General features: G+C 34.9%; 4 protein-coding genes across 4 annotated transcripts in view; 1 reads left to right on the forward strand and 3 right to left on the reverse strand.

Annotated features, from left to right (window-relative positions):
* Nucleotides 1-21031: 21031 nt before the first annotated feature.
* LOC115984892 (dynamin-related protein 1E-like) lies at nucleotides 21032-27281 on the forward strand. The gene is made up of 11 exons (XM_031107882.1): nucleotides 21032-21172; nucleotides 21436-21499; nucleotides 21622-21729; nucleotides 23294-23395; nucleotides 24595-24645; nucleotides 24739-24800; nucleotides 26058-26148; nucleotides 26233-26297; nucleotides 26662-26856; nucleotides 26938-27057; nucleotides 27153-27281. The coding sequence occupies exons 1-11, from the start codon at nucleotides 21032-21034 to the stop codon at nucleotides 27279-27281; spliced, it is 1128 nt and encodes a 375-aa protein (XP_030963742.1).
* Nucleotides 27282-43249: 15968 nt separating this feature from the next.
* On the reverse strand, nucleotides 43250-47664 carry LOC115987896 (haloacid dehalogenase-like hydrolase domain-containing protein Sgpp). Its single transcript, XM_031111508.1, has 5 exons — nucleotides 47480-47664; nucleotides 46552-46669; nucleotides 46324-46478; nucleotides 43634-43881; nucleotides 43250-43528 (listed from the first exon to the last, which is right to left on the reverse strand). The coding sequence occupies exons 1-5, from the start codon at nucleotides 47662-47664 to the stop codon at nucleotides 43404-43406; spliced, it is 831 nt and encodes a 276-aa protein (XP_030967368.1). The 3' UTR covers nucleotides 43250-43403.
* Nucleotides 47665-66721: 19057 nt separating this feature from the next.
* LOC115984893 (ATP-dependent DNA helicase pif1-like) lies at nucleotides 66722-68139 on the reverse strand. Its single transcript, XM_031107883.1, has 2 exons — nucleotides 67690-68139; nucleotides 66722-67591 (listed from the first exon to the last, which is right to left on the reverse strand). The coding sequence occupies exons 1-2, from the start codon at nucleotides 68137-68139 to the stop codon at nucleotides 66722-66724; spliced, it is 1320 nt and encodes a 439-aa protein (XP_030963743.1).
* A 1739-nt stretch (nucleotides 68140-69878) lies between these two features.
* LOC115984894 overlaps nucleotides 69879-72089 on the reverse strand; it is a 2421-nt gene continuing 210 nt past the window's right edge. The window contains exons 2-6 of the mRNA XM_031107884.1: nucleotides 71444-71519; nucleotides 70997-71293; nucleotides 70702-70869; nucleotides 70483-70563; nucleotides 69879-70384 (exon numbers count right to left, since the gene is read on the reverse strand). Of these exons, the coding sequence (XP_030963744.1) occupies nucleotides 69879-70384; nucleotides 70483-70563; nucleotides 70702-70869; nucleotides 70997-71293; nucleotides 71444-71519 (1128 nt within the window). The remainder of the gene's footprint in view (nucleotides 70385-70482; nucleotides 70564-70701; nucleotides 70870-70996; nucleotides 71294-71443; nucleotides 71520-72089) is intronic.

Below are 72089 nucleotides of genomic sequence, written 5' to 3' on the forward strand. Positions count from 1 at the left end.
TATAGCGATAGGCGAAAATAGCCAAATAGTACCTTTTTGCAAACTATGTTGTAATCTACCACTGTTTTAAAAATATGCAGGGATCTACCACTTTTTAGGTATTCGAGTGTAGTGGAATCAAGTTTCCCATAGTACTCAAGTTTATAGAACTCGAATACCATGGAAAAATTTTGAAAATTTTTTATGGTACTCCAATTTCATGAACTCGAGTACCATAAAAAATTTTCAAAATTTTTCTGAATACATTTTTTCAAAGAACTCGAGTTTCACAAACTCGAGTTTCAAAAAAGGTGGTAGATCCCTATATATTTTCAAAACAATGGTATATTGCTAATTTTTTTGGGAATTAGTAATAGTGGGCCATTTTCGCCTATAGTGATATAAGTTATAACTTGGGGTGCAGAAGTAATTGTCATCGTGTATACTAGAGTCTGCAACCCTGATTGTGTAGTTATTGTAATTGATTTTTTGTACGCTGTATTTTCCAACAAATAAGTGCAACACCGTTCAATTGTTCTCACATGATAGTTCATACCTTGAGTCCTTGCAGATTTCTGGATCGCTCTTCAATCGAAAAGGAAAGCTTATGTTGAGGATTTGGCCAAACGAAGAAGGAGGACAGTAATGATTAACCTTAGTAGTAGCACTCCAAGTTTCACGGACTAGTACAAGAGCAATAAGGGTCTTGAGTCCTATACTGAATGCCAATCCTCTTGCCATTGGAGGTAGAGAGGAATTTTTTGCACTAGTACATACTAGAAAACTTCTTTAATATGAACTTCTTTTAAATTTTTGTAATTAAAAGAAATTTAAAAAACTGTTATTTAAAAAAAAAAAAAAAAAAAACGAAGTTGAAGAATCTGTCTGCGTAGAATAGAGCAAAGAGAACATGAAGAAAGGAAAAGAACCCACATGCTTGATCGATTTCTGGATGCAAGAGACTGTGAAGAAGTTAATAGCTTTATCTAAATCTGGTGAAACCATGACGCTGCCACCGCCAAACACCAACAACATTGAAATCGGAAGCTACCTCTTCGACTTTCTCTTTGCTGCTCAAGACGCTTCCACTTCATCGCTCCTCTGGGTCGTGACTCTCCTCGACTAGCATCTGGAGGTTTTGGCGAAAGTGTGTGAAGAAGTCAAGTTGATATGGTTGTCAGAGTCCAACTCTTTGATAACCGGCGACCAAATAGCTCAAATGAAGTACACGCACACGGTGGCGCGTGAGATTCTACGGTACAGAGCTCTGGCGACTAAATAGCGCAAATGAAGTACACGCACGCTGTTAACTCTTTCACAATCTCTTGCATCTAGAAATCGATCAAGCATGTGGGTTCCTTTCCTTTCTTCATGTTCTCTTTGCTCTATTCTACCCAGATCGACAGAGTTTTCCTTTCTTCATTTTTTTTTTTTAATAACAGTTTTTTTAATTTCTTTTAATTACGAAAAAACAAAACAAAAAAAAAACAAAAAACAAAAAACAAAACAAAAGGGCGTCGTTTTGCTCATTTAACGGAAACACTTAACAAATGGTTAACAAAATACCGAATTGACAACAATTGAAAGTTAAATAACTGAAATGACAAAACTAAAAATTAAAGAACTGAAATGAAAAAGGCTGAAAGTTAAAGGGTCAGTTCTACATTTTTGCCAAAATTTTATTATTTTCTACAAGAAAGTAACAAGTAGTTTCCACTGAAAAAGATGAATGAAAGTTCGTGGTAGTGGGATAATATTAACATCAAGAACACAACAAAATTTCTTGGCGTTAGCCTATGCATGCATCATTTTGTTAAATTATTTGACTTGAACTTATATTTGAACTCGCTTTAGCATGCTTATAGTTAGTATCTGTAGCAGCTAAAATTTTCCCAAAAAAAAGAGAAAAGAGCTTGGGCTCCCCCTTAGTTTTAGCTCGGGCCCCCCTCCCAAAAATATGAACCCCTGCCCATCATCCGACCAGCCCATGACCCATGTAAATCTTTAAAAAAAAAAAAAAAAAAAAAAAAAAAAAAAAAAAAAAAAAAAAGAAGGAAAGTGAGACTTGAGAGCTGAGAGGCGAGACAGAGAAACCCACCTCAAATTGTCCCTTCATTAATCCATTTGTCATGCCAAAAACTAAGCATGCTATTATTCCCAATGAGCCATTTCCCTTATCAAAGAGAGATTTACCCCTTTTTATGGCTAACCAAACACACAAGTGCTTCCCTTTCCTGTTGTGTGTCCTTAATCTGTACTTCTTCTTCAGTACCTCAGCCCACCTTGCATTCTCAGAGGTCTCCATTCTCCAACACAGCTTCGCAGCCAATGTAAGATTCATCCCCTTGGCACTTTGAATGCCCAATCCCCTTCTATCCTTGGGTTTAGTTACTTTCTCCCAGCTAATCATATGCATTTTTTTCTTCTCCTCTGATGATCCCCAAATAAAGTTTCGATTCAATTTGTCAAGGCAATTTAGAACTCTTGAAGGAAGAAAACAGCCTTGCATCAAATACGAAGGGATGGCTGAGGTCACTGATTGGGTAAGAAGTACCCTCCCAACCATGGAAAGTAGACTCGCTTTCCAACCCTGAAGCTTAGTCTAGACTCTCTCAATAACAAAATCAAAGTCTTAAGACGTTGACCCAGGGTGCTTAAGGGGAAAACCCAAATATTTGCCGAGATTGGGCGTAGACCTCATACCCAATAAATCACACATCTCTTCACGCTACTCAAGCCTAATATTTGGGGAAAAATAAACCTTTGATTTAGCCAAGCTTACCTTCTGCCCAAAGAGCTCACAAAATGTGTCAAGTGTTTCCTTCACATTGCAACAGTTTTTCATATCAGCCCTAGCAAAAAGTACCGGATCATCGGCAAAAAATAAATGGGAGAAGGCCGGTCCATTTTTGTATGCTTTGACCGAATCCCATAGATTTTCTTCACACTTCATATCAATCAAGAACCCTAGCATCTCCTTGCATATTATAAAAAGATACGGGGACAATAGGTCACCTTGCTTGATACCCCGAGAAGGCAAAAAGGATTCTAACTTTCCACCATTAAGCAACACAGAGATTGAAGAGGTGGATACACAGCTAAGAATCAACTTGGTGAGGGGCTTAGGAAACTTGTAAAAATGAAGCATGTCTCTTACAAAGTGCCACTCTAATCTATCATAAGCTTTCTCCAAGTCTATTTTGATGGCTATGTAACCCGTTTGCCCTCTCTTTCCATTGATGGTGTGAAGGATTTCTTGGGCAATAATCATGTTGTCCAGTCCCAATCTGCTAGGAATAAAGGCCGTTTGGAGAGGAGAAATAATGTTGGGCAGCAAGGGTCGCATCCTCATCATTATGATCTTCATCACAATTTTATACACAGTGTTGTAAAGATTGATTGGCCTAAAGGCTGCCAAGCAATCAGCCCCAGGTCGCTTGGGAATTAAGGAGATCAAAGTTTTATTAAGGTGGCTTGGCATGACATATCTAGTAAAAATACCCTTGACTTCCTTGATAATTGTATCCCTCACCACATTCCAGTAGGCCTGGAAAAAGCCAACATGCAATCCATTTGGCCCTGGGGCTTTTAGAGGCTTTAAACTCTATAACCCTTCCTTGATTTCTCTACTGGCAAGTTCAGCAGCCACCTCAATTGCTTCTTCCTGATTAAGGGCTTTCGGCTAATGGGGAATTTCCCAAGGATTCTTAAGTACACTGACACTATCTGAAGAGAAAAGATTAACAAAGCCAGATCTGACTAGCTCGGCAACCTCATTTTCATCACAGAGCCAATTACCTTGGTTATCTTGAAGGCATGAAATTCTATACCTTTTCCTTCTAATCAGGGTGGTGATGTGAAAAAACCTAGTGTTTCTATCCCCTTGGATTAGCCAATTGTATCTAGATTTCATCGACCAAAATTCTTCCTCTTGTTTAAGGATATCTAAATACTCTTTTTTAAGCTAAGTCTCAAGTCTGAACAAAGCCTCACTAGGTCTATTTGCAATGCTGACCTGAACCCCACGTAGCCTAGCTTCAACCCTGCTCTTCTTGTGAAAGATATTGCCATAGACATCTTTATTCCAGGATGTGACATCGCTAATAAACTTCTCTACATTGGGTTTGAGGCCTAAGCCCTCAGCCCAAGTTGCTGAGACAAATTCAGGAAATGCGTAAATGCACTTTTAGTCCCTACATTTTGGGATCATTTCTATTTTGGTCCTTACATTTTATTTTTACCACTTTTAGTCTCTAAACCAATTAACGCCTAACATTTGGGTCCTTTCGGTCACTCAACTAACAAGAAAAGCTGATGTGGCTAACGGAACACCCTATTAGCTGATGTGGCATTGACATGACAATTAAAATATTATTAAAATTATAAAAAACCTTAAATCTAATTTAAATTTTTTTTAAATATTACTTATCATTATTAATTTTCATAAGAACATTACAACTTGTTCTTCTTATTCTTCTCAATCAAACCCAACAACAAGAACTCAAACCTGGGTTACAAGAACACAAACCTAGCAACAAGGACTCGAACTCAAACCCAAATTACAAGAACACAAACCCAGATTACAACAACACAAACGGGAAAAAAAAAATCAAAAAACAAAAAACAAAAAACAAAAAAAAAAAAAAAAAAAAAAAAAAAAAAAAAAAAAAAAAAAAAAAAAAAAAACAAAAAACAAAAAAAAAAAAGATCAAACACAAACACAGAGCCAGATCACAACAACGCAAATGAAAAAAAAAAAGAAACAGAGATCAAAAAATTTCTTCTTGTTCTTCATTTAACAGCTAGTTCTTCCCAAATCAAACCCAGCATCCAAGAACTCAAACCCATCACAAGAACACCAAAGAAAAGAAAAAACAAATTATCATCTCTCACTCTTTCATTGATGAACCCAAGTTTTCCCATTCATTCCCAACAAGAACAACTCTCTCAGTCTCAAGACCCAAACAACATGACCACTCAAAATCAAGATCAACTCTCACAGTCTCAAGACCCAAACAGCATGACCCACAAGACAAACCCCAGCAAAATCCAGTAAGACCCAAATAGAATGAATGATCTGACCGATCTGAAGAAGAGCGCTGCCGCTTCGGTGGTGGAGGTGGACTCGCTGGGATCTAAAGAAGAGCGCCATTGCAAGATCCATCCCTGTCCACCAAAAACCCAAGCCGCCACTCCAAAATCACCCTAACCGCCATCCTTATCTTCTTTGCCTTCGCCCACTACCGTTCACCAATGCCACCACCCTAGGCAGTAGCTCCCAAATCCACACCTCCCTCACTAAATCTCTCACCTTCACCCACTCTCTCTCTTTTCTGTCTAATCTGAAGGGCCAGTAAGAGAGGAAAAGAAAGCCCACTCACTCTCTTCACGATCTAATATGAAAGGTCAATAAGAGAGGTAAAGAGAGAGGGTGAGTTAAAGAGAGAGTCTAAACTTAAAACAGTTTGGAGAGAAAGGGCTTGAGATAATTTTGAATCTATATTGTCAGTGGGTTGGGATTTTGATCTAGGTTTGTGGGGAAACTTTTTATTTTTTATTTTGTGTCTAAAAACTAGTATATTTAATTTTGTGAAAAGAGAGAAGAAGAAATTGACAGAGTCGCAAAGTGGGAAGAAGAAAAAGAATAAAGAAGAAAAAGAAACTAGGCACAAACATAACAGATCTAAATTCCACCATTTTTTTTTTTAATTATGTTTTTTTGTTTTTTATAATTTTTAAAATTGATAAATTTATTTTTTAAGGTTAGATGCTTATTTGGAAGCTGACGTGGATGTTGATATAGTATTTTTAATATTATTTTAATGGACACGTCAGCATTTACTGTGCCACCAGTGCGCTCGTTTGCCACGTCAGCTTTTACCGTTAGTTGAGTGACGAAAAGGACCTAAATGTCAAGTGTTAATTAGTTTAAGGACTAAAAGTGGTAAAAATAAAATGTAGGGACCAAAATAGAAATGACCCCAAAATATAAGGACTAAAAGTGCATTTATGCCTTTAGGAAAAGCTGGGTGTGACATCCACATGGGCTGAAAACGAAAGGGTCTAACTAATCTTGTGCCATTGGGGGCTTCCAAACTGAGCAAAATTGGGCAATGATCTGAGTAGGTTCGGGCCAGATGATTAATTGAGGCTTCAAGGTACAATTCCCTCTAATCATAGTTCGCAAAAGCCCTATCCAACCTTTCTTGAATGAACTAACCCGTCTCTCTCTCTTATTGACCCATGTAAACTTGGGCCCATGGAAGCCCAAATGCACCATCCCACAGGCATCCAAGCAATCTTTGAAGAGTTGAACTTTCCTAGGATTCAACGGGTTTCCCCCTTGTTTATCATTACAAGAAAGGAGTTCGTTAAAGTCCCCAACCATAAGCTAGGGAAGTTGGTGTAGACTAGCAATAGAGGTTAAATTATTCCACAGAAGTTTACGCTCAGCTAATCTAGGACTTGCATAAATGGAAGATAAAATCCAGTAAAGGTTAGAGTCAAGTACCTTAACTGTGACATGTATCTCCTGTTCTGTCTTAGCAAGCTATATAATTTCCATAACATCTGAATTCCACAGCAACCATATGCCTCCAGAGTAGCCAATAGTATTGGCATGGATCGCCCCATTGAAAGGGAGCCTATCCGTGATGGCTTTTGCCCTTTCTCCGCCCATTCTTGTTTCCATAACAACAACAATTGTAAGGGAGTGTCTATTCAGTAAATCCGACAATACACTATGAAAACGGGGGTTCAAGGCCCCCTTACAGTTCTAGAAAACAATATTCATTGGGAAATATGAAAGGTTTGCGAGTTTTGCCTCAAGCAGATTCATGGCCTCCGACCTGATCAAACACCTCCATCTCATCTCCCTCAACTGTTTCTTGGGCAACTCCACCCTTTTGCACCACAACCATCATGTGCTCTAGAATCCCCAATGGTTGCTCCGAAAGCTAACTTGTAGATTGAAGACATGAGGGATTACCCTGACCACTGCCTTGGAAATTTCGTTTCCCCAACACCTCACTGCCCCTGCCTTTGCAATCCAAGTTTTCCTTTCCTTTACATCTTCCACCTGACTTGATTCATTCAAGCTTCACTTTAGAGGTAATGGCGATAAAGCTCTCCAACTGAAGATCCTTGCCTCTACTTTCGTTGGTTTGTCTGATGGGAATATCCACCAAGGGTGGTCCCACTCCATCCACGCTGGATCTGTTAATGGAAAGGAGCTCTCTTTGAGGCTTATCAATGTCACAGGGAAGATATAAGTCCAAGCCTCCATCTCGTCCTTGTCGTACTAGCCCCAGATCATAGTTGGACTGGCTTTTATTTGTGCTAGCATCTCTGGTGACAAAACCATCACTTTTCCTTGCCAAAAAATCCCCCATCGATGCTTCCACCCTACTTCCATGATGACTGCCGTTGAACTTTGCCTCTGTTGATACAAAAATTCTGCTCTTAGCCTTTATCCCTTTCCCCACTATAGACACTTTCCCATTCGGTTTTGATCTTTGTGGAGCTCCACTACCAAATTCAAAGGAGAGCAACAGGGAGTGATTGACATCATTGATTGACTAGTGGGGTTGCTGAGAAAAACAAGCGGATCTGCTAGCTGATGGGACAATTCCCTGCCTACTGCCCATAATACCATCAGTGCCCCGTCCTTTACTCCTCTAGCTACCCACTACTCCTTGAGCCACACCATGATCTAGGCCTTGTCAATGGGCCTGGTCGGGCCGGCCCGACCTGTTTTTACTTGGCCCATGGGTCTAATGAGCTGGGCTTAACGGGCTGTTGACTAGTCAATGGGCTAGGTTGGGCCGAGCTGGATGGAAAAACCCTAGCCCATGGCCCTACCCATCGGCAATGCCCATTTGGGATTTAGCGGGTTGGGCTAGTGAGGTGGGTTTAATGAGCTATCCATGGGCATTTTTAACAGGTCTTTAATGGGGTTATAAAAATTTAACCAAAAAATTTATAATTATATATTATTACAAACTATCAAATTGAACAATTAAATCTACTGAAAAGATTCTATTAAAAAAAATACTAAGACATACCTCTTAAAAAGGTACTAAAATAAGATTAATTAACTTTTATTGATAAGAATAAATAAGTACATTGAATTAAATATCAACTCTTAAAGAAAATATTTGAAGAATAAAATATCAATTCGTAAAGGAAATATATGAAGAATCCAATATCAACTCATTAAGGAAAGAATTTCTTCCAACCAACGGTAAGTTTTTTTTTTTTTTTTTTTTTTTTTTTTTTAAGGAATTTCTTCTATAATTGTAACTTGTAAGGAAAGAATTGGAATTTATCAAAGGAAAGAATGACTTTCTTTCCAGAGGCACTCAAGTAGGGCAACAGTCATCTTAGTAACTTTGTTTTAAAAATCAAAGCTACTAGACTAATACCAAAATATATATTTATTATGCATATTGTATCACCATCATTCCAAGTATTTAATGGTTAAGTGTGTGGTCTTAAAGTTTTTATAATGTCTAAAGTTCAATCCCTCACCCACCCAACCCCCAAAATATTTTGTTATAAATTTTGGGTAATGAGTCAGGCTAACGGGTCGGGCTACTGGGTTGGGCTAACGGGCCGACCCATCGAGCGCCCATGGGTAAAGAAACCAACCCATAGCTTGTCCCATTGGGCTACTGGGCTGCCCACGGGCTTCAATATTACCGAGCTGGGCTGCCCATTAGCCTGGTGAGCTAGCGGGCTACTAGGCCAGCCCATGGGTCATGGGCTATTTGATGACCCTTACCATGATCAGACCTATCAGGCGATGTCTTTGAGGAGTGTGCATAAGCCCCTGATGTCATAACAGAGTTTGTTGCTGGGCTTGGGTCGGGGGAATGGTAACCAATGCGGCTTCCCTTACTGTTGGGCCCAACTCTGCATCTTCTAACAAGCATCCAAGGTCCAAAATCACTCTTTCCCTCCTTTTTTGCCTTTCCCGCCTCCTATGAACCCTAGTTACCTTCGCATGTGTTCCCATTCTCCATATTCATGGTCTCCGCCGCCACATGGGCCTTCAGTGTCTGGGCGTTAATCGTATAAGGACACCCTTCCCTGCAATGACTGACTCTCTCGCATAAGAAACACAAAGAACAAAATCCTTCATATTGGATTTCCTGAACCACACCCTCCAAAAGAATCTGGTTTATCAACGGCTTGCTTAGGTCGATCTAAACGCATATTCTGGCATACCAACCTCTAACCTCAGACGTTGTGTTTGAATCAATCCTCAATACCGAACCGATGGCATTACCAATCTCCTTAAGGACATCGAGATCATAATACTCAAAGGGAAGCTCAGGAAGTCTAATCCAAACAACCACTAAACTACACGACACATTAGTCGGTATAAAGTTCGGTTCCCATCTTCGTATAGATAGGAAGTGCTCTTCGATAAACCAGGGTCCACCATTTAGCACATTGTTGTAATCTTCCACTAGTCCAAACCTCATAAGAAAGTAATCCTTGCCCAGGTCAACACAATCTAGCCTACCCACTGGTTTCCAAAGGCTCATGACTCTATTATGAAGGAAATGAAAGCCCACAGATCTTCCAACGACTTTGACTATGAGAGCATGTGCCCACTTCGATCTAATCTACTTCCTCGTATCAGGAGATAGCTTAACTACTAATAACCCATTATTGAGACCCTCAACATCCATCCTTGGCTCCTCAGTGTAGTCCTCCTTGAAGTTGAGATTAAAAGCCTGGGCAAAAGCTTCAAGCATCTCCCCTACAAGTTTATCCTTGTAGGAGATGGTTGCCCCAAAAGCAGGGGCCATGTTCGACTCTTTAACCTTCTTTTTGCTACGTTGGAGCTCAGTATCCTCCTCCAAAGACCTCTCGCGCTCAGAGAACTCACAATCCATGATATGCAACAGTGCAAGACTGTGACCTTGCTGCAACCCTTCTTTTTCATTTATTTGTAATAACTTATTAGTGATAAATTGTGATCACAAATGTTTTCTAATTAGTTTGCCTTAACCTTATTAAAAGAGTAAATCTCAAGTACAAAAGAGCTTAGGTAGTAGGTTATAATGACATACAAACGTGCAACACACTCATATTCTCCAAACTAGTTTCATTACTATATTCTATACTTTTATAATAATTAAAAATCTAAAAAGAAAAACAAGTACAATCGTCTACAATTGTCTATGATCTATATTACTAAAATTTTTAAAGTAAAACTTATTATTATTATTAGATTAGGTACCAAGTAGGCCGGAGAGTTGGGATGGCAAAAATGGCCCGACTCGGGTGCCCGGCCCAATCCGACCCTAATGGGTCGGGTAAAACCCAACTCGCAAAGCAAATGGGGTGGGTTTGGGTTTTAGAAATAAAACCCGTAACGGGTTCAGGTATTATGCATACCCGACCTGAACCCGACCTGCATATATATATATATATATATATATATTTAAAAAAACTAGTTAGGGCAGCACGTGCTAGCCACGGAAAAAAAGCAAGTAGTGATTAGGATCAATTCTAGATTTTATTTGTATCACAAAATAAAGATATAAATAATTTGATTTTTAAAATACATAGAAATTTACATTAATTAAAAGAGACATTAATTATAAGAATTTTGATAATTATGTCATAAAAAGTTAATCTCATTCGTATGTGAATTTTGATCAATCACAAAGTTAAAAGAGCTATTTAACATATAAATATCTATTTCACATTACCTTTATTTTTAGTTATGGTTGGTTTTAGTATGATATTTTATTATTTTATTTCGAATTATAAGGAATTAACATCTCAAAAATTGTGAAAATATTGTGCCAATTTATTGTTTTAATATTTTATTATAATGTAAAACAGTGTGAATTGGACAAACCAAAAATAATATAGCAAATCTATCGTAGCTTTACACATTCACAAAAAAAAAAGGCCCGCAAAACAGTGAAAATTAAACAAGTCAAAACTACTGTAGCGAAGCTATGAAAGCTTTTCCCGTTTACTCTTTTTATATATAGATTACTAAATTTGACTAAACCAAAAAAAAAAAAAAAAAAAGTCTATGAATACAACAAAATATTACAACGTTTTCACAATACCTCTTGTGGGGCCAGAGAATCTGCGACCCTGGCCCACTTTACATTAAGGCCCAAAACCTAAGCCGAGGAGAGCAATTGCCAAGGACGCATAATGAAAATCCAAAAAAGGGGCTAAAGATCTGGCTGAGGACGATCTTATGCTTGGCACCCCACAAAACGCCTGAAGGAAAGGGCGAGCTCAGTGCAGGGGCAGGACAAGTGAAAAAGCTGCTAATACTGTAATAAAGAACTCTACGTCTGATAGGCCCGTGCTCTTCACCATGCTATTTCAACTTTTACGTCTACTCCCAACCACTCTAGGTATGGGCTGATAGGATAAGTCTCCATCCCAGAAAGTGAAACTTACACGAGGACATTGAAAGGAAAGTAACTACTAGTATAAAAGGGAAAAAGAACCAAGGGGGAAGGGGATCCCCCAGAGGAAGAAATCCTAAAAGAGGGAGAATGAGAAGAACACTAAGCTCCTCGGACGGTGTCCGAGGACAAAAACCCCACAGGTCGCACCGAAAGAAGGTTTTGTCAGTCACGCCAGGTCCACCCTCATATAAACTTCCATAAAAACCATGACTAGACCGCTGTTCAGTGACCAAGGTCAAACCTTTCAAGCTCACACTCTACAAATTATATTGTTCGGGCCCTTTACGTATGAGCCCAATGTCATTCTTGGGTCGTTATTAATCGTGTCCTTACACCTCTATTTTCAACTGTGACGGATCCCAGTCCTATATTTTATTATCTTATTTTGACCTATAACTTATACCTTAATAGTTGTGAATTTATTGTAATAACAACAAAATGTCACGACATTTTTAGTTGTGCTAGATCTCGGTATGATATTTTATTTTAACCCATAAGGAATTGACTCATACATCACAACATTTTCACAATATCTCTATGTATACATTGTAAATTTATATTGTAGACACAAAAAAATTGGCAAATTTTGTACACATTTACAAAATTTGTACAATATGTACCATTTTTTGTGCAAATGTGTATAAACATATAAAGATCTTAAAAAAAAAAAAAAAAAAAACGCACACACACACACACAAACAGATTATTGGAAAAAAAAAAAAAAACTTTAGGCACTATAGAAATTAATGTTAAAATGTTGTAGACTTAGCATTTTTTTATTTGATCTATAAGAAACTGGGATCTCAACAATTGTGAAAATATTGTGATAACAATAAGTGTTGTAACATTTTCTCAAAACATTTACTTTTAGTTATGGTTAGTCACACTCTTATATTTTATTATTTTATTTCGACTTGTAAGAAATTGACACGTCAATAATTATAAAAATATTATAAAATTTATTGTGTCAAAATTACAATATATATATATATATATATATATATATATACTAGCTTACATAAATATTGTTTCTAAAAAAAAAGGCTTACATAAATATTTAAAAAAGAAAAAAAGAAAAAAAAAAAAGAGTAAATCTCAAGTACAAAAGAGTTTAGGTAGTAGGTTATAATGACATACAAACGTGCAACACACTCGTATTCTCCAAACTAGTTTCATTACTATATTCTATACTTTTATAATAATTAAAAATCTAAAATGAAAAACAAGTACAATCGTCTAAAATTGTCTATGATCTATATTACTAAAATTTTTAAAGTAAAACTTATATATTATTATTATTATTATTATTAGATTAGGTATCAAGTAGGCCGGAGAGTTGGGATGGCAAAAATGGCTCGACTCATGGGTGCCTGGTCCAATTCAACCCTAATGGATCGGGTAAAACCTGACCCGTGAAGCAAATGGGGCGGGTTTGGGTTTTAGAAATAAAACCCGTAACGGGTTCGGGTATTATGCATACTCGACCCAAACCTGACCCGCATATATATATATATATATATATATATTAAAAAAAAACTAGTTAGGGCAACACGTGCAAGGCATGTGCTAGCCACGGAAAAAAAGCAAGTAGTGATTAGGATCAATTCTAGATTTTATTTGTATCACAAAATAAAGATATAAATAATTTGATTTTTAAAATACATAGAGATTTGCATTAATTAAAAGAGACATTAATTATAAGAATTTTGATAATTATGTCATAAAAATTTAACCTCATTCGTATGTGAATTTTGATCAATCACAAAGTTAAGAGAGCTATTTAACATATAAATATCTATTTCACATTACCTTTGTTTTTAGTTGTGGTTGATTTTAGTATGATATTTTATTATTTTATTTCGAATTATAAGGAATTAACATCTCAGGTACTATACCTACTCCCCTAAACCATACTTTTATCACACTTGTTCCAAAAATAAACTCCCCTGAATATGCACACCAATTTCGCCCTATTAGCCTCTGTAATGTCCTCTACAAAATTTATTCCAAAATTCTTGCAAATCGCCTCAAAAAATTACTTCCATCCATTATCACTGAACACTAATCAGCCTTCACTAAGGGTAGATTAATTTCTGATAATATTTTGGTGGCCTTCGAGACCTTGCATAGTCTACAAAATTACAAGGGGAGTAAGTATGGTTATATGGCACTGAAATTGGATATGAGTAAAGCGTATGACCGGGTGGAGTGGTATTACTTGGAGGGAATAATGAGGAAAATGGGTTTTAGGGAGAGGTGGATAAATTTGGTTATGGGTTGTGTAAAAACAGTTTCATATTCTGTGTTGGTAAATGGAGAACCATGTGGGATGATTTATCCTACAAGGGGGATTAGGCAGGGAGATCCACTTTCCCCCTTCTTATTCCTTCTTTGTACGGAGGGGTTGAATGGCTTAATTAAAAAGGCGGACCTACATGGTGATATCCATGGCTACTCCCTTTGTCGAAGGGGCCCAAAACTAACGAATCTGCTTTTCGTAGATGATAGTCTTATTTTTTGCAGGGCAACAATGGAGGAGTGCAACAATGTCTTAGAGATACTAAAAGAGTATGAAGAAGCCTCGGGTCAAAAAATGAATAAGAGTAAAACCTCCTTGTTCTTTAGCAAGTCTACTCCGGAGGGGGTGAAGCATGGAATTAAGGCGGCTTTAGGTGTACCAGAAATCTTGCATTATGAAAAATACCTTGGGCTGCCCTCCTTGGTTGGGAAAGGAAAAAAAGAAAGTTTTAGCTACATTAAGGAGAGGGTTTGGCGGAAACTTCAAGAGTGGGAAGCAAAGTTACTTTCACAAGCCGGAAGGGAAGTGCTTATAAAGGCGGTCATACAAGCCATCCCCACTTACACTATGGGATGTTTCAAATTGCCAGTGAGTTTGTGCAATGAAATTGAGGCTCTAATCAAAAGATTTTAGTGGGGCCAAAGGGGAGACCGTAGGAAAATCCATTGGATTAAATGGGGAGAGATGACAAAATCTAAGACTATTGGAGGTATGGGCTTTCGAGATCTTGCTATGTTCAATGATTCCCTCTTAGCAAAGCAAGCATGGCGGCTATTGAATAATAAATCCTCACTCTTTTACAAAGTATTTAAAGCTCGTTTCTTCCCAAATTCATCGCTTATGGAGGCTGCCAAGTCAAGGATGGGGTCTTATGCTTGGAAGAGTATCCTTAGAGGAAGAGACATCATTCAAAGGGGGGCAATATGGAGGGTAGGAAATGGAGAAAAAATAAACATTTGGCAGCAACGTTGGCTGCCAAGAAAACACCCAACGTTTCTGCCTTCCTGCCCATTGGAGAGTCTTGAAAATTATTCCGTAGATTCACTTATTGACCCAACTACAAGAAGATGGAATGAAGAGATGGTGGATGGGTTATTTGTGGAAGAGGATGCTAAGTTGATCAAGAAAATCCCCCTAAGCCGACATGTGACAGAGGACACTTTGTATTGGCCTTACTCAACCTCAGGAAATTACACATGTAAGTCCGGATATAGGTTCCTTAAAGAAGAAGAGGAGTTGCAATTAAATTCTCAAACTCCTCCTATCTGTCATAAGCGAGTTTGGAAGGAAATATGGCGGATGCAAGCTCCCCCAAAGATAAAAAATTTTCTTTGGAGGGCTTGCCGTAATATACTTCCAACCAAACAAGTTTTGATGTGTAGGAAAATCTTAGAGGAACCAATCTGTGAAAGGTGTAAACTGGCAGTGGAGGATTCGGTGCATGCTTTGTGGTTATGCCCAGAGCTGGATGTAGTGTGGACTGATCAGGAAAAATGGGGGTTTAGGTGCGAAATGGAGTTCACTTGTGTCAGAGAGTTGCTGTCATGGATGATAGAGGAAGGGAAGTCTTTGGAGCTGCTGGCTTACACGGCCTGGACTATTTGGAATCAAAGGAACAAGGTGAGGCTTAATTTGCAAGCTTGTCCGTTGCATCATGTTGCTGATCTGGCAGCTGAATGGTTGGCACATTATAAAACCAGCACAGAAGCAGCAGGTACAGAGGTAAGGAGTAACGGAAATGGAGGAAACAGATGGAGTGCATCGCCAGCTGGTTTTGTGAAAGTTAACTTTGATGGAGCGGTCTTTGATGATGCAAATAGAGCTGGTGTTGGTGTTGTAATAAGGGATAACTATGGTGCTGTTTTGGCTTCTTGTTCAGAGAGTATTTTTTAGGCGTATGAGGCTGGTGTGACAGAAGCGTTGGCTGCCCGGAAAGCTTTGTCATTTGCACATGAGCTGGGGTTCCAAAATGTCATTCTCGAAGGTGATGCATTACATTTGATTCAAGCTTTGAAATCTCAAGAACAGAACCTATGCCCATTGGGTCTGCTGGTAGAGGATGTTAAAATTTACTCAAATCATTTTCAAAGAGTGTTGTATTCTCATGTAAAGAGAAACGGTAATTGTGTAGCTCATAATCTGGCGAGATATGCTATAGGCATACCAGATTTTCAAGTATGGATGGAAGATGTTCCTTCTCATATTGTGTCGGTTTTACTTTCGGATGTAACTCATTTACATTAATAAAAATACTCAAGTTCTTTCTCAAAAAAAAAACATCTCAAAAATTGTAAAAATATTGTGCCAATTTATTGTTTTAATATTTTATTATAATGTAAAACAGTGTGAATTGGACAAACCAAAAATAATATAGCAAATCTATTGCAGCTTTATGCATTCACAAAAAAAAAAAAAAAAAAAGGCCCATAAAACATTGAAAATTGAACAAGTCAAAACTACTGTAGCGAAGCTATGAAAACTTTTCTCGTTTACTCTTTTTATATATAGATTACTAAATTATTTGACTAAACCAAAAAAAAAAAAAAAAAAGTCTATGAATACAACAAAATATTACAATGTTTTCACAATACCTCTATTTTCAACCATGATGGATCCTAGTCTTATATTTTATTATCTCATTTTGACCTATAACTTATACCTCAATAGTTGTAAATTTATTGTAATAACAACAAAATGCCATGACATTTTTAGTTATGCTAGATCTCGGTATAATATTTTATTTTAACCCATAAGGAATTGACACATATATCACAACATTTTCACAATATCTCTATGTATACATTGTAAATTTATATTGTAGACACAAAAAAATTAGCAAATTTTGTACACATTTACAAAATTTGTACAATATTTACCATTTTTTGTGCAAATGTGTATAAACATATAAAAAACTTAAAAAAAAAAAAAAGCTCAAACCGACTGGCATACTTGAAGGAAAAAAAAGAAAAGAAAAAGTGTGCCTCACTAAAAGGAAAAACACACACACACACACACACAAACAGATTACTGGAAAAAAAAAAAAAACTTTAGGCACTATAGAAATTAATGTTAAAATGTTGTAGACTTAGCATATTTTTATTTGATCTATAAGAAACTAGGATCTCAACAATTGTGAAAATATTATGATAACAATAAGTGTTGTAACATTTTTTCAAAACATTTACTTTTAGTTGTGGTTGGTTATACTCTCATATTTTATTATTTTATTTCGACTTGTAAAAAATTGACACGTCAATAATTTTAAAAATATTATAAAATTTATTATGTCAGAATAATATATATATATATATATATATATATACCATCTTACATAAAGATTTGTTTCTAAAAAAAAACCTTACATAAATATTTAAAAGAAGAAAAAAAAAAAAAAAAAACCTCTAGCACTGTAGCTACAGTGCAGAGGTTGACGAAACCAAAGCACTGTAACTACAGTGCTTTAGCGCGGAAAAAAAAGTTAGACACTGTAGCTACAGTGCAGAGGTTGTCGAAACCAAAGCACTGTAGCTACAGTAAGATAAAAACCCTAACTATAAATACCAACTATCCTAACCCAAATCTTCCTTTCGATCTTCCATTTCTCACTTCGCCGCGGCCGCCGGGCCGAGAGGGAGAAAGACGAGGATATCTTGAGAGAGAGAGAGAGAGAGAGAGAGAGAGAGGAGCGGATATAGGGTTGTTTTTGTTGCTTTTTTTTATTGTTAGAGAGGGAGAGGGAACGAGAGAGGAGTTTGTGGCGGCGGAGGAGGAGTAGCTGAAGTTGAAAATCCGGCAAGGCCTCCGTTCGCTAACAGTTCAATCGGCGCAAAACCAGCTCGGTGGGTCTGTCTCAGATTGAATGGGGTCAAAATCAAACTCTTCACCAACTTTTCCTTCCTCTTCTCGTAGGGACGAACTTCCTAGAAACAGAAAAGGGCTTCTCGATGAAAGCAAAGAAGTGGATTCTATGGTTAGAAGGAGGTCAAAGTCAAAATCTTCACCAACTTTTCGTTCTTCTTCTTGTCCTAGAAGCAGCAAAGAGGGCCGAGAAGAGGTTTCCTCTTCCAATTCGACGATTACACGGTCAAAGTCAGAGTCTTCACTTGCTTCCCTTTCTCCTTCTTGGAGGATTGGGCCTGCTGTCAAAGAAACTAGAAGGAGGTCAAAGTCAAAATCTTCACCAACTTTTCGTTCTTCTTCTTGTCCTAGAAGCAGCAAAGAGGGCCTAGAAGAGGTTTCCTCTTCCAATTCGACGATTACACGGTCAAAGTCAGAGTCTTCACTTGCTTCCCTTTCTCCTTCTTGGAGGATTGGGCCTGCTGTCAAAGAAACTAGAAGGAGGTCAAAGTCAAAATCTTCACCAACTTTTCGTTCTTCTTCTTGTCCTAGAAGCAGCAAAGAGGGCCTAGAAGAGGTTTCCTCTTCCAATTCGACGATTACACGGTCAAAGTCAGAGTCTTCACTTGCTTCTTCTCCTTCTTGGAGGATTGGGCCTGCTGTCAAAGAAACGAGGTCGACTTTTCGTTCTTCTTCTTGTCCTAGAAGCAGCACGGTCAAACGGTCAGTCGAGTCTTCACTTGCTTCCCTTTCTCCTTCTTGGAGGATTGGGTCAAAATCTTCACCAACTTTTCGTTCTTCTTCTTGTCCTGAAGCAGCAAAGAGGCCTAGAAGTTTCCTCTTCCAATTCGACGATTACACGGTCAAAGTCAGAGTCTTCACTTGCTTCCCTTTCTCCTTCTTGGAGGATTGGGCCTGCTGTCAAAGAACTAGAAGGAGGTCAAAGTCAAAATCTTCACCAACTTTTCGTTCTTCTTCTTGTCCTAGAAGCAGCAAAGAGGGCCTAGAAGAGGTTTCCTCTTCCAATTCGACGATTACACGGTCAAAGTCAGAGTCTTCACTTGCTTCCCTTTCTCCTTCTTGGAGGATTGGGCCTGCTGTCAAAGAAACTAGAAGGAGGTCAAAGTCAAAATCTTCACCAACTTTTCGTTCTTCTTCTTGTCCTAGAAGCAGCAAAGAGGGCCTAGAAGAGGTTTCCTCTTCCAATTCGACGATTACACGGTCAAAGTCAGAGTCTTCACTTGCTTCCCTTTCTCCTTCTTGGAGGATTGGGCCTGCTGTCAAAGAAACTAGAAGGAGGTCAAAGTCAAAATCTTCACCAACTTTTCGTTCTTCTTCTTGTCCTAGAAGCAGCAAAGAGGGCCTAGAAGAGGTTTCCTCTTCCAATTCGACGATTACACGGTCAAAGTCAGAGTCTTCACTTGCTTCCCTTTCTCCTTCTTGGAGGATTGGGCCTGCTGTCAAAGAAGCTAGAAGGAGGTCAAAGTCAAAATCTTCACCAACTTTTCGTTCTTCTTCTTGTCCTAGAAGCAGCAAAGAGGGCCTAGAAGAGGTTTCCTCTTCCAATTCGACGATTACACGGTCAAAGTCAGAGTCTTCACTTGCTTCCCTTTCTCCTTCTTGGAGGATTGGGCCTGCTGTCAAAGAAACTAGAAGGAGGTCAAAGTCAAAATCTTCACCAACTTTTCGTTCTTCTTCTTGTCCTAGAAGCAGCAAAGAGGGCCTAGAAGAGGTTTCCTCTTCCAATTCGACGATTACACGGTCAAAGTCTTCACCTGCTTCCTATTCTCCTTCTTGGAGGGGGTTGGCCCTACTTCCAAAAGAAATAGAGGTAACGATTCTTAATCGGTTACCCTCATTGTTAAAATTCGCGGTGTATCACAATGATTTTGTGAAGGGTTTCGTTCCTGAGTCCCTCGAAGGATTTAATTTGGTAGCTAGATATGCAATTTCAAAGACCGAATATGGTATAATCAGATGTGAAATTTCAAACCCTAAATTTGGCATAAGTAAATGCTGTATTGGAAAATTGCAGAATCTGAAAGAAGCTACGATTCCAGACTACATTAGCAAGGTCGGCTCTAAAAATGATTATAGCCTTTGTCACACTGATAGAATTTTGTGTTCTGCAGAGGGCTTAGTTTGCGTAGATCGCAAATCGCAGGCAACAATTTTGAACCCCACCGACCCTAGTAAAATTAAAATAGTTCCAAATCCTACAATAAAGAAAATTCTCGGATTCGGATGCATGATAAATGAGGGATTCAAATTGATAGCTGTGGATAATGTCTCGAAGCAACGATTCTTTCCTTACCAATTATATAGGTCAAAGAGGCCTTCTTGGACAAAGATTTTAAAGGGCCCCGGAGATTATCTTTACGCAATACAGCCTGGGAAATATTTGAATGGAGACATTTATTTTCTGGCCCAAAAGCCACAACGGAAAGATAAAATTTCTTCGGTTCTGTTGGTACTGCTTCAATTCAACTTTCAAAGTGAGAGATTTGACTTCCATCGTTTGCCTGTATCCATTGTTCAAATGAAAGTGGGGGACGTTCATATTGAACCGATATATAATAGACTGGCAATCAGCTGCAAGAATGATGAGAGCACTAATGTTTGGATAGCCAATGATGAGGGAAGATGGTCCAACACTTATAAATTTCCTCATTTTAGAAGTGTTATTAGCTCTTTGTTGTTCGTGCTTTCCTACGACCAAGTCTTGGTGAAATCCTACGACAGCTTCCATCTAGTACATCCTACTACGGGAGCTGTTCATGCTGTACTTCCTTACCTTAGAGCAGAAGACTCAACCATTTGTTTCAAGTCGCATGTCTCACCACACGGTAAGTGCATCCAGCAAACAAGATATATTCAATTAATTCATAAGTTGATCGTGACTCTATTATGAGTCTTTGGCTAAATAGTGTTTGAATCAGAGTTTATAGGGTATGTGTGTACTGTGCAAAGATTGTTTGCTGAATGTGGTACCATAATTTTTAATGAATAGACATTATATTTTATTTTCTATGTAAATCTATTGTTGCAGAAATGGCCAAAAAGGGTAAAGACACTCGAAATAAAATAACAAATAATAAGATGGAAAGAGCACAAAGAATCAAGCAAAACCAAGAGAGAATAAATCCTTTGGGATTGAAGCATCTGTCAACTTTTTTGCCTAAATGTGCAAGTGTGGGAAGAAAGAAAGAAATTGTTCAGGTGGATGACGACGACTATATACCAGCTATTGGTGATGATGAGTTATCTAGTTCTTCAAATAATGAGGTACTATATATATGATTTGGTGCATGTGATACTTCGTACTTTGTAATATTGTGATGAAATAACTTTTTTTTTTTTTTTAATGAATTTAAAAATCTATACATATTTTGGTATGATACAGATGGCACTAGGATGTAGCACTCGTTCTCTGTTTGGATTTTGCTTTTGCTGTGAAGATATGACGACGATGGAGAGTTTGATCGGACTGGTGAACCGGATTCAGAGAGCCTGTACTGTGCTCGGTGACTATGGCAGTGGAGGCAACCCTTTCCCTTCTCTCTGGGAAGCTCTTCCCACTGTTGCCGTCATCGGTGGCCAGGTCCCCCCCCCCCCCCCAACACTCCTCTTTTCTCACCTTTTCTGTAACTTTTTAGAGAGAGAGAGAGAATCTTGACGCAGAGAATGTATAGGAGTCAGGAGTGATTTTCTAGAGAGAGAATGAGTTTTGCTAGAGAGAGAAAAAAAGTGAAAATTTTCATTTCCGAGAGAGAGATTTCAAGTTTATTGGTAAGGAAAAGTTGAAATTTTGAGCTGAATTTTTTGTCTGAATGGTTTTTTTTTTTTGGTTTAAAATGAGTGCAGAGTTCTGGAAAATCATCGGTGTTGGAGAGTATTGTAGGGCGTGACTTTCTTCCAAGAGGATCAGGTTAGTGCGTGTTTCAAAAAAAAAAAAAAAAAAGAGCAAGCTTTATTAGTTGATTTTCATTTTTTGTTATTTTGCTAATTGTGTTGAATTTGTGGTATTTGGACTTGCTTTGATCGTTGTAGGGATCGTGAAGAGGCAGCCTTTGGTGTTGCAGCTTCACAAGACGGATGATGGAATGCAGGAGTATGCCGAGTTCCTTCACATCCCGAGGAGGAAGTTCTCTGATTTTGGTGCGTGATATTTTTTCCTCTTTTAGTGAATTGCTTGTTTTGTTATGTCTGTGTATTTTAAGTTTTGTGAAATAAGCCATAGTTGCTTGAAATAAGCTACAAATGGAGGCAGTGTTACATTTATGAATAACAATCGGTTTCAGTTTTCGTGGGCCATAACTATGTTCAATATTATGCGTGAGATAATGTAAGAATATGGATGAGACATAGTAGGTAGTCAGTATTTCTGTATTAGTGACTTTATGAAGAATAAGCATTCGGTCTTCATTAGTAAATTTTGAAATTTTGATGATATCTAGCTGTTATCAATGAAGTTTTATGAGATTCAACTAATTATTTTTGCCTATAATAACTATCTCTAGCTGCTATTTGAAGCTTTTAAAGCATTATTGTCATGTGTTGTTTATGGGTATGTAGGGTTACCCTATCTACTATCAACTGGGTTAAAAGCCTCTATTTGAAGCTCTTTATTAGAGAATTAGATGGAATGAGAATTTTTTTTTCAATGGGTTTACACTGACCTGTTTGTTGTGAAAGGAATTGTAGTCTGGGCTAGGCTTTCTTGCTCTAGAAATTATGGTCCAGCTATTATGCTTGCCTTTGTTAATATGCGGGCACTTTATGCTGAAGCTGTGAACTCCCAAATCAAGGAAAGTGGTTTTCTTTAAAAAGAAAGAGAGAGAAAATAGTGGTCCAACACAGGTTGCCAAGGGTATTTTTATAGAGGAAATCTATCTTTAGAGTAAGGTTTTGTGGGATTCATCTCCAATTTTGGGTAATATGTTTAATGAAACTGGTTTGGTATTTTACTTATAGAATGGTTATTTGGTAGACTAGGTACTCTGTTTTAATATTTTAGAAAGATGCTGTTGGTCACCTTTCATAAGCCATGTTTGGAGGCAAAGGGTAATCTAGTCTATTCTAGCATTTATAATTTATATCTGGTTGTGTCTTTTATTCCTTGAGATTGAAAAGACCTTAGAAAATGGGATGGATAAGTAATTCATCAAAAAAGGAGGAAAGAAAAGAAAAGGATGGAGAAGTTATCACAATGTTGGGCTTCCATCATAGCTTCCTTAAGGACCTTAAGCCTTTAAAATATATATATATATATATATATATATTTGGTCCCATAATTTGTGACCAGACTAGGTAACTTTTTCTGTTTATAGTTTTTCAGGCTTTGTTTAATGCTTAATTTAATATTTAAAACATGCCAATATGCTCTAGCTTAAATGGCATTTCCTTCACCCATAAAAATGGGTGGAGGATGAGGTCATGGGTTTAAAACCCATTAGGTGCTTGTAAATTACCAATAAAAGAACTTCAATAGTTTAAAGCACATTATTTTGTAAGGATTTATGGAATTATTTTCAACTTGATTGCCAATTCAAATTTACTATTGCTTTCTGTGGGGAGTGGCATGAGTTTAGAATTCTCCTCCTTGACTTGTATCAACATTCTTCAATGTATAAAGATTTCTTTGACATTGTTTATTGCCTTCTGTATCTAAGAGAAAAATGATGTTGGAGCTGATATTTTGCCTTCTGAGTTTTTCGCACAGCCCTGGTTCGCAAGGAGATTCAGGATGAGAGTGATAGAATAACTGGGAAGACAAAAATGATTTCTCCTGTTCCTATCCATCTCAGTATCTACTCTCCAAATGGTGCGTAAGCTTTATTACTTTTGTGTCAAATTTCTTTAGACTTGTTTTTTTATTATTATTATTATTATTATTATTTTTTTTTTTTTAAGTCCTTGGAGTTTTTGTTGCAGTTATTGCTCCATTCAGAATGCATATATGATTTTCATTTGTCATTTGTGGCAAGTTATGCTATATTGTATTAATCTCTAGTGCTAGACATACTTTCCGCAGAATATGTTTAGCTTCATCTGGAAAAGCCATGCTTTTTGCAATATAATCTTAATTTATTTGAGTGCATGACATTTTATGATGCTTGTGTAATACCATTACTTTGCAATTTTAAGCACAGCAAAATTTTTTCTTCAATATTAGTTAATTGCCTTGACATAATTCTAAACTGAAAAGAAGTGATAGTTTGACTGAAAAAAATAAATGTTAACTTCTCCCTGTAACAATCCAAAAAGCTGATGCAAAATGCACTAATGTGTATAAATATTATCTTTTGCATGAAAAACAACTAGTCCCTGCAATAGTTGCTTGAGAAGAAAACATTGTATGCATGTATTTGTCACTTGAGTAAGGCTGTTTAGCAGTAGTTTGAATTGTGAAATCTCAATATTTAGCTTCTCTTTGCAGATTAGATGTCCTTTTAAAAAAATCATTTAATGGTTTCTTTATCATTGGCTCCCATGTGCATGGTGCATATATTAAAGGAAAGGAAGAAAAAAAAAATAATATAAGAAGGGAAAGAAAGATAGACAACAAAGTGGTTTCTGTGGGTGTTGAGGAATGTGTGATTTCTAAAGTTTTGTATTGGTGCAATCTTGAGGAGTGTGTGTGATGTTTAAAGAATAACTATTGGCTATATAATGCCTGAAAGGAAGAAAAAAATAATAATATAAGAAGGGAGAGAAAGATAGACTACAAATTGGTTTCTGTGGGTGTTGAGGAATGTGTGATTTCTAAAGTTTTGTATTGGTGCAATCTTGAGGAGTGTGTGTGATGTTTAAAGAATAACTATTGGCTATAATGCCTGGGACGTTATTTTCAATTATTTGATGTGTTCCTTGCTTGCACTTAAATTTCATTTGCCCCTGATGTCTCGTACTGGGTAATGTTGCTGCATGGCATGAAGTTTGAATAAATAGTTGATATCATTCTATTCCCCATGTTGTAATATATTTTTTTAACACTTATTCTTGTTTTCCGTCATTTGGCAGTTGTCAACTTAACCCTGATTGATCTACCGGGTTTAACAAAAGTTGCTGTTGGTATGTTCTGTATCTGATAAAACTTCTGGATTATATGTTGATTATTTACCATTCATTAACCAAGATATTTGTTCCTTTTTTTCCTCTTTCCAGAGGGACAACCTGAAAGTATTGTTGAAGATATTGAAAATATGGTCCGAACTTATGTTGAGAAGGTAATGGGACTTTTTCTCCTCAAAAAGGGTACATCAATGTGTAATGTGTGGTAGACCCTTCCATTTTGGTGATCTATGGTTTTTCACTGCAACAGTTTACTCTTTTAACTCTTTTAAGAAGCCTAGCTGCTTAGGTGGTAACATTTCCCCCATTTTTCCTCCAATTAAGCAAAGTCAATTTTATTAGATATGAGAATATGGTGCTTCATATATCGAGGTCTAATTTTTCCATAACATCATGAACAATCGGACTTTATGGGAATCAGTGATAGTAATTATTGAGATATTAATGAATCCCATAGGACAGTTAGCATATTTTGCTGATTTCTTAGGCACATCTCAAGGGACGCTTAGTGCCATATGGATAGGCTCATTTGAAAACATGATTGTTATAGGCAAAATACAGATTACACACTTTAAATTTGACTTGTTTTGAATTCAATCCTCTATGTTTCATTGTTTTTCTCCATTCCTACCCTTTAAGTTTAATCTGTTTTCAGTCATTGAGCTGTAGCTCAACTAGCTCCTCCTCCCCTTTATAAGTGCTAGTCCTTTTGTCTAGTTCCATCACTTGTTGGTTTTAATATTTTTTCCAAAATGATGTTTTGGTAGACTTAATGGTGAAGATTCGCAAGAAGTTGATGGAAGGACTGTTGAAAACAAATGGAAGTTAAAGGACTGAAAAAAAAACTTAAAAAGGACTATATTGCAACTAGGTCATTGGGTGTAATTTGTAATCTAGTCTTAATTATATTTATGATTATCACGTGTTCTGGATCGTTGTTACGCAGGATTTGATTTATCAGAATGAGCAGTTCTTGATCTGTCAACATTATTTATATATCATGTAGCTATCACACTCTAGATTTGTGATCTTATACTACAAGCTGTTTACATTTTTTTGCTTAAAAGAACTGTATAGATATGGGTGAGGGGATAATAATGAATAAAAAATTCTTGGATTGTCTTGCCTATAATTGTTGCATGATGTACAATAAAACTAATTATTTCTTCTTTGGATCCTTGTTCTGCAATTTGTTTTGTTTTGTTTTGATTTTGCTTCTCTTGGTGGACTGTTATTGTGCTTAAAAAAAATCAACTAAAGTTTTTATGGGTCACTTAATAATCTGTAGATTTATAAATAATTTTCCCTCTTCTCTCTCTCTTCCCCTCTAGGCAAGCCTATCTGTCCTCAATTAGAGTCCAATGCCTTCTATTTTTGTCTCAAGTTAATTTTCTGTCCTCTGCTTTTTGCAGCCTAATTGTATCATACTCGCAATATCTCCAGCCAATCAAGATATTGCGACATCAGATGCTATCAAACTTGCTAGGGAAGTGGATCCCACTGGTATGTTTATGCACTTTTTGCAGAACTCTTGACTAGTCGCTTTGTTTTGCCTTCCCTTATGAATCCTGTTTGTAAATTGCACAGGTGAAAGGACATTTGGTGTGTTGACGAAGTTGGATTTGATGGACAAAGGAACTAATGCATTGGATGTAAGATCTCTCTCTATCTCTCACGCAGTCCCTCTGTCTCTGTTTGTGTGAATACCCCCACCTTTATAAATGGATTTTGTTGATCATGTTAGCTTAGCTTTTAATTATTATCTAATTTATCTGCATTTAAGTCTCCAAGTGATTGGGATTAACATTTCATTGGGTTGAATTGTATTCAGATTAGAACAGTGTTTTAGCGTATACATTTTTCCCCTTTTATTGAAATGTTCCTTAATACTTTGCTATAACAGTTAATTTTTGCTGGATGTCCTGTGCATTTTCTTGATTCAAAATTTCTTTTAAAAATATAAATGTCTTAAAATTTTTATTTTCTTTTTGTCTTACATACTTTATATGCTCTCAGGTTATTGAAGGAAGATCGTATTGCTTGCAACATCCTTGGGTTGGAATTGTTAACCGTTCCCAGGCTGACATCAATAAAAATGTTGACATAATAGTTGCAAGGCACAAGGAGCGGGAGTACTTTGCAACCAGTCCTGAATATGGGCAGTTAGCCAGTAAAATGGGTTCAGAGTATCTTGCAAAACTTCTCTCAAAGGTTTTTTCTTGTGCATCTCTCTTGCAAATTAAGATGATGTTTGTATGGGATATCAAACTGATGTTGTGATCTTGAATATAGCACTTGGAGTCTGTAATTAGGGCTCGGATTCCAAGTATAACATCTTTGATTAACAAAAGCATCGAGGCACTTGAGTCGGTGATGGATCATCTTGGTAGACCTATTGCCGTTGATGCTGGGGTGAGTGGCTTGGTGCTGTTGTAATCCTTGATATTAACACCCTGTTAGATGTATTGATTAAACTTGATGATACATATAACATGCCTTTATTTCAGGCTAAGCAGCTTGCACAATCGTTGGATGAAGACCCTGAATTGATGGAGGGGAGGCAACAATGTGCAAAAAGGCTTGAATTATACCAGTCAGCCAGGGACGAGATCAATTCTATATCATGGGCCTGTTGAGGTTGATTGATGCTTGGAGTTGCATTGTATTATATAGTAATTGATATAGAGATCAGATTCTGTAACGACCCAAGGTAAAGCGTTAGTCACATCTGCGCTATACCTCAAAAGGACTAGTCACAATTGAGGTTTGTAGTTGTTAATAAAGTCTAAATCTATCTAGTAAATACTCAATGTGGGACTCATCACACATCACACAATCAATCAAATTGGGGTATCACAATCTCCCCCCACTTAAATACCTAACGTACTCGTTAGGGCTTACTTTGTGAGGTAGTACCTCAGAGCCAATGCAGGATTACCGGGCCGGCTCTGATACTATATGTAATGACCCAAGGAAAAGCGATAGCCACATTTGCGCTATACCTCATTGCAAATAATAGTCCTAGTAGTCTAGAACTTAAGAGTACATTGCAATTTATAATCACTAACAATCTGCTAATATAAAACAAAAGGTACAACAATTGACTATAATTCAAATTGTAGTAGTCTTTCAAAATAAACTCTTGCCATCCCAACTCCTTCAATATCCAATCAAAAATATGGTTCATTAGTCCAATTCTATATTATCACGTACTTGTGTTCTATCCACTTAATTTTCTATTGAGCCAATCCATTAAATTTTATCAGTTAAGTTCAAAGAATTACATTTCTAGCATCAAAACTTATTCCGCAGGATATTAAGGCCTTGTTTGGTTTAAAAAAAATGGTCACTCATTACTCATCACTTAGTTTTCATCACTTATCACTTATCACTATCACTCAAAAATACCCCAATTTCAGATAACTCTATTTGTGGCTTGTTTGGGTGAAATATCTGACTCAGTTTTGAAACTCCATCACTCACCTTTATTGTCAACTCATTGGGTCTCACAAATATCAATTAAAAATCTCTGTACAGAATGGTCATAAGTTTACTCGCGTTCTCTCTCTCTCTCTGTCTCTCTTCTCCACACCCTTTCCACCCCAAAACATCCCTAGCATCTAGAAACCCAAAATTATCAAAATGGAACTGTGCAAACGCCCAGAATAGCAAATCGAAGTGATGCTCTTCTTCCTCACCTCGAACCTGTCTGCGCAAAACCCGAGTTCCTCTCAGCATTCGGACCTGGCTTGAGGATCTGGTTGCCCCTCACTTCCTCGCCTCCACTGCGTTAGATCCTCCCTCAGCTCGAACTCCAGAAAACCCACACGAAGGAATCCCAGACTCCCAACTCTGAACATAACCCCGTTTGGGAGGACGTCGGAAAGTGGGCCTTACACGATCAAAAATCGCGGTAGCATGTGGTAATCGATTATTCTTTTTAAATTTGGGTCGGTTTTTATTTTTATTTCTATTATTTTTATTTTTATTTTTATGATCTTGATTATAATTGTTATGATTATGATAGTGTTTGTTATGTTTATGTAGTGGGTTTTTATTTATTTTTGCTAAGAGTGTTAACTATGAGTTTGCCTTATTTTCATAATTTTTTTTTTTAAAAATCTCACTTTATTTTTTGTTTTAATGAGAGTTTGTCGTATCCAACGTTGCTCATCTTCCTCACCTTCAACTTGTAAACTCATCACGGCACTGTGGGTCTGCTGAAGAGAAACTCGTGAGCCCTCTGTTGGTACATGCACTAAATTTCTCTCCGTTCTCATGATTTTGCCTTTATATTTCGTAAATATTTTACTGCAGATCTTGTAAATTGGATTTGAACAATCAAATGCTGTGAATACTCCGCTTGGATTTGAACATTTTTATGTTAGGTTTTTTTTAATATGAAGATTGTAAGACCTCTGTCTTTTGAGGCCTCTGTCTTTTGCTTATTACGATGGGTGATTTCCCTCTGTTTCGACTATAATCCATGGGTCTGTTGAGGTCAGAGAGTTTTGTTTGGGTAAAAGATGATAATTGTTAGTATATAATATTTTAGACATATATCTGACATGCATTCTTTATCTCTTTGAACATTTGTTTTTAAAAAATTTTGAGAAACAATTATCTCTTTGAACTGCAACATTCAATTTTATTGTTATGTGAACTCTTTACTTACCCAAATTCATGTACCTAATTGGAGTTGATTTGAAGCATTGGATGTGTAATAAAGGATTTGATTAATATTGTAACTTTATAGGCACCACTGTACCTCTTTATTTGAAGAAATGCCTTTAAATTTTCATATCTTATTAGGTGTAGCACTCATCTTAAAACATAAACACCCAAACAACATTAGTTCATAAAAGGTAAAGAAGGGCAGGTTGGCTGGGCTGGTCTAGTCAGAATTTGCAGGCACTCTTTCTAAATTGAAGGGTGTGATAATAAGGTAAACTGAAAAATAAAAATAAAACTATAGCAGGACTACAATCTGCACTAGTGTCATTGACCAAAATAGGATATAAAATCTGCATTACTGTCATCTCTTACTACATACATGTTGATGAAAACTTTTAGTACATGGTTGGCTATGTGTTGAATGACAGTGAATATGTCTTGTAGGGCTAGACGATTCACCACAATGTCGGAGGGAAGTGCCAGTAGCTATAACTCCAACTATAGGGGTCATGTGTGTGACATGAATCAGTGCGTGTTGCGGACATCTTTGCAGCTCCATAATTTCGGTAGACGGTTTTATGGCTGTAGACATTGGAAGCCTGTAAGTATCAGTTGCGCGCTTACTATCATTGTTGTTTCATAGTTAAAGTTGCTATGCTCCTCAGCTCATGTACTTACCAGTTTTGTTTAATATGCAGGGCAGAAACGAACATTGTAAGTCCTTTAAATGGTTGGATGGCATTCCATGTAGGCGTGGAGCTGAAACAACACCGATTGTCATTGCGAAATTTACTAGGCTTGAGGCCGAGGTAGCTATGGCAAAAAACAATGAGATGGAAGCCCGTGCAATGATAGCAAACCTACTCCACAGGGAAAGAGTAGCAAAGCGTAGTGCTGAAAAAGCAATGGTTTCCCTTCGTATGGCCAATGCGCGAGCACGTAAATATCAGGTTGCTCTACTTATGTCATGGTTGGCAATTGTGGTGTTCATTATATTTTCACTTGGTAATAGGGATGTTGGATTACGGCAAATGTGTCTGCCATGACCTTTTTAATTTTTATTAGTTGTTTGGAAATGTATTGTACATGTTGGGAGTGCCTTTTAGTGTAGGTGTTCGACTTGGCAATTGTATGTGTCGAATGACAGACTTATTGTATGATTCGTATATATATAATTGCTGTTTTGTAATGGTATTTGGCTGTACCAGGATAATAAGTGTACTATTAATAAAAACCTACGTGTTTATCAAAAAAAAATCTACACTTTTTAACAAAATAAAAATTAAGAATATGTTCTTATCTCAAAAAAAGAAGAAAAGTGCACTCTATATATATGTTAGGTTTGTAATATGTTTCAAAAGAATAAATTACTTATTACAAACAAAATACTAGTATAAAAAAATTAGTCCTTTAAAGAAAAACTTTTTTGATAAAGCCTTTAAAGAAAAACTTAGAGAAACTCCTGATATTGTCCCAATCATTCCACATTGGAGGCTAATGCCACTAGTTTGTATTATGAATAGGCTTTGTTCTGAAATTCTTTTGGCTGTGTTAGTGTTTTATGAATTTCCCTTTCTAACAAAAAAAAAAAAAAAAAAAAAAGATTACATGCCCTGTTTTGAGTTCCTATATATTTTAGAAGGTGATATAACATAATTATCCACCTATAACAATATTAGATACACAATAATTGGTCCTTCAAAAATACTCCATTGCAAAAAGGTATTATATATAAAATGCATTGCGAAAAGGTATTACATATAACCATGTCCACCTGTACTTACATTACCAATAGGTATTACATACACTTACTTTAAAATAGCCAAAAAGAATTACATCAGAAATGTTAATAGATTATTGACATTAGTCATTACATGTAAGCATGTGTACAATTAATCTTAATTATAAAAAAAATGCATCATAATGTCCAAAATGGTGCATCACGTGTCATGCTAAGTGACTTCTAGTCACGGTACCTAGACTTATACAAAAGTCCCAACAAAATGTCATGGGACTGAGTATTAGCTCTATACAAGTCCCAACAAAAAAGGTGAATCCTTAGACATGCCAACCACTAACGTCGACGTTGCACGTACTCCTCCCACATACTGTCAGTTATATCATCCCTGAATTCACCCATTGCTCTCTTCAATGCATTAGACATCTTCCTCACATGTCTTCTTTCGATACTTGCACTCGACTCAGAAGAGTTCCCATTGTTTTTGGTTTGCATATCATCCCTACCAAGGTTCTCTCACGTGTTAAACAGAACATCCCTTCGATTATTGATGCGTATGAAATTATGTAACGCACAACATGCAGAAACAACTAAACGCTGACGATATTGCTTATACTTCGCCATGTTGCTCAAGATGGGAAAGCGAGCCTTCAAGACTCCAAAACACCTCTCAATCACCGTACGCAATGAAGAGTGTCTATAATTAAACAACTCTTTCCCCGATTTTGGTTGCCTAGTACTCCTCCTCCTCTTGAATTCTTGAGCATGATATCGGGTGGCCTTATGTGGTGGAAGGAATGATGCACTAATGGGATACCCCGAATCAACCAAGTAATAGGAACCTACAAGAATAACATATCCAAATCAGTAATAATAAGGGGATTAAATCAGTAAAATAATCTAAGCAAAGGAACTATATTCTAAGCAAATGAACTATATTCTTCAATATCTCATCATTTCATCTTACTATTGAAAGATTGGCTAATATTTCATATTAATACAATACATGAATTTAGCTATTAATTATTAGCAAATAAGATTTTGATCTTCATATCAGCATTAAAGCCCCAAGGATATTATGCACTAGTCTTCACATGCATGGAAACTTTTGTTAGGACACCCTAGTAGCTGCCATACCAATGCAGCAGCCCAAGCTGCAACACAGTGCAGCTTGGGCTGCACTGGTGTGGCAGCTACTAGCTGCTGCACTATGATGGGGCAGTTAGTGCAGCAGCTGCCACACCAGTGCAGGGGCTGCAACAGTTCCTAAAAATACCACTGAAGCCCTCAAGAAACTGTGTTGAAACCAAGCCGAGCACTGAAGCAAAGCCACCCCAAAACTACAGGGAAAAAAAAAAAAATCAAACTGACCATCAAAGGCTCGGCAAACCCACTGTGAACATCACCAGAAACAGGGCCAAAATACCCAAAAAAACAACCCAAAAATCTCACTGCAAATCATTCACTGAAAATCACGAAAACAGTCCCTAAAGGTTGTAAAAAACGTACACCAACTTTGAACTAATTCATAGGTATTCAATTATAATCAATGGTACTAGATTGGGACGTTTTGCATTGATTGTTCAAGTCCAGTTTGGAAATAGGACACAAATTTTATTGCATTTAGACACTAAGTTTCATTCAACCTACAAAAAAGAAAAAAGAAATGGTGATAAATTTGGTGTACAAAGCAAAGTCAAGGAAATTTCCTTTATCAAGTAAATTTTTAAAACCTCCCATACAAAACCAAAAAAACAAAAAAAAAAAAAATGTCAACAGCTAGTACTGGTGTGGCACACGAGTGCAGCTTGGGCTGCACTGGTGTGGCAGCTACTAGCTACTGCACTATGTTACAGCAGCTACTAGCTGCAACACAGTGCAGCAGCTAGTTGTTGCAGCCCCTGCACTGGTGTTGCAGCTAGCTGCTTCACACAGTGCAGCCCTGCACTGGTGTGGCACTGGTGTGGCAGAAAATTAAATCTAGTCCAGTTAAGAACAACCTTAAAAGGTATAATCTCTCCCAGGCCATTTTGTTGCATTTCATAGATGTTAAAGTGTGCAGCTTCTAACTTAAAACAGCTATGCTTTACTTAAAACAGCTTCTAGCTTCTAACTTAAAATGTTCAGCTTCTAACCTTAAAAGGTACAAACTAGGAAGTCTTAATTCTTGCAGCGGGACAGAGGAGAAGGGGAATGAAATGAGGCTGCTGTACTGGTGTTGCAGCAGCTAGTGCACCAGCTGCCACACCAGTGCAACAGCCCAATGCTCTAAGTGTCAAAAACCCTCAAATGAGTTGATAAAGTTCTACATGAACCAGCCACACCAGGAAACCATGGAAAACATTTACAATATAAAGTTCTACATGAAAACAAATAAAGCTAGGGACTCAAAACAAACCCACAAATCATGGAAAACATTTACAATATGAAGATCATCATTAATTCACTGTGGAACTCAAACAAAGCCACAACCATTAGGATTTAAGTTAAAGACGCATACCTTCCGGTGGCCATGGGAAGCCATTCTTTGGGTCTTTAATAGCTTCTTCAAACACCCTGGAGTCGTTGGCGCTTCCCTCCCAACCACCATGGACATACGTAAACCGCATGTCATGGTCACATGCACACATGACGTTGGTTGTAACAGTGCTCTTGCGACTCCTATGAGTCCGGAGTCTTATCGCTGAAGGCCGAGAACTAACATGTGTTCCGTCAATAGCTCCTATGCTTCTCTACAGTGAATAGTGCCAATTAGTTGAAATACTATATAGTAATGTGTACAACCATTTTGGAAGATATTATGAAATTATTTACCTCAAACCAAGGGTCATACTTATTGTTCCCCCGCAAATGCTCTGGAAGGCCTACCACATTCGGATTCGGCTTGATTAAATGTTGGCCCCATGTGTGGACAGCTCGCAACACCCTACGGAACTTGTGATCCACAGTTTCAGTGGAATGCTGAAATCTGTCTGCCACAGGCCGCATCCGAGTATTATGCCCAACAGTGTACAAGAATATGGCCACTGCCTCCTGCACATCAACACGCCCCTTCCCTTCCTTCAAGTACCCATAATGTTTCAGCTCCTCAACCAAGTGATAAAATAAATCTAGTGTCATGCGGAACATCTCATGACAATTGGTAGGATTGCCATCTCTCACTTCAGCCATATAATCGCTTCCAGTCAAAATGCTAGTACGTTGTGGGCGCTTGTCGTAATGCCGTTGGAAATATGCCACCATCTCGCCAATAAGTGGAAATACAAACCAAAACTCCTCCTCCTCGCTGTCATACTCCGAGTCCGTGTCTGCACCAGTGGTCATGTCATCGTCACAATCACTTATATCCATGTCGTCATCACTCAAACTAGTGTCCATGTCATCATCACAACCACCACTATCCATGTCATCATCGTCGGAGTTAAAATAAGCATCATCAAAATCATATTGCTAGAAAGGATCACTGGGGGAGACCATTATACCTATACCCTGAAAAAACCAAAACATTAGAACCAAAGATATTGAAATATATAAACGGACAAATTAATATAAAGTACCAAGAGAATTGCAATAATGTTAGCTGAACTCACCTTATAATGTAAGTAACATGAACTAGATCAAAAATATTTAAAAAATATATATATATATATATATATATATATATATAATACTATAAAAAAACACCAAGTACATAACAAAGCCCACACACTAATTTAAGTAACACCATAATCACAAGCATAGTTCACAACACTTTAACATTACAATAAAACTACATTAAATAAAAGTGTTCAACTGATAGCAAAAAGAAATAAAACCAAACGTCGAATATTGTCGTTGGCACACACACATAAAGTCCTTAAATGATACTTAAAAACTAAACCAAGTGTTTTCTCAAAAAGAAAAAGACTAAACCAAGTGATTCACATAGAGTGTCACATAACAAAAGGTAGAACAAAAGCAATCCCCATTAGTTATCCGGCTGCTGAGCGTGGCGCTCCATAAACCTCTTCCTCCTTTGCTCGGGCATGCCCATGAACAACACTCTTTTCTCCTTCTTTTGGAGAGCCTCGGCGACATTAAGGTAGGTGTCATCATCAAGATCAGTATACTGATTCAGCACTTCTAAAGCTCTCCCAAGTGAGCAAGGATCGCCACCACCAGCAGATTGTACAACATGATCAGAGCTACCAAACGACTTTCCCTTTTTTTTTGGAAAACCTTTCCCTTGCCAAGGCAGTGTACTCTTGTAGAGCCATGGTCATCTCACTAGCCCTATCATTCTTCTTAGCAACCTTCTTCCCCTTGGTACTAGGCTCTTCCATGGGAGGTTTGTCCGTGTGTTGGGTTTGCTCATCAACAGTGGGATCGTCTTGGGTTACGCCCTCCATGTTGGGATTGTAGCAATCATCATCATCCAACTAGGTACGATGTGCCTCACGTTCCTCATTGGCAAGTTCCTCTCCCAAGACACGCTCTTCATCACTATCTGGGGTTGGCGTGTTTGAGGAAATTTGAAGGGAACCAGTTGCAGTATTAGGGGCAAAAAATTGCTTAAGCTTCTCATAATCAGGACACCCTTTCTTCCGTAATGCAGCTGCCTTATTATCCCCCTGAAATGACAATATGTACATCAAAATCATGCTAATATGAAATAGAAAATTACAAACAAATATACAAAGAATTAGGATAGTAAATATAACATACCGCAATCACGCTAGCCCACACCTCATCAGAAGCAGTCACCGTTTGGGTTGTCTTATCCCACCCCAACCCGGTATGCCTCAAAAGCTGGCCCCACTTTCTTTGTTTTTGCCTAAGCCTATTATGCTTGTCTTTCACTTGCTTAGGGGTGAAACCCTTCCCAGTTTGCTCATTTAGGGTTTTCGTAATTGATAACCAAACTTTGGCCTTAAAAACACCATGTTCCATGTTCCCCTTTTGTTGTTCATCGACCATGAGGTCAATGAAAAGATGTTCAATGTGGGGAGGCCACTTTTTCTCCTCAACATCCTGTGTTTCTTGTGCCATCTAATACAAGTTTCCCAACACAATTGCATATGTTAATATTTGTATATTCATAGTTCTATGAATTGGCCACTAAAATGATTCATTTATAGAGTTGTTTGGGATTACCATTAAAAATAAAAAAAACTACAATAGCATGTGATTATATGGAGGGGATTCATGAGGCAGGTTCAGGATTGGGATTTTTTTTCCTTCTTTAATAATTAAATAATGCTTCATGTAAGAAAAATTAAAATTATATAAGGAACCAAAGCACACAGGCAGTGTACTAAGTAACCAGCAAGAAAAAGAAAAAATGAAGAAAAATATGACAGATGCTTTTCCCATGGAGCCAACCGACAAGACAGATGCCAAAATTATCATGGATGCACTCAAAATAAAGAATTCTTAAGACATGGAACTAGAAATAAGGTGAATACTCAATAACATTGGTGAGGCACATTTTATGTCTGAAAACCTGCGGAAGAGTTAGACAAATATTTAAAAATCATTTTTATGATTATAGGTCCAAAGATCATCTGTGTCCAACAAACACGACTCAATTGAACAGACTGAATAGGCACAGATCATCTGTGTCTTTAAAAAGAATTTTAATAATTTGTGCTAATGGCTCGAAAGTGCATCTGGATTAGTTTTGATTTTTCATGGAACAAGCACCTGAGCAATCTTGGGCTAGTTTTCACCCCTATCTGAATCTGGCAGCATTAACACACCATAAGGCAATATAAAATTCTTGTCAGCGGCGACATTGATTATCTTATTACCCGGCCCTTTAAATCAGTACAAACTAGTCTGCTAAACTAGTCTGCTATGGTCATACTTTGTTTTTTTTTTGGATAAAATGCATCTAATAAAAATAACAATGTATATAAACTCCTGCATTCTAGGCTTCCAATCACAAAATCTTCAAGACAAATTTCACTTAAGACTAAATATAGTTTGAAAAAAACAAGGTGTCCAAATAATCTAAATACTCATTCTATACGTTGTTAAGAGTATAATACAAATGATTATTTATTTTTTTTTTTTTCACTTACATGCTCTGTTTTGGACCTATGGTATTAGAGTAAGATAATACAAATTTTCCCTAAAAATCCATATGAGAAGAATTCAATCAACATGTCTCACAAGCCACAACCAACATCAATACTTTAAATCAAAAACCCCTTTCACATCCAACAAAAAACCCAAACTAGACCAGGGACATGGAAAATGGAGAGGGAGAGAGAGATTTACTGCACCTGGGAGATAATATCGCATCTGGGAAAGGGAGAGAGAAGTATGGACACGGTGACAGAGAGCTACACTCGCCGGTGAAGATTCTGGCCTGGTTCAGAGCTTCGATGAGGCGTTGTTCTTCAAACACGGACGATCTTCTCAGGCCTCGTTCAGTCTTCGAACACGGACTGTGGTGCCATGGAGCTACCTCGCTGGGATGTGAGGATGGAAGTGAAAATGAGAGGGAAGTGAGAAGAGGGAAATTTTTTAGGAAAAACTTTTCGGACAAATGCAGAGTAACAGGGAAGAAGCTCCAACGGTCAGATAGATGGGACAAGTCACTGGTTGAATGGGCCCCACTGAGATAGCTTATCACAAAACTGCCACTGAGTCATGGGTGATGAGTCTTGAAAACAAGGAAATTGTGTTTTCATTTTTGGTCTTCATCACTCAGTTTTTTGAGTGATAGGATCACCAAAACCGGGTGACCAAATATGAGTGATGGTATCCAAACAAAAAATTTTCTGTGGGTCCCACAAATTTTGGATGATGAGTGATGAAAACAAAATCATATCACTCAAAACTCACTCATCCAAACAACACCTAAATAATCCTCCAAGTCCATAACTGCGGACCTAAAACTTCTAAGTAACAAAACATGTCTCAAAAACATTTAGGGACTACCTCACATATAAATAAAGCTATGGTAATCCATGTAGGTCAACCTAACAAGAACAATGATCCCAAAAGGTCGGTCCTTAACATTAGAATCCAAAGAAGTCACCGATATATTACTGAATTCTTTAAACACCTTTAGAATTTTTATAATAAGATAAAGTGAATTACAATAATCACAAATTGATTTTCCCTTCACACTACGAACTTTCCATTAATTTCCTAACTCCATATAAACTAAAATCAAGGAATCGTAGCTCTAACATCAAACCTTAACCCCTAAATAAAGTTCTGCAATTTCCAATTCCCTAAATGCACTCCAAATTTTGAATAGGACATATAGTAAACTATCATTCAATAATTAGGCATATGAGAATCTCTTACAAATCAAACTAACCTTAGATAGGTTGACTATATTAGACAAAACTATCAAATGAGTTTTCAAAAGATCAGTCATAAAACAGCAAGAAGATTTCATTTGTTTGTTCTTTTCTCACTCTCATTTCCTTTTTTTTTAATAAGAAGAAGAAGTTTTAATAACCAATCTGATCAATTACAAAATTTCAAAAATACAAAACATCCAATTAATACTAGAATAAGAATATAGAAGTATATCAATTAAAATCCTCCTTTTCATTTTATAAGTTACATACGCATAAACCCAAGAGATATAAATATAAAATCCCAACGAATTTGACCTAACAAATTCATCATCTAATGGAACCTTACCAATACTTCTCATCAAATCATCAAAAGGACGCTATCCATGGCTTAATAACCTTCATAAATAATGATTATAGTTGTAATCCCTCAAATCCTAGTATAGAGTCTGCAAGATCATAACCTAAGCTCTGATACCATTGAAATTGTCATGCCCTAAACCCAACTATAAAGATAGGCACGTGACAACTGTCACACGCTTATAAAGTAAGTCCCTTACAAGTGTGCAAGGCCTTCTTAGCAACTAAAATTTATCCTCAAAATTAAATCAATTAAATTCAAAATACCTAAACAATTTCCTTATGAATAGATCTCCAATAATTTAATAGGAACAAAAATCCAAACCTTATGTACATAATGCCAATTGGCCACTAAATATAAAACTATTCGAAGTCAATTCAATCCCAAAATCACTAAGCTTCTTTTCCCGTTCACAACACAATATCAGAACTCCTAAAACTTGTTATTCTTCATAATCTGAAATTGGAGGGAAAAAAGGGGTGAGTTGACAACTAAATAAGTAACCAAAATCCTAATAAATTTTATCAAGCAATAAATCTGTAAAGTAATCAGATGCAATATGAGCCTTCAGAAGTTATAATATACTATGGGTTTTCATAAATTACTAAAGAAGTTTCATAGTTTTAAAATAATAAGTTGCAAATAGATCACACACTTTAATCTTACAAATATATCATAGATGGTTTAGAAAGTAATCAATTTTTCATATATCAAAAGTTATTACTTACAATAGGTTCTAAAAATACATAAGTAGTTTTAATGACTCAAAATAGTTCAAATACTTAAACATTTTCAAAATCACCTATGTAGTTTTAAGGACTCAAAATAGTTCAATGTTCAAATGTGATTTATATTCTTAATAATCTTGTGACTATGGTCACGCTATATCCCCGTGACTGGGCATCAGAGTACCAATGAATAACTCCCATTAGTTGGGTATTAGAGTAAATTTATAGTCAGATTATCCATAATCATATATAAGAAATCATAGTTTCTACCAAAAATATATCTTATTCAAATAAATACATACATATATATATATATATATATATTCAATATTCAAATCTATTTGTGACATTTCTATATTCTTCACTTTAAATCAATATAGCTAAAAACAAACAATTAAATAAATAATTCTTATATTTAATGCTCATATGTATTTGTGAAAATTCCTTATTCTGTTCTTTGAATTAGTATAACTAAAAACAATTAAATAAGATACATCATATATTCAGTAATCAGATATATTTGTGATAATTCTTTACTTGAAATCAGTAATACAATAGAAATAAAATTGTAACATCTGTAAACAGTTTTCAATAGTTAAAATATGCACAATAAAACCAACTAAGATAAGGTTACTTACCTTCAAAAACCATACTAAAAGGAACTTCTCTCTAACACTTCTTCTAAAATCCTTAGATATCACCTAAACAATTTTTCAAATATCATTTACTCAATAATCTAATATTTTTTAAATAAAACTTATATGAATATCCAACCAAAAGAGAGACTGCTAAAAATATCCAATAATTTTCCACTATTATTTCATGGTAAAAAAAATCCACCGTAATCAATTTTTTTTTTTTTTTTTTTTTTTTTGCTGAAAAAATCAACTGTAATCATAATATATGTATTTCCTCCACTTTCTGCCACTAATAGTACCTAGGGACAAAGCCTATCGATACACCATACTTGTAGCCATATAGGGTTGACAGTTCACCACCTAATATTCTATACGTTTTTTTTTTTTTTTTTTTTTTTTTTTTTTTTTTTTTTTTCCGGATATTACAATCTCCCCCACTTATAAGAATTCAATCCTCTGAATTCATCACAATCTGAACCAATTTATCATGCTTCCGTTGCGCTACTCTAAAGCCACAATTGTATTGGTCCACAATCGTATTGGTCTATACAAATTTATCTCCCATCACTACAGTAAGAGAAATTAAACTATGAAGAATTCCTTTTTTTTTTTTTTTTCCCTATCACTCGACCCAAATTGCACTATTATTTACCTCCATGGTGAATATAAATTTCAAAACCCACATGTTCAAGTAAACTCAGTAAAAAAAAGATAGTTTCTTCAATAAATAATCTCCAATAATTCTAAATGGTGAAGGAGCCTCCAAGGTTGTGATAAAAGAAAACCACAATCCAAGTCTACCATAAATCATTATGCTTTGACATCCCATTGAGTTGTATATTACTTCCATTTAAATATAAGTTCAAAACTATTTCACAACATATGCATAGACTTTCCATCCTCAAAATTTGTAAAATAAAATTTTCCAAAGCAAATGGAGCCATGATGCTTCCGCCGCATAATCTCTTACTCAATTACCCATAGTTTAAGAACAACCATATTACGAATATATATATATATATATATATATATATAAGATTCTTTAAAGATAAACATATCTCTAGTCTAATAGCTCTCTAAGTTCCCTTCAATATGAATAAAAGTTCCAAGGCCCATTCGTTTAGATTAACCACAATAACTGATTTTCTATCAATTATTAATTTCAACAAAATTTCAAGGCCTAAGTAGTCTCCAAAAATTACAACAAGGGAAATCCACAATTTTGAGATTCACCAATCACCATAGACCATTGAATGCTAGCATCCTTTTAATTCTCTACCTCAAAATCAAGTAGTGCATCCAAAGTTCCAATCCTTCCTAAGTTCAAAACAAATTTACAACATATGCATATATCACTATATCTTTTCTACCTCAAGTTTTGTAAGATAGAAATTCCAAAGTCTCCATAAATAATCTATTGAGCATTGATATAAGGGTTTGTCACAGAACGTTTATCTTAATCATAAATTATCATCACAAATAAGTAATATTTATTCACCTTTAACCTCTAGATGATACTTGGGCTGAAACTCATTGAAGAGATGGGTTCCTTATAATTGCATTGGGGTAGGATCGTTACAGATGGTATCAGAGTCATGTCCTAGTCGAAAGTGTGGGTCCCACATGCGAGAACACGTGTGCCCGTAAGGGGGGGTGGATTGTAGTGACTCAAAAGGGGGGTCTTGCATTCCATGGAATCCCACATCGCCTAGGGAAGCACATGAGAATGTGTTTATAAGGAATGACCTCTCTTTAATGTGTAGAGGCCTTTTCCCCCACTGCTGTGTGCTTTGGGGAAGAACAAAATCGTGAGGGGTATGAGGCCCCAAAGCGGACAATATTTACACAGGTGGGGTGGAGTCGTTACAGATTCTTGCTGAATTGTCCTAGATTCTTGGATAGCTCAAATTATTTCTCTTAATCTTTATTCTTTTAATTTGTTCTGCAATGTCTGGTCTAGGCAGTATTTTTTCCATGTCTTTTTTCAAAATTAAAAAAAAAAAAAAAAAAAACTAAAACCCAAATGTCATGATGACAAGACAAGTCATTGACTTACCAACCCAACTTTCCCACTTCCCGGCCAAGCATTTACATTGGTTTAGTTCTTTTTTATTTATTTATTAATCTCCAAAATCTAGCACCACACGTTATCACTTAATACCATTATATCAGTTAGTATTTTTAAGTTTTAAGTCTTATCATATTCAAAGTTTCAACCTTTCAAAGCTCCGACTCTTTTCATTGTTCATTTTTTAGTTTTCTTTCCTCCTCATGGCACAGGACACAGTGATTCTCTCACAGACTCACTCTCTCAAGTCTCTAATCTTTCTCAAGACAAGTTCTTCTTCATTATTTTAAATTTGTACTAAAATGATATTGGGGAAAATCTTAGATTTGTTGGTGAAAATAAAATGAAAGAGATACTTATGTTGGATGAAATGTATGAGAAATATATGATTTGAGCCTTTGACTAAAATTAGATGTTGAAAAAGAACTTGTCTTGAGAGAGAGAGAGAGAGAGAACTGAAAAATGAAAAGAGTTTGAACTTTGAAATGTTGAAACTTTGAATATGATAAGACCTAAAACTTAAAAGTACTGACTGATATAATGGTAGTAAGTGGTAATATGTGGTGCTAGATTTTTGGGGTAAAAAAAAGAGAAGTAAACTGATGTAAACATGTGTGACTGGAAAATGGGGAAGTTGGGTTGGTAAGTCAATGACTAGTCTTGTCATCATGGCATTTAGGTTTTAGTTTTTTTTAATAAATAAATAGTTAAACTATTATTTATAAAAATAAAATTATAAACTTAGCAAATTATACTTTGTCAAATAATTACTAACTGGAAAAAAAAGGAATATGCTAAGAAAATATCTTTATATTTTCATAATATAAGTTATGAAAAATCAAAATTCACATAAAAATTATTTAAATATTTAAATTATATTAATTATGACATCATCTGTTTGACCAAAGATCTGACCTTGGTCGGACCAGAAAATCGGTGATCAGTCTCTTTTTTGGTTCTTTGTCTATACCAGTTTTAAAAACCATGTGACTCAGTTTGGATGGAGGGAACTTGCCATCGCACCAAGGAAGAATCTCTTTGCACAAAGGATAATAAAAATTACAATGGATTAATTTCATTGGGATGTCTGAATGCCTCAATGAGTGAATAGAAACAGAACTTACTCCAAATCTGCCAACAATGGCACTTGTTTCAAAATATACAAGTTTTTCTTCCGGATTACTTAGATGCATGCATTTTCAAGTTGTTACTGTTGTTATTTCTTCTTTGTTCTCCAACTCTTCCAATGCTGATCACAACTTTGGATCATTGAAATCGTTAATAACAAAGGAGGCTCCAGCATCTGCCAATGATTTTTCAGGGTTCCTTAAACCCATGCCGGCTTTCACTCCAGAAACGGTCCTTCCAAAACAAAAACAAAACCCAAAACACAAAAAAATAAGTCATCTATCAAGGTCAACATAGGTAATGCAGGAGTTTATGCAAACCACACAATTCCGGGAGCCAAACCTCAAACACAAAGTGTGCTTAGGAGACACTTCAAGCACTTGGAGAGCGGGCAAGTAGGGGTCAGGAAATGGTTTTTGCCGTTCACAGTCATTTGCAAGGACAACAACTTCAAAGAAATCCGAGAGCCCCAAGGCTGAGATTAAGAGCTCTGCATTTGATCTTTGTGCATTTGTCACTGCAGCACGTTTAAGCCCACGTTCTTCTATCCATTTACACAACTTGTTCAGGCCCTTAACAGGTTCTAGCTGCTCAGATGCCAACCTATATGTTTTCTCTAAATTAATCATGTTCAAGATGGTTTCACCGTTTCATTATAAATCTGAGATGGGCAGAGATTGTCCTTATAAAAAACATTTTACTTTACACATTGTAAAAATGTTACTGTATAATTCTATTTGAGTAACAAATGGAAAGTAGAAATTCCAAACTATATCAATAAACAAAAGATTTTATAAACACAACCCATCAAAGAGCTCATGCACTTTTCAATTATCATCTAAACTTTGGACCATGTCCTACTGATTAAGAAAGGAGGTAAATGATAAGGTTTTAGACAAGTACAACTTACTTTATAATGATGAGCAAGATGTAGAATTTACAAAACACAAAACCCAAATACAGGTTACAACCCAGCTCAAGGGCTGTAATCACACAGCACAGGCAAACAAACACAAAGATCTGACCTTAGAGCATCTCCAGCAGATTCGCCAAATTTTTGTACTATTTGGAGAATGAACAGTGACATTTAGCTTTTACCTATCAACTTTTTCAAATACACTTTCCAATAGATTCTCTATCCCTTTCTCCATCTCATTTAAATATTATTTCTTCATTTATTCTTTATTCTTTTTTTATCATCATTTATTCTTTTTTTAACAACTATATTTTTAAATGAGAAGTATTACGTCTACGACATTTTACGCAATACTTTCACAACAAAATTTATGTGGAAAATTGTTACTAGTTTTAATTTGAATCCACCACTGAATTTTTTTTTTACTCGCCAATATTAACTAATAACAATCTGTTATTTAAAATTTATTGTGAAAATATTGTGGTAGAATTTCTCAATTAGGATTTTTTATTCTTTATATTATTTTTCTTTCTTTTATTTCATTCTCCTCCACACACATGTCCACTGTCCAGTGATCTCTATCCCCCTTTTTTTTATTTTCTTTTTCTCCTTAAGAACATTCCAGCAACCTCATTTACTTCACATCAGAGAAGAGAGAGAGAGAGAGGAGAGAAAAAAAGCTGGGTTAGATCGCCGAAAGGACAAAGCCGGTGGAGATCAGCGTTCACCATGTAACACTATCACGTCCGCCGCCCCACCGCCGCTCATCCTCCTCCCCACCACCAAGCTGGGTTAGATCGGTTTGTTCTTTTTTCTTTTCATATTTGCTTGTTCTGTGAGAACCAACAGAGAGAGAGAGAGTATGAGAGAAAAAAAGAAATCCAGAGGAGAGAGAAAGAATTGATATAATAATAGCTGGTATAATTTTTTAATAAAAAAAAAATTCAATTGCTAATGTACAGTAGCCCATTAGAGTTGATGAGCTACTGTTCATAAGCCCAAAAAAAATTGGGATTTAGAGAATCCACTGGAGAGCTTTTTTTGGGTTTTATTTTCTATTATAGAGAGAATTTTGGGTTTAGCTACACCGTTGGAAATGCTCTTAGCATAGAACACAACACTACTTCAAAACACAAAAGGAATCTGTGGGGTCCACTAATTTGTGGCCCTGACCCATTTTTACGTTGGGGCCCAAGGCCCGAGCCGAGGAAGGTTATAGCCGAGGATAGGTAATAAAAGTCCAAATAGTCTTGAGATACAATCGATGATGATTCTGTCCTCGGCATATCCGAGGTCTCCTTGGAAGGAAGGGCAAAAACAGTATAGGAACAGTTTGAGAAAAAATCTAAAATATCTAGGTCAATAGAGAAGGGTACGTTGGATAGTATAACGACCAAGGAAAATGGGAAAGCTGCCCTTACTGCCATTCAATACTCTGCACCTGACAGAGCCATACTTTTCAGCTTTTACAACCACCCCCAACCACTCTGGGTATGGGCTGATGGGACAAGTATCCGTCCTGGAAAATCGAACCCCACACGTGGACGTTGGATAAGGGATACAGGCTAGTATAAAAGGAAAAGTAAGCAACCCGAGAAAAGGGGCTGGGAAAAATGGTCAAAAACCAGAACCTCCCAGCCCGTCTCCAGGAGAAAGACTCCTAGGGCGAATACGATTTTATTAAGTATGAACACCACGAAAAATCCACTGTTTGGTGACCAATACCTAGCCTTTCAAACCCACGCTCTACAAATGATATTGTTTGGGCATTTTTACGTGCGAACCCAATATTATTATGGGTTGTTAGAGATCGTGTCCTTACAGAATCAAATCAGGCTTAACAATTTCTAGACATCTTACTAACAACAGATACAGGAATGCCCCAATTGTAACATAACACTCTATTCAATACTGGACCCCTTCCTCTCATGACAGTTGTACAACTCAAATAATCATTCCAACAAACTATTTTAGCTGTCAACTTGGGAGGATGTCCAAAAGAATTTTCAGCAATTGAATTCTATCCAGCTTTTTTTGGCTATCTATTCACTCTTTTCTATATGCAAAGATCCCCCTCCAACCTATAAGGAGTATTGAGACTCATCTAGTATATAGTTTTATTAAGTTACCTCCGAAACAAGGCTTCCTTATCGTCCATAAATTTTCTAGCTCTTTGGAGATCCCAATTAGGTAAGAGGACACCACAGAGCTCTTCATTATGCTTGCCACTGATGTTCTTAATAAAGAATTCCTCAGTAATGGGGACTCCTCCATTGAAACCTATCTGTGGAACACTTGCTATGTCAGTTGATGTAACAAGACAAAGATACAACATACATGAAAATTTTAAACAGTACCTCTTGAAGCATTTCACGGAAGGCATTATAATGGGTAGGGTCTGAATCACACAATGTTCCATCGATATCAAATAGAATTGCTTGCACAGGAGTGAGAAAAGCGAGAGAACTTTTGCTTCTATCACATAATGTAGCAAAACAATTAACACTGCTAATACACTAACAAAAGGAAAGAGTAGAAAGGAAAACTGGATTCGTTTTGCCTAGAATGACATGCAAATAAATTGTCCAGATAAACAACAGCATGAACACAAGAAAGGCAATTTAAGCTACAATATTTATTTCATAACTATTGAAAAAATATGAAAGCAAGGGAATTTTGGTTACATACAAGAGAAGTGAGTCAAGCCAACAACAAATTAAGAGTCAGTGAATTTGCTAGTATGCTACAAAACTTCCTCAATGTGAACAATGACCTCGATTGAGGTACAAGCACAGCAGAGTGTATGACATATTGACATGTGTAACATTATCAAAGTACCAAGTATAAGAAATAAATTACAATGTACTACTTAGGAAAGAAAATTGCATTACATGAAAACAAATGTCTAATAACATTTCTTTTAAACAATGGTTGTTTTACTTTATTTTTTGTCATTTGATAGTTACAACAATGGGAAAGGAAGGATTCGAACCAAAAGGTAATGGCATTGAGCTAAAAGACTCTTGATAATAGTTTTACTTCTTGTAAACGACATAACATATAACATAAACATTATATACTTCTCAGTAAGATTAAAAAAAAAATATGATCCATATAGCATTTTTATGCATATTACTCAAATTATGAAATTTGAAACTAGAAAAAGTAATGGTCACCAAACCAATCATGAAATTAACAAATAATAGCTAGGAGGAAGCAAAGAATAAAACAAAAAGGGCTTCAAATGGATGAAAAGAAAAAAAAAAAAAATCAATGAGAATATACCTGCTCGTTGGGTAAGAATTGGATGAGGTGGTACTGGATATTCGAGGCAGCTGAGAGGTAGTAGGCAAGTCACAGCGGTTGGGTGTGTAAAAAGCTGTAGTTTTCTGCAGATGGGTGTGGCTTAAATGTTCAGAGAAGAGGAGGTGGTGATGATGAGGAAGGTGAAGTGAAGAGAGAGATAGCATAGTGTTGAATCTAGCAGTGGCAATTGGAGAGGTTCAAAGAGAATATGCCAATCTTTGCTCTTTCTTTCTGTCTCACTCTCACACACTCACACGCACAACTAGCAAACACGAAGAACTACAGCTACAAAGGGAGTGGTCAAATCCAAGTTTTTTTTTTTTTTTTTTTTTTTTGAGGACACCAAGTATTTTTAACACACATTGGGAGAGAGGAGAACTAACTTCTTACTTTGTGGTGTCGTATAGCTGGTTTCACTTAATTAAGGTTTATTTATTTATTTTTTGTTTTCCAATTTTGGTAATACTATTAGTTTTGATATATATATTTTAATATAAAATTGAAGGAATAATTCATAAAAAGAATGAAAGATAAAGAAATGAAATATGCGAGCTTATAGAAGGGGAAACGTAAAGGCAAGAATTAAAAATTTGAAGATAAAATAAGGAATTTTTTTTTTTTTTGGGAGAAAATTTGGAAGGAATGCTTAAAATTAAAAGTGAATGAAATGGAATAAGCATTTTCTCATAAGATCAATTTTACCCAAGCCCCTAATAAAAGAAAGGCCCATATTTTTAGTCCTACATAAATAGTAACTTAAAATAAAATTGATCATATATCAATTTATGTTTTTTTTTGGGGAGAGGGAATTTCTCTATATATAGTTTTTTTCTCTATAATAAGCACACAAAAAAAAAAAAAAAATCAGTCTTCCCATTAAATGATCTTCTCCTCTCTCCTTTATAAAAATTAACTCTTGCAACCGTTATCATCAAACCACACATACTTTCTACTCTAGATCTCTAAAAATACTTTCCCTCTCTCTTGTGTGTGTTTGTTTATCAAAAAAAAAAAAAAAAACTTTTTTTATTATTATTTGTCTTACCTCTACATTTATTCTCATGGCACATTTAAGAAAAATAAGTTTATTTGTTTTATTATTATATAGTATACATAGATAATTGATGTGAAAAATCTATTATTAATTTGATTTTAGGTGAACCAATCATTGTTTTTTACAGTTTTTTACAATTTTTTTTTTTTTTTGAGAATGATTTTTAAAGTTGAGACTATTGAATGAGTATATATATATATATATATATATATATATATATATATTAGCCTCATCACACGCGCTTCGTGCGAGCAATGAGGCTTTTTTGTTGTTGTTGTTGTTGTTGAAGTTTAATCTCATAATTTCATATTCATAACCAAATTTTTTACAAAAATCATAGAATTATCGTAACACCCCAAACCCATACTAAGGATTTAGATACACGACCTGTCTTATAAATAATCAACAATAATATAATGGAACAGAGCGTAATTAAATATCCATAAATTAACTTCATTTTCCTTTTTCTGTTTGGGCATTTTACCATTACCACGTTACTTTGTTTATTTTTTGTGGCCTTTCAACATTACAAACTACTTCTTCTTCTTCCATTTCTCTCTTAATCACACCAATGATATTGAGGAAAACACAGAGAGATAGAGACAAAGTAACGTCTAAAATTGAAATGGAAATGAAATTGCTTGATAGTTTTTAAAACCACGACTGGGTTTTAGTTGATTTGATTGAGATAGCAAGTGTAAGTGCAAGGTTGAGTTGCTAAGGCATTACCTTTTTTTTTTTTTTTTTTTTACTAATAGCACTTTTAGATCTTCTTTTCTCTTATTTTTTTAGTTTTTCTATGTTATAGGAAGAGAGAGACATAAAGGGTGAGCAAAAATATATATTTATCCCTGATTTTAACCAAGTAGGTTATGGAGCCTTAACAGAGTGAACCTCAATTAAGTAAAGTGACATTTTTTAAACCACGGGTAACTAATGTGAATTTAGGCCAAACCACAAGTGGGTTTAGTGCAATTACCCCTTTTTTCAATATTCATTTCTAAGATGTGGGTTAATTGCAAATATGGGTTTGGCTATACATTTGTTTGAATGTGTATATTAGTTGAATGATATTTGTGTGTAGAGAAATGTTTGGTTGAATTTTTGTAGTTGATTTTTTTTTTTTTGGGAAATAATCAATATAGAAATTTTGTATTAAGATAACAAACTTTGATTAAAGAGTTCAAATGTTCAAGATTACAAATTATGTTCTTCCTATTTATTTTTGTGTTCTTGATTGAATATAAAATTGATTTTTATTTATGAAATGTATTTTTTTGTTTTTGTTTTTTTTATTTATTTATTTATTTATTTATTTATTTTTTTATGAGTGCATTGATGATGGGTATTTAAGAGAGAGAGAGATTTGTAGTGGTGGTGGGTAGGGGTGCCAAATGGGCGGGTTGGGTCATAAATAGGTTGTGTGTAATTATCCATTTATCTATTTATAATCCGTTTATATATAAATTAATTACCCATTACTAACCCAACCCATTTAATTAGTAACCCATTCATTTAACCCAATATGACCCAAATACCTCTAAAATTACTTGAATACCCTCTTTATGAGAAGGAGGAGAGAGAAGAGTGTTGAATTTGTTGATGATGAGTTTTGAAGAGATAGAGAGATTTGTATTTTGATTTGGTTTTTGCAAGGTGTGTGTGTGTGTGTGTGTGTGTGTGAGAGAGAGAGAGAGAGAGAGAGAGAGAGAGAGAGAGACATGTTAACATTGTTACAGAAGCTTTTCACTGAATTTCTCGGGTAGGTGAAATCTTAAATGGGTAATAACCTAGGTCTAAATCCGTTAGGCCCAATCTCCTTCAACCCAATCCAAAACAAACCCAATTTAATCTTGTATAAATCCAAAGAGTTTTGTAAAAACCAATTCACAACAAGGCAGCCCACCACAAATAATCCAAAGATTCCAAACCCACTTTTTAGCCCGACCCTAAAGTCTAGTTCACATTCAGGCCCTTCCTTTTAAAACCTATTCAAGTCAAACCTCAACAAACCCATTAAAATCCAACGGAGTCCCAAAAAACCTACACATCAAGCCCAAGTCAAATTAAACCCCAAAACTCTTTTCCTCCAAAGTTCAACCCATAAAGCCTAATTTGAGAATAACAAAAAGATCCAAACCCGATTCTTTTAAGCCTAACTAAACCCCAAAATAAAAATCTCCACTCAAGCCCATTCAAATTAAGGGTTTATGGTTATTGCCAATAGGGTCGGAGATCCGAAAATGGAATTGGATCCGACAGTGCGAGAGGAAGAAGAAATAGTGGGAGGGTTAGGTGTGCATAGTGTACTGTAGGGGGCATTTGGTACGAATGATGTCACATTACATTTTAATGCTAGATCAAAGTAATATGATAAATATTCTATACTTGTACTATGTGCATATTGTTCATTCACCATTTTCATAATATATTGAACTATACCCATAGGCATATTTAGGGATGACCATGGGTAGGGTATGGATCGGGTATACCCATACCCTACCCGAAATGTTTGCCCAGGGTTATTATCCATTCCCAATTCTTACCAAGATTTATTATCCATGGATATCCATACTCTATCCAAATCCATTTAATTTTTTCTTTTTAAAATCCAAAAACATTTTAACTTAAAAACTAACTAATAACTTTATCTTAAAAAAGAAAATACTAATGAATAAATTTGAAATAAGATGTATCTACTTCTTATTCTTCTTCTTCTTCTTCTTCTTCTTTTTTTATTTTTATTTTTATTTTTAAGATAGAGATCAGAGCGAAGATATCCTTCTTCGACAAGCTCTTGTACCTCTTCGGTGGCAATAAATTGAGCAGATCTTGATAGTTCGCTGGCAACTTCGCCTCCCGCACCGAGTCTTACGACGTGGCGCCACGAAACGCCCGGTTCGGCCTTGTGAGGTTGCAAATCTCCGACGAAGTCAAGTAGAGAAACATGAAGGCCACGCAACTCTCCGGTATGTCCCCTAGACCAGAACCCAAATCCAAACCCGACGACCCGTTCGCCAAGTTCGACAACGACACCCCCTTCAACTCTCAGTCTCTTTGACTCTGACTGTAAGCGTACAAGTGAAAAACTGTCTTTCAAGTCATGGTTTTTAAAAGTAAAGACAGACCAAGGTTTTGTACAGGGAGAAAGTTCAGATCCAAGGATTAGAGAGAGATTTCAAGGTTGAGAGAGTTGGTTCGAAGATGGAGAAGACCACCATACGTAGTGGTGGTGCTGGTGATCAGAGTGATGAGTTCAAGGTACTGGGCCATGGAGGCTTGGGTGAGAGAAACAGAGAGAGTAACGGTGAGGATGGAGGCTCAGGTGAGAGAGAGTGTCTGTGAGTGAAAGTGAGACAGTTAGGGTTTTATATATATATATATATATATATATATATACGGGTCGGGTATGGATAATATCCATACCCTACCCGATTAGGTTCCACCCATGAAGAACTGGGTATTACCCAAAACATTTGGATCGGGTAGGGTAGGATATCCATTACCCAATGGGTATGACCAACCCTAGGCATATTTACCATATTAAACGCGTTGTAATGTGATTTCTTCTTTCATCTTTTTAATAAAATTACTTGCCAGTTTCTAAAAAAATTTGGTTTAATGTGTAATGTGTTTTACCTTGCAGATTACACCATGTCTGACTTTTTGCCATTTCCTGACATAGCGCCACCCACCTCCATGTCTCCATCCCATGCTGTACCAGCCGCCCCCATGTTGGGCCATTTGGTACCACCCACCCCCATGTCGAGCCATTTTGTACCACCCACCTCTGCACTGCTATCTCATCATGGCCACCACACCGGGAGCCTCATCTTGGGGATTGTCCTTCTTGTGGTTTTGGTTGTGTTGTTTGTATGGGTGTTTTTTCGCCCATGCAAACAGTGGTTGCGCACCATCTTCAGTTGTGGAGCTCGACTAGGATATGTTCGAGATATTGAGCTAGCCAACATCTCCTGTGCCTGATTTTTAGTATTTTTGCATGTTAAAAATAAATATTTCATTGTACATATAACAAAAAGTTTGAGACTTCAATGTATTTATATTAAATAATTAAAATACATCTATCTAAGAATTTAAACATGCCCTTTTATATTTTTTTTGTTACTATTTATTTAAGTTCAGGCCCCCAAGTTTTTGTTGATGTTATCTTACAGGAGGTTTGGTTTGGTTCTAATATGGGTTCCTCCTAAGTAGTGTAGTTTTTTAGTTCAATAAAAATTTTACATATTATAAAAAAAAAAAAAAAGCAACTTGGCATGGTTTGAATGTGTAGAAAGGAAAAGAGGGGAGTGGTGGGTTTTGAATAGACATATTTCTGCTGGCTTTGTTAATTGCTTATTTGAATTATATTCCGAGCAGTGGCAACTCCATAATTTTTTTCTAGGGGGTTAATAATGGCGGAGTCAAGAATTTGTTAGTGGGGGATAGGTGAATAAAAAATAAGATAAATATATATATATATATATATATATATTGTGTATATACAACTTCCACATTATATACAATACAACTATATTGTACAATAGTCTAAAAAGTTATTAATAGTTTAAAGATTGTTATGGAACATCCTGATTGTTGTTGCATGTCTGAGTTACCTAATTAGTTCTTCGCTGGGTTAGGACTTGATTGAGATTTTCTATGCTTTCTAAAGCTTAATTAAAGAGAGATTGTGTTTCAACCAAATTCATTGGATAAAACTAAATAGTGTATCCACCTTCTTTTACTTTCAACCGAATTCAGTATGCTAAATAATGAGTTCACATTTATGAGCATTAGTATTTTTATTTGTAACTAACATTGGTGTTTGACTGTGTGCTCTCAGCCTCTAACCAAGGCATGTGATTTACTTCTTGTCACTTGTAGCTATGAGGATTATTCTTAAATCAAAATTGGTCATGATGCCTATAATAAAATTTGATATCAAAATATACTTTGATAGATTAGTCTCTTTGTGACAAATGTATATTTACTTATTTAGCATCTACTGTTATTTGAAATATTTGTTCTCAGGGATGTAGGTTATGAACTAATTGCAAGGTGGATTTGCATGGGATAGTGTTAATTTTACAAATGTCTTGTTCGTTTGCTTGGTACTCCTGGTTAAGCCAATCTGGAAAGCAGTGTTGAGATAGATAATGTGGCAATCCTGACCGTAACCCTGGGGCCAATGTCCATGTCTTCCCTCATCCTCCTTAAAGCATTACTATCTTTCCTTCAAAAAATTCTTCCTCTTCTCTTGTTTATCTTAACTTTTGCAATTATATTAAACTAGTCGCGGACCCGCGTGTTGCGCGTGGGTATTTTTTTTATGATCGTGTTATTATTTGAAATATTTTTGAATGTATTAGTACTTAAGTTGCATTATATATGTATAAACAATATATTGTAGGATTCATGATGATAGAAGGTATTGTCTTGGAATTAGATGTGGAAAGGATAGAACTATAGTTGGCCTTGTAGTCAATCAAGAGTTGATCATCCGTCTTCCCAAGTTAGCTAAAAGTTCAAAAACGTGTATAAACACCTTTGAACGTTTAGACCTCCAAATTACAACTTAACCAATTCAAGCAATATGTCAAACAACTAGTGTACGGAAACTTAACATAAGCTATAATATGGAATTGGTAAAAACTATCTAAGCCGAAATAAAACACAATCCACAGCAGATAATAAAAAGGCAAAGATAGAGAGGAAGGAAGATGCAAACAAAAAGACAACACGCGATGTATTATCGAAGAGGAAACCGAAGCCCTCGGCGTAAAACCTCTCCGCCGTCCTCCAAGCGGTAAACAATCCACTAGAAAATACAGTTGGGATAAATGGACAACAATAGACCCTCCAAGCCTAATCTACCCAGTGCACCTAAGCCCTCCAAGCTTCTTGCTCCAATGAGGTTGCGTCGAACCTTTTTCTTTTCTAGATTCCCGGATTCCGCTACTAGACCGTAGCATCAACCAATGAAGATTGGTTCCTTCCTAACTGCTTCCCAAAAATCCAAACAGCTCTCTCATAGTAATGATAATGGTGAGAATCAGGTTTGGTATAAAACCTCTCAAGGATTTGACAATGGAGAGGAAGAGAGTTGAGGAATTTGAGGAGACTCTAATGTATAGATTGTGGGTGAATCAATCTCGTTTTTCTTTAGGGTTTCTCTCTCAAAATTCTCTCTGGAAACTCTCTTACAATCGTGGGTAAAAGGGGTATTTATACTGGAGTGGGAGAGGAATGTGAAACGTCAGGTTTTACAAAACGGGGGTGGCTCGCGGCTTGACCTCGCGGCTTGACTAAGTCGCGAGATCCAGTCGCGAGATAACCGTATGGCCAATTGTCATGTTTTGTCCTGTAGTGCTCCAACTTGCATGACTGTTCACCTTCCAGCATGCTTGGCACGTGTGCTGCGTCTGGCGGCTTGCAGCCGCAAGTCACCTACGAGGCCAAGCCGCGAGTCTCTGTTTTCTTGCACACTCTTGAGCAATCTTCACTCTATCTCACTCACTACCCTTACATCAAACCCACCTAAATACAGGGTTACTAAATGCTGAATTACAAGCAAATTTGGCACGGAATAAAGCCAATTAGATGGTTGAATAAATTCAACCTTACATTAGCAAATTTTAATTAATTTAAAATTATATAGAAAGAATTTTATAAATTCGAAGTTAGCGTCATGCTAGGTGAAAACTTTAGAGGACTGTAATTAAGTTGTTTCAAGTGTTTTTAATTAAGTTTTAATAATAAAAAAAGATCTATTCGTTTAAAGATAGAGATTAGTATTATAAATAAGATGAGGAAATTTTATTGTATTATGCTTTTTGGAAACATAATTTCTACCAAACTCGATTGGCTAATTTGTACATTTCCAAGTCAATTGAGCACATTTTGCATGTTACATATAATTCTTCATTTCCATATGGGTAAGGGCATTCACGATCCCAATGACCCATTCCATTTTTCTTGCATGCTTGGTTTTTTGGGATGCGAAATGAGTTTGTTCCAAAAACTGTATGTTGGTTTAGAATTGATAATAGTAATTGTATTCCTTCATCATTTGATTCGCATAACAACGCAATTGCGAGTCCATACTTTGCATTTTTGTCTCCTTCTATGTTTGCTTGAAGAAGGATTTGTTTTCCCACTTTAGTTTGATCTTGTACAAAATATTTGTGAGCTCCAACCCAAAATAGTGCTTGTTTGTTTCCAGCCCTAAAGCATTGATGAATGAGTTTTTCTTCATCGTTTCGAAGGAATAATGGATTTTGGAGTAGTCCAGTTAGATTGATGTGGTGAAGAACATTTTTCCTTTTGGTTAGCCGATTGAATCGCTTGCTGTTTTAAAAAAAATGAAAAGACATATTAAGAAACTAATGCGCTAGAAAAAATGAACTGGTGACAAAACATGACAATAATCATATACTAAGAATTATACTTGAACATTATTATTATCACAATTGCAATATTTTATTGAAGTTATAAATATTTTTTCTTTTAGAAATAGAACAATGTCTATAGAATTGCACAGTACTTCACAGTAAAAAGTTAATAAAAAGAGGAAATTGGAAGTTGTGATATACGGACCAACATTGTTATGAGAAAGAAAATATATGTGTGTATATATATATATATATATATATATATAGATATATACATTGTAATGAGGAAGAACATATATCTATATATATATGTAACATCATTCATGTCATGATTTTGGAATACACCATCTATGTAATGCAGGGAACTTTAATGTGAAGGGCCATAGCCATAAAGAAAAACTCTGCATCTATGCAACCCCTAGAGAGTGTAAATTTTTTTTTTTTTAATTTTTTAATTGCAATATTTGATTGATGAAGCTATAAATACTTTTCATTTTAGAAATATAACGATGACTATAGAATTGTGCACTATGTCATAGTGAAAAGTTAATAAAAAGAGGAAATATAAGATTTCAATATTTTGTGGCACAATTATGGATGTGATTGATTGTGATTAGTAGGGAAAAAGTGGTGAGTTCATATGAAAGTAACAAACATGAGATTTGAATTTAAAGTTGTGTACCTGATTTTGATGCCTAAAAATTTTGGTGATTGTCTTCCAACATTGGAAAATATTTCGAGCAATAAATCTGTTGGTAATTCATGTTGCATGCTCATTTTTGTGATTGTGGTGAGTGTATTTTTATGCTATTTTTGGTGTGTATTTTTTGGTTGTTTTGTTCTGTAATTTATAGTGTTTTGATTGTTGTATGGATGAGTGATTGTTGAATTTATTTCCAATTATTTATAATTAATTTTTTGGGTTTTATTTTTGAATAGAAGCTTTTCATATACCCTTCTCTATAAGTCTTAAATCCTGTAAATTATGTTTGACTGTTCAATTTTCATTGGTTTTTTTTTTTTTTTTGGCATATTTTATTTTTTCCATTTTCCATTTTCTTTGGGGCTTTTCATATGATCAGGTGGCTTTTGCCCTGCTGGCCATCAACTTTTAGTATATAATCTAGTGGATGTATCTAATAACACAATGTTAAATGAAGTTGTGTAGGATGTTAACTTTGTCTGATAGTGAAATGAAGGTTAGTTGGAACTTGGACACACTTGGATATTTTGTAATTATGAGGAGCAATGGGCAACTTGTTTACAATTTTTGTGTTTGGTTGGCACTGGAGATAGAGCAACATTGGAGCTCAGGGCTGGCTAGCTTGGGTTAGATTGTTGGTTTGGGTATATTCGAGAGGCATGTGTTTGTTGGAGATATGAATAAGAAAGCCAGAGAAAAATACCATGGGTTAAATTTAGCTTTCTAAAAGTCTAAAAGCTGTGTATTATTGAAGGAAAATATAATATAATGACTTGGAGAGCTACAGTGGCTTTCTGGATTTAGAGAGCCGTTGTAGCAGTTGGATTTTCTACAAAGCCTCAAGCGAGGTATGTAGAAAATGAAGAGGAAGAGCCTCAAGCGTGGCTGTTGAAGATGCTCTAACGCCACACTAATTGAACCAAAATTTTGCCTCATTTCCAAGTATGGAGTCAGCAAGTCATTAAACAGAATTAAAGTCATATTTGTTATGGGTCGATGCAATAGCAAAGCAAACCAAAATCATTAAAAAAAAAAAAAAAAACAGAAAATTTGTGACTTTTTAAAGAGTAGAAAACAGAACTGCTGTAATTATTTTCTTCATAATTTTCATTGCTTAGTTATAAATATGTAAATTAAAGCATAAGAATACATAAATGCAAAGTTAAATGTAAATTTAAAACCATCCATGATGAATATGTATAGACAATTTTTGTAGTTTTTAATTTTGTATGAATTATTATTTAATTGTCTAGTTATTAATGTCTAAATTAAGTAGATGAACTTGTTAAATATAAAAATGAAATACATGAATATGTAAAATCCTCTCACACGTTATTCTTACAACCATAGAAGGTGCCATTTCACTTATTGGTTTACTACATGACTGATGGTCTTCGTATGTGGCATAAGAAATTCTTCCTTCAGTTTATAATTTTTTTTGAGACCGTAGCAGCATTTTAAAAAAAAATATATATAAGTGCCTAATGTTTTGTCTATTAATAAAGTGTCGTCATAGGAACAGAAAAAATATTCAATATAAATAAGAAAAACTGTGAAAGCGATAAAGAGATATTTTGTCAATTTTAAAACAACGGTTGAATGGAAATTAAATATTTGTGGGAATGGACCAGTTGTTATGCTAGTTATTTAGATGTAGAATTTTTTATAGGTTCTGTGAAAAATTAAAACTATTCATGCTTTCAATTATTTCCAATTATTGATCAAACGAAAACAACAAACTTGATACTTAATTCCCTATTATTTATTTCTATTTAATTCATGAATTCATCATTTGGGGGTGATTAAACAAAATTAAAGTCATGTTTGTTATGGGTCGATGCAATAGCAAAGCAAACCGAAATTATTCCAAAAAAAAAAAAAATTACAAACATACACAGAATGATACAAAAAGAAAGAGGGTGTTTTTAAGATAATACGTAATTGTGATAATTAGGGTCCACTGGCAGCCTATGTAAAAAATATGTGTAGTCAACAACAGTTATCTCAAAATTTGAATATCATGTGGTTCTAGAGTATTTGGAACATATTTTATTTATAAAATTTCCCCATTTTCCCAACTTGTCTGGGTTTTATATTCTTTTGTATCGTGGGAATGTAATTCAGTAAAATTTCATATTGAATGATAGACACCATAGCTGCTGACATGACTCCATAGTACCTACCAACGTCCATTTACTAACCGTCATTATAGTAAAAGATCATTTGAAATAACTTGTGGATAACATGAACACCCTACCAATAATAGGAGGACTATTTTAGCTAAGAATTTCACTTTAGAGAGACCTGAAGAAATATTCCAGCTTGTGTGAACTTGTAAAAAAAGATCTATTCCTTTAAAGATAGAGATTAGTATTATAAATAGGATAAGGAAATTTTATTGTATTATGCTTTTTGGAAACATAAGGTCACTTTGTAATTAAACTTAAATGAGTGAATTTCATGTAATAAGAGTAGCTATAGGTGGTGGCTGGTATTGATTTTATTAGTGGTTGTGCTTAATTGTGTTCTTGTTTTGATCTTTTTTCATCATTATTTGTGCTTGTTAATGGTTTTGTATCCAGAACTTCAAATTTGTTTTTCTCAGAAGTTTGGACTGCGTTTTTCTTAACTTCATAATTCTCCAATGCTTCCTACACCAAAGAATGTTTATTAAAGTACATAGTAGATATTTTTTTTGAATGAATTTGTAAATAAATGTAGAAGTAGAAAGCTTACTATTGTGATATCACCATTTGGTTTTTTTTTTTTGGGTGGGTCAGCTGGATCATTATTTGCGCTTGTGGATGGTTTTGTATCAAATACTTCAAATGTGTTTTTGTCAGAAGTCTGATCTAGAGTTTCCTTGATTTCATCATTTTGCAGTGGTTCCTAAAACAAAATAAGTGGTTTAAAACATAATATTTGGATTTGCAAACAGGCTTAAGTTTTTAATAGTTGACAGCTTATTGTTGCAATATGATCAAGTTTCATTGCCATTTCGTCATTTGAAATGTTGTCAAACACCTTTTCAATTGTATATAATTCCCATCCTTCCTTCCAATTATAGTCGTTAAGCTTTAGTTGGAACACAAATGTTTTTCAATGAGCTTCTCTATTTCATTTGGTAAGGTGGAATTTGCATTCATCTGATAAAATATTAAATGTAAATTTGTATATTCTTTTCAAATTAAACGAAAGATTATGTATGCTAATTGTATGATCTTACAGTTGCATATTTGTTTGATAGTTCTCTTGCTGTTGTGTGAAATAATTTTTCAGCTTCCTTGTCAAACAAAATAAATACAGCACGCTCTGTTCCATCATCAACGTTGAGTTGAATTCTATACCTGCATGTATAAATATATAATTTGTATCATTTTTGTTTGATAAATATATATATATATATATATATTGTTTTATGTTTACATATATTGAATGATTCTAAAATTGGTAATTTATATTTCACCTCGGAATTGGAAAATTAGAGTTACTTTTGCAATGGCTATGCCAAAAATCATTTTCAGATTTAACTTTTTTGTTGCACTTTGCGCATCCGATATAGTACCATCCAAAGTTTTTTTCAATATTTTCAATTGTTGCAAGGCATGTGAAGACATTTTCCTACAATATAAAAGAAAAAAAGAAATGTATTTAGTGTTAAGCTTATTGAGAACTAAATATATTATTGGTCTAACGTTATTGGGGAAAAATGTTGATTACCTGATCATCTAACGTCCATTCCAAGGATGTTATTTCCTTGATTGTTCTTCTATTTTGTGTGATTCTTTTTTCAACTGATATTTCTTGCTTGAATTGTAGAGGAATGCCTTCAATTTCAGTCTTTTCCACATTTCTTTGATGGTAGAAGATTTAAATCAAAACATAGCGAATAATTATTTGATATGAAGATTGTATTGTACTAAATAAAAGTATCAAGATTATTTTTAAAATAATAAATTAGAATAAAAGTATGGTATGGAAAATCTAAATACCTATCAATCAATGTTGTAGTTTCAGGTATTTCTAAATTGATGTACAATTTTGTTGCACTTGTAGATGACAAATAGTGTTCCCTTGTATTTAATAAAAATATGTTAATTATGTAAAAGAAAAGATATGTTTAAAAGAAGTTATTACCTCTAAATGTTTTCACAATAGTAGGTGTCACTATTATGACAAAGGGTTCTGGATTGTTGGTGTAAAAATTGTCCTCAATTTCATTCGATGTTGGTCCCCAGAGAGTAATTCTTATTTTTATTTCTTTGTGGCAAACAAATATGTAAGTGATAAAGAGTTTGAAGTAGTATTATGCAATGAATCCATATGTACATGCTAAAGCTTACTTTGGATTCATGGTATCTATGTTTCTCGTTGGGACAGTAGATCCTTGAACATGAACATTTTCTAGTGGTCCAACACCAACTATTTTTCCAATGATATTTGCAGCAAATAAAGTTGATTAAGTAATTTGAAACGTAATTATTTGAAAATAAATTTGAGACTTTTTAGGCTACCTGTCAATTGTTTGTTATTGTCAAAGCGATCCACAATTGTTCTGTAATCAACAAATTCAAATTTATGTTGAGAGATAGTAATTTCAGCCTCTTTTAGCTCCTCAATAACTATTGTACATAGAAAGTTTATTTTCTTGTCTTTACTTATATGCCGATAGCTATCTTTTTCCTTGTAAGTATCTACTCGAAAATTGGACAGTGAATATAATTGTCCTTCTTGTAGTTGTTCCTGAAACTACTTAACATTGTTTTTTTGAATTGTCACGTGTATTGTGTCATCCTAGTACTTAAAAAAGTAATTTGTTAGTGACAATTTTAGTTTTAAGGTGCGAGTCGAGTAAAAAAAAATGACAAAATAGAATCTCAATTCAAATCTAACCTGTTCATCTATAAGAACCATGTCCAAACTGATTAGTTCTAGATTTTTTCGGTTGATAGCTTCCCACATTCTTGAAAGTCTGACTCTTACCTTCCAATTCTCCTTTTTATCTGAAAGTTGCTTGATTAGATTGTAACTCATTTTTGGAACTGATAATATAGTCATTAGTTGGACCCAGTTGAGTTGAACTATTGTTAGAATGGAAATAGAGTAATGAAATTGAACGCTTTATATAACTAATTAAGCATATCTAAAATTTCTAATGATCTTTATTCATCTTATGAAATAGAAATAAATAGTTTTGAGATGTAGTATACATACCTTGTACATAAGGAAAATTTATTATCTTTCCAATATCTTGTAGCTGGAAATTCTATCTCTATTGTTGCAAAGTACGTTGTATTGGTAGTTGTAATTTGTATGGTATGGTTATGAAATAGAAATAGATATCATGGGTGTCTTAAATAGTTATAGATGTGGTTACATTGGTGGTATGTGAAAGGATCTCCCCCTCCCCTCTAATGTTTCAATGGAATACGAAGGCATTAATTTATTTTAGTCTCAATTAATTAATTATTTAATTGTAACGGAAGTAATAATGGCCTTACTTTTTAAAATATAATGTATTTAGTGGTTAGGTCAATTAATTGATACCAGGATGAAATCTAAAGTTGATCTGCGCAAAAAGGAGATATAATTTAAAATATATATTATGTATATGGTGCTTCTGCCTTTTTGAATATGTTTTTTGAGTCATTGGTTAATTAGGTGGGTTTTTCTTTTGTAATTTTATTCTGCTACTGAAGGTTAGTGTTACGGATCTTCCAATCAACATGAGGACATATAAACAAATTTTTAACAAAATATTTGTGACTTTTTAAAGAGTAGAAAAAAGAATTGCCGCAATTATTTCTTCATAATTTTATTGTTTAGTTATAAATGTGTAAATTAAAGCATAAGAATACATAAATGCAAAGTTAAATGTAAATTTAAAACCATCCATGATGAATATGTATAGACAATTTTTGAAGCTTTTAATTTTGTATGAATTATTATTTAATTGTCTAGTTATTAATGTCTAAATTATGTAGATGAACTTTTTAAATATAAAAATGAAATACATGAATATTTAAAATCATCTCACACGTTATTCTTACAACCAAAGAAGGTGCCATTTCAGTCATTAGTTTACTACATGACTGATGGTCTTGGTATGTAGCATAAGAGATTCTCCCTTCTCCTTATCATTTTTTTTTTTTTGAGACCCTAACAATATTATTTTTTAATATAAGTGCCTAATGTTTTGTCTAATAATAAAGTGTCGTCATAGGAACAGGAAAAAAAATTCAATATAAATCAGAAAAATTGTGAAAGCAATAAATAGATATTTTGTCAATTTTAAAACAACGGTTTAATGGAAATTAAATAATTGTGGGAATTGACCATTTGTTATGCTAGTTATTTAGATGTAGAATTTTTTGTAGGTTCTATGAAAATTAAAAAGTATTCATGCTTTCAATTATTACCAATTATTGATCAAACGAAAACCACAAACTTGATACTTAATTCCCTATTATTCATTTCTATTTAATTCATGAATTTATCATTTGAGAGTCATTAAGCAAAATTAAAGTCATATTTGTTATGGGTCGATGCAATAGCAAAGCAAACTGAAATCATTAAAAAAAAAAAAGAAAAAAAAAATTTGTGACTTTTTAAAGAGTAGAAAAAAGAACTGTTGTAATTATTTTCTTCATAATTTTCATTGCTTAGTTATAAATATGTAAATTAAAGCATAAGGATACATAAATGCAAAGTTAAATGTAAATTTAAAACCATCCATGATGAATATGTAAGACAATTTTTGTAGTTTTTGATTTTGTATGAATTATTATTTAATTGTCTAGTTATTATTGTCTAAATTAAGTAGATGAACTTGTTAAATATAAAAATGAAATATATGAATATTTAAAATCTTCTCACACGTTTTTTCTTACAACCAAAGGAGGTGCCATTTCACTTATTGGTTACTACATGTTTGATGGTATTGGTATGTGGCATAAGAGATTCTTCCTTCCCTTTATAATTTTTTTTTGAGACCATAGCAAATTTTTTTTTTTTTTTTTAATATAAGTGCCTAATGTTTTGTCTAATAATAAAGTGTCGTCATAGGAATAGAAAAAAAATTCAATATAAATCAGAAAAACCGTGAAAGCAATAAAGAGATATTTTGTCAATTTTTAAACAACGGTTGAATGGAAATTAAATATTTGTGGGAATGGACCATTTGTTATGCTAGTTATTTAGATGTAGAATTTTTTGTAGGTTCTATGAAAATTTAAAAGTATTCATGCTTTCAATTATTACCAATTATTGATCAAACGAAAACAACAAACTTGATACTTAATTCCCTATTATTCATTTCTATTTAAATCATGAATTCATCATTTGGGGATGATTAAAAAAAATTAAAGTCATATTTGTTATGGGTCGATGCAATAGCAAAGCAAACTGAAATTATTCCCCCCAAAAAAAAAAAAATACAAACTTGCACACAATGATACAAAAAGAAAAAGGGTGTTTTTAAGATAATACCCAATGGTGATAATCAGAGTCCACTGGCAGATGTAAAAAATATGTGTAGTCAACAACAGTAAGCGTCATTATAGTAAAAGACAATTTCAAATAACTGGTGGATAATATGAACACTCTACCAATAATATGAGGACTATTGTAGCAAAACATTTCATTTTAGAGAGACTTGAAGAAATATTCCAGCTTTTTTGAACTTGGAATTTAATAGATAATCTGTTATAATTTGGTAGAAATCAAAAGATAATATAAAAATTATTTTAGCACACGAAAAGATAATATAATCTCAATTTTATAATAACATTTTCATTAATTGAGATTTGGACATACTTTACAAAACAATCCAGCTGTTGAACTTGTAATTTAATTAATCGGTAATCCGTAATACACTGGTAGAAAATATTAACAACCTACACAACCAAAAGAAAATATAAAAAATATATTAGCATAGCCTTTTCATTTTATTTATAATTAAGATTTAGAAATACTTGAAGAAACAATGTAGCTGAAAAACATGTAAATTAAAAGTTAATTTGTAAGCAACTGGTGGGTAAAATAGTAATCTGATAGGCCACAAACTGAATGACCCCTTGTGATAGAAATTAATTAATTAATTAGTCAAGTTATTAATTAATCAATTTATCATGCAAACACATGGTAGCACAAACAAATCACCAATAAACTAAATATGCGGCGGAAAAATAAAAGACACGGTGATTTGTTTATGAATGGGGAAAACTTAACGGCAAAAACCCCACCGGGTGATTTTCAGGTTACCACTCCTGAAACTCCACTATTATCAGAACAAGCAGTTACAAGAAAGGAATCCCAGTACCTTACCAACCTATAGTTGAACTCCACTATTATCACAATAAGCGGTTACAAGAAAGGAATCCCAGTACCTTACCAACCTACAGTTGAACCCTTATCCCAATACCCAATTGGACTTGTTCTGTAGTGACAGTTCCCTTTTTAGATGCACGACTCCTAGTACGTGACTAACCAAATGCGCGGATCCCAGTACACGACTTCAATCACCAACTAAGAAGGTTGTTGGTTGCAAAGTTCTTCAGTTCATCCACACGATGAAGATCAAGAAGATGCTTGGTCACAAAACCCTATGGTACACATACACAGCAACTTCTTCAAGAGAAAGAGATGAACTAGGGCAAGAACTTTGTCTCTGGTCACAATCTGCTTGAACAGAGTTTGCTCAAAGCTTGTGCAACTTGTGAACACTTTGACGGCCCTTAAAACCATCCTTTTATATGTCTAGGGTTAGGAGAAAAGAAGGCCCAAAGACACATCCACGGATCCCAAGAAAATCAAATTAAGAATCTGAAAATCATAAACCTCGACAGATAGTAGGTGTCGAGCAGCTGTCGAGTAGGTATCGAGCACACCGAATGAAGAACAGCTTCCTTGAGCTCGATGGATGCAGCTATCGCCCAGCTGTCGAGCTGTAATGAATTTGCACTCTGAACTTGTTTTCTTGAACAGACTTGAAAGCTTCAATACTTGATCTTGAAACAAGGTTTCTTGAAGTATTTAAAACATCCTAAATCTACCCAAATACAAGTAAAGTGCATTTTGTCAAAGGATAAGCCAATTACATAAAATCATGACATATGTTCTAAACAAGTGAAACACATATGTCCTAACATAATCAAAATGGTAATAGGTGTCCACATCATTGAACATGAAGACCTTTTTATTTTTTAATTTTTTTATGAATGAACACAAACACTTACATGCAAATACACACTTAGACACTCAAAAAAAAAAAAAAAGGGAAATTTATGTCATCTATCTATAGTGTCTTCTTGCTTGGTAAGTAAGTTCATAGAAGTATCAAGAAGACCATTTTTGTAAGACTTTTTGGAGTCCCAAAAACTTAAACTAAATTTTTTTTTTTTACCAAACTTTTTTTTTTAATCTCCCCCCATTCTTGCTTTTAATCTACCTTTTTTTTTTACCAAATTATTTTACAATTGTATTAAAACATACAGAAAGTATTTTTGTTCCAGCAATGGAAAATGTGTGAAATTGTTTTTATTCTATTTTTTATTTTTATGTTTCATCATCTAACAAATATTAATGTTGGAACAAAAAGGGAAAATCCTGAGTACATTAGAATCAATAAAACAGCAAACTGGTACAATTGTTGCAATCTTTTTCCCATTAGTTTCATTTCTCAATGTATCAACAAAATATCTTACTTTTAAAAAAAGTAATGCATGACTTGCCAAGACATGTCTACAGCTTCCAAATCTGCACCTCTGGAAGCCCCATAAAGTTTTCCTCTATCAAAATTTGGTTACCCATTTCCTCTACTATCTTCACCTAAAAGAATGAAAGCTTTAGAGAGGAAAAGTGTAGAAAATATGGGTAAGCATATCAACTGATCTTGTTAACCCATCTTGGTCTTCCAAATTAATTTTAGCTTAAAAACTCCCAAAAATAAGATACTATAATCTGTAATTTTTCCAAGTTAAGTTAACATTAATGAGTAAAATATTATTGAATAAATGATAGGAGAGGTGGGTACAAACCTGGAGAAGGAATTCTATTATTTGTAGTATCAAAGATTAAGAAAGGCCTATGAATACTTCTTTGTAGACAATATTTTTTGTATTCGACTCTTCTTTGATTTCATTGTTGATGATGAGGAACTTCAGGCCATCTCTGCTCGTAACTCTAGATACTGCAACATATAATTGTCCATGGTTGAAAACCAGATTTGGGAGATACACACCAACATGTTTCAGAGATTTACCTTGGCTCTTATTAATTGTCATTGCAAAACATACTGAAATTGGGAACTGTTGTCTCTTCAAGAGGAATGGCCATTTTGACTCAGTTGGAGACAATGTGATTCTTGGAATAAAAACATGTGCTCCAATATTGGTACCGGTAATGATCTTTGCTTCTATGACCCATGTACCCAATTTAGTAATAACTAATCTTGTTCCATTGCAAAGATCTACATTTTGGTTTAGATTTCGAAGCAACATGATAGGCAAGCCTAATTTCAACTTTAATTTATGATTTGGCAATCCAGGAAATCTTAATGTGTTCAAGAATTCACCAGTATACAAAATGTCTTGGTCAGCAATATTGGAGGAAGCTTTGCATATGGAATCTGAACTTAAATATGTTTGCTCTTCACCATGTAAACATGATACTACATAATCATTAAGTTCTTCAACAACTTCATTAGTTGGTGCAAGTATAGCTCTCTCTTGTAAGTAACTATGATCTGTGATTTTCGTTTGTAAATCAAGATATGTGCTTCTTACAATATCTTCCATTGGATTTCTAGTATGTTTGATAATTAAGTCAGCTGGAATAGTAATTGAATTCTCTCCATCTCCTTTGCCCATTTCACCATTTCCAATCTTCAAAATCCACTCACTGAAATTCATCATTGATGCATATTCTGAATTGTTTAATCTATTCTACAGAAGCCTCATATTTGTGTGTAATTTGAAAACTTAACATTCTTTCCATAGATATGATTTGTTAATAGCAGAATGCACAATATCTTCTCTTCTACCTTTTTGACAACCGGTAGTATTTGTCGAAAATCTCCCCCTAATACCACAACCTTTCCTCCAAATGGTTTGTTAGCACAATTAGGATTTTGGATACGTAAAATATCACGAAGAGAGCGATCAAGTGTCTCTAAACAATTTCTATGTGCCATAGGTGCCTCATCCCATAAAATAACACTTGTTTTCAACAAAAGTTCAGCTACTTGTGTTCCTTGTTTAATTTCACATGTAGATTCATCAGAAATATTAATTGGTATATGAAATCGTGAGTGAGCAGTTCTACCTCCAGGAAGTAACAAAGCAGCAATTCTTGATGTTGCAGTAGCAAGAGCAATTTTTTCTTGGGATTTGACAGCAGCCAAAATTGCCTTGTAAAGATGAGTCTTCCCAGTTCCACCATGGCCGTAGATGAAAAAAAAAAATCCACCGGTTTCATTGTGGATAGCTTGCATTACTGAATCATAAATTTTTTTTTGGTCAGTATTGAAACCAGCAAGAAGAATTTCATGTTCTTTTTTTAAGGCTAAGATGTCATACGACGTTTCTTCTGAATCAGCCTATTTGTACTCTTTTGAATCAAATTCATATCAGGTTGTGGCATTTGTGGATAGTCTCCAAGAGATCTCCCAAATTGTTGAAGTAATTTTTCAATTTCATATAAGGCATAATTTTTCAACTGTGTTTCTGACAATTTAAGCTCATCAAATTGCAAGATACGCCTTTGAATATGAAGTATGTCTTTTGAGATTATTTTCCAATGTGATTTCCATAGATTGGATGGATCAGCTACTTCACAAAGCATCAAAATAGTCACAAACAATTCACGTAGTTTTTTTCCAGAAGCCCAATTAGATGCTTCCAATATGGCATCAGGTCATTCCTTGTCATTATCAAGAAGCCCAAGTGCATAACATGCCTCCTGATATGTTTCATACACAATACCATTTACTATTCTAATTTCAGCAAAATTTCTAGGACCCTTAACAATGTTAAGCAGCATTCTTAAGTAATACTTCTCACCACTTGAAGGATGTGCAAAATAAATCCTCCCAATACATTTTCCATTTTTTCTTCGCCTCCATTGCTGAACATTACTATGCCTAACCCATTTTGTAGGGAAATCAGTATATGTCAACTCTCTAGCATCTTCAAAAGAATTATTAGCCTTCATCCATTCTGTGAACATGGTATTTTCAATTCCAGGACGATGAACTAATTGCCTAAGATTAATAGACTCTGGAAATGTTACGGTATTCTTTTTTTCTAAATGAAAATTTAACCTCTCAACAGCTGGGTTCCGATATTGAATTTTAAATTCAAATATCCTCTAACATGCTTCAGTTGCTGAAATATACCTACAATCCAAATAGTCTTTTGTTTCATCAACAACAATCTCAGAATTATCACCACTATTTGTTAAAGGATTTTCTTGTAAAACAATAGTCACTCTATCTGATCCTTTGTTTATATACTTAAACAAATACTTGATTGATCGAGACCGGTTGCACAACTTAACATTTATGTGTGATTGGTATTTGACCAGGAGGTCTATGTTGTAAGGAACAACATACTGATTATCCAAAAGTATTCCATTTTTTTTTCTATTGTTTGCCCATCGTTTCTTCTTCGATAATTTGGAAAACCATCATCATCAATAGTTGTTTCAGCATAAAAGCTTTTTGGAAAATGCTTTGAACATTTACCATTGATCATGCAAGGAGATGTCATGTTAGCAAGTCCACATGGTCTGTGCATCATATATAGTTTCACAGCTTCATAAGCTACTGGGTCTGTACATGAATTTGGTATTTCAACTTTGATTATACTATCAATATGTGCAGGAGTTGGGCATTTGTCTTTAGGATGAAGGAAAAGAAGAATATGTGCATGTGGCAGGCCTCTTTTTTGGAATTCAATAGTATACACAACTGCAATTAATAATTTTAAACTTAAAAGTTAAGAAAAATATACAATCATTATACGTACTTACAAGTTGATAGAAATTTGTATAAAATTACATACTTGCAATTACTCTTCCAAAGTGCTTTCCATGGGTGAGATCATGCAATAGTTGATCCAACTTTATTTTGAACACTCTTGCTATAATATCAGGTCGGTCTTCAGTTTTCTGATCCGGAATAGAGTCCAAAAACAAACTAATTTCTGGCCACTTACAATTATCTAACATTTCCTATAATCCAACAACAATATCAGGATCTACTTCATTTTTCTTATACTTCTTGACCACTGCATCAATTCTATGTCCTATTTCATTATCTGTATCACAGATATAGAGTTGAGCGAATGTAGGTTTTTCTCCTTCAATAGGAAGCAGTGACCCAATCCTATGATAATTCTGGCCATTGAGACGGAAAACATATGGGCCTGTACCATTGTTTACAAACTTGTCTACTTTACCACCCAAAGAGGTAAAAGCAAACAATGAATTATACATCCTTATTCCCACTCGAAAATTGAACGACTTTTTCCTACCATTTAGATTGAGTAGTTTTGCTAGTAAAGCAAGTGGATTTTTCAAAAGAGGTAGATGGACAATGCCATTAGAACAACATAGACTAAATTTTGGATTTTTAGTCTTCCTTGATTTTATAGTCCTCTCTTCATACCAAACTTGTGCTCCACAATGTTCACATATATGAGTAGGAGGGCCAAAGTTCCAAGCTTCGGTGAATTTACCTAAAACAAACAAATATATTCAATGAAATAAAATTGATTTAGAATGAGAAATCCATTAAAACAAATAAAGCATGTTACCCATTTCATATATCACTTACGATGAGTTCCTCTAGATTCCCCTAAAGTGGCTTCACTTGATTGCATTTCTGAACTCTCAGTATTAGTCATGCGTGAACTTCCTGAGATTATAATTGAATAATAAGTTAATATTGCAATGTGGAATAATTTGGCATCCTAACAATTTTTTAAAATATATATATGCAGCATGTCAGTATGACATTTTATGTTTAATACGTTATTACTAAAATGACTATTACCTGGAGGAATTCGGTCTTCATATACATTTGTGGTGACATCACCATTTTCATTTAAAGTAGTGTGTATATAGATATTAGAATTTTTGTTTGTAGTCTCACTATTATAATCATGTCGTCTCTGTCGAGTGCTCCTCACAAATGAATCATCCTCAATATCTCTTGAATGGCCTAAAGAGTAATCAAATATAATTAAATTCATAATTTATACACACACACACACACACACACATATATATATGTTAAATTGAAGACTTTAATAATATATAAAAAAAATGAAACTTTTTAAAAAACCTACCAACAATACGATGTGAAGGTGACACAATCGTAAATGAAGTAGATCCTCTTTCTACAGAAACCTCTCCTCTCAAAGCATCAACATTGTTGAAGTTAGCATCTACTAAATGACTTCTATTAGCTGCCCAGTAACTCATATTCATTTGCCTATCCAACACAGTACCCCTATTCAACTGTAAGTCAGTAGAAATACGTTGAGTTGCAGGGGCATGAATATTGGTTGGATAATTGCGATTTCTCTTGGATGCAAGAATCATCCTTCTTCTCAATCGTGCATAATAAGAAGACTCCATAGTACCTACAAACCATCAGTTACTAACTGTCAATATAGTAAAAAATAATTTCAAATAAATGGTGGATAATATGAACAACCTACACTACCAAAAATAATATGCTAACAATTTTAGAAAAACATTTCATTTTAGTTACAATTGACATTTGGACATACCTGAAAAAAACTTCCAGCTTTTGAACTTGCAATTTGATAGATAATCCGCAATAATTTGATAGACAATATGAACAGCCTACACAACCAAAAAATAATATAAAAATTATTTTAGCATACCAAAACAGTATATAAAAATATTTTACCATAGCCTTTTTTTTAAAAATTTATAATTAAGAGTTGGACATACTTGACGAAACAATCCAGCTTTTGAACATTTAATAGAAAATCCGTAATAAACTGATACAAAATATGAACAACCTACACAACTAAAAGATAATATAAAAAATATTTTAGCCTTCTTTTTTAGGGTGCATTCATTTTGTTGTCATCTATTTATAGTGTGTTCCTGGTTGGTAAGTAAGTCCATACATGTAACATGAAGGGCATTTTTCTAAGACTATTTGGAGATTCCAGCCTTTATGCAATTGCATTCAAAATGTAAATATAAATAAAATATTAAGCATTGTGGCGGAAAAACATAAATAAAAATTATGAGATATTTTTGCACCAGTCATGTTTTTCGACAGAAAATATCTAATCTCTGAACATATTACAATCTCATCTGATGGTTATCTCAAAATCTAAACATCATGTAGTTCTAAAAAATTAGGAATTTTTACTGAATTATTTTACAATCTTATTTGAC

This window comes from Quercus lobata, chromosome 4 (genome assembly GCF_001633185.2).
Source record: "Quercus lobata isolate SW786 chromosome 4, ValleyOak3.0 Primary Assembly, whole genome shotgun sequence".
Taxonomy (NCBI): Eukaryota; Viridiplantae; Streptophyta; class Magnoliopsida; order Fagales; family Fagaceae; genus Quercus; species Quercus lobata.

What these genes read in the sequence shown, in the direction of transcription:
- LOC115984892 (XM_031107882.1), top strand. Translation starts at nt 21,032, where the DNA reads ATGACGACGATGGAGAGTTTGATCGGACTGGTGAACCGGATTCAGAGA. An exon ending in CTTTCTTCCAAGAGGATCAG is followed by an intron (nt 21,500 to 21,621) that starts GTTAGTGCGTGT and finishes TGATCGTTGTAG; the next exon opens with GGATCGTGAAGAGGCAGCCT. An exon ending in TTGCAAAACTTCTCTCAAAG is followed by an intron (nt 26,857 to 26,937) that starts GTTTTTTCTTGT and finishes TCTTGAATATAG; the next exon opens with CACTTGGAGTCTGTAATTAG.
- LOC115987896 (XM_031111508.1), bottom strand. Translation starts at nt 47,664, where the DNA reads ATGCTATCTCTCTCTTCACTTCACCTTCCTCATCATCACCACCTCCTC. An exon ending in TCCGTGAAATGCTTCAAGAG is followed by an intron (nt 46,479 to 46,551) that starts GTACTGTTTAAA and finishes AGTGTTCCACAG; the next exon opens with ATAGGTTTCAATGGAGGAGT. An exon ending in TGAAGTGTCTCCTAAGCACA is followed by an intron (nt 43,529 to 43,633) that starts CTTTGTGTTTGA and finishes GTTTTGGGTTTT; the next exon opens with GTTTTTGTTTTGGAAGGACC.
- LOC115984893 (XM_031107883.1), bottom strand. Translation starts at nt 68,139, where the DNA reads ATGCAAGCTATCCACAATGAAACCGGTGGATTTTTTTTTTTCATCTAC. An exon ending in TACTACCGGTTGTCAAAAAG is followed by an intron (nt 67,592 to 67,689) that starts GTAGAAGAGAAG and finishes AGGCTTCTGTAG; the next exon opens with AATAGATTAAACAATTCAGA.